General features: G+C 43.9%; 2 protein-coding genes across 2 annotated transcripts in view; both read left to right on the forward strand.

The window, feature by feature from the left end:
• The first annotated feature begins 4,731 nt into the window (after positions 1 to 4,731).
• On the forward strand, positions 4,732 to 31,929 carry LOC144479673 (thimet oligopeptidase-like). The gene is made up of 12 exons (XM_078198682.1): positions 4,732 to 5,110; positions 13,097 to 13,245; positions 15,107 to 15,214; positions 16,685 to 16,787; positions 19,016 to 19,176; positions 20,867 to 21,002; positions 21,837 to 22,203; positions 26,042 to 26,243; positions 26,886 to 27,072; positions 27,262 to 27,396; positions 28,655 to 28,791; positions 30,670 to 31,929. The coding sequence occupies exons 1-12, from the start codon at positions 4,888 to 4,890 to the stop codon at positions 30,832 to 30,834; spliced, it is 2,073 nt and encodes a 690-aa protein (XP_078054808.1). The 5' UTR covers positions 4,732 to 4,887; the 3' UTR covers positions 30,835 to 31,929.
• An 8,818-nt stretch (positions 31,930 to 40,747) lies between these two features.
• The window catches only part of LOC144479715 (zinc finger protein 367-like), a 25,942-nt gene continuing 7,076 nt past the window's right edge, over positions 40,748 to 59,613 (forward strand). Inside the window, exons 1-3 of the mRNA XM_078198745.1 lie at positions 40,748 to 40,990; positions 47,781 to 47,931; positions 54,025 to 54,144. Coding sequence (XP_078054871.1) covers positions 40,748 to 40,990; positions 47,781 to 47,931; positions 54,025 to 54,144 — 514 coding nt within the window. The remainder of the gene's footprint in view (positions 40,991 to 47,780; positions 47,932 to 54,024; positions 54,145 to 59,613) is intronic.

Here is a 59,613-nt window from a genome sequence, read left to right on the forward strand (position 1 = left end):
GATGCTGGAAAATCTCAGGAGTTCTGGCAGCATCTGTGGAGAGAGAAATGAGCCAATATTTGAATGTTGGCTCTGTTCTCTCGCCACAGATGCTGTCAGACCTGCCGAGATTTTTCATCATTTTCTGTTTTTGTTTCAGATTCCAAGTGCAATTTGCTTTCATCATTGAATCCCTACACTGCAGGAGAGGCCATTTGGCCCATCAAGCTGGCATGGTAGCACAATGGTTAGCACTGCTGCTTCACAGCTCCAGGGACCTGGGTTCGATTCCCGGCTTGGGTCACTGTCTGTGTGGAGTTTGCACATTCTCCTCGTGTCTGCGTGGGTTTCCTCCGGGTGCTCCGGTTTCCTCCCACAGTCCAAAGATGTGCGGGTTAGGTTGATTGGCCATTCTAAAAATTGCCCTTAGTGACCTGAGATGCGTAGGCTAGAAGGATTAGTGGGTAAATATGTATGGATATGGGGGTAGGGCCTGGGTGGGATTGTGGTCAGTGCAGACCCGATGGGCTGAATGGCCTCTTTCTGTACTGTAGGATTTCTATGATTCTATCCCACCCAGATCCTATTCCAGCAACCCCACGTATTTACTCTCTAATCCCCCTGACATTAAGGGGCAATTTAGCATAGCCAATCCATCTAACACGCACATCTTTGGAGTGTGGGAGGCAACTGGAGGAAACCCATGCAGACAGGGGGAGAACATGCAAACTCCACGCAGACAGTCACACAAGGTCGGAATTGAACCCGGGTCATTGGTGCTGTATTGATGTTCAATTCAATGTTGAGTCCAGAAGGCTGCAAAGTGCCCAACTGAAAGATGAGGTGATTGATATTTGTCAAGTTTATGCTGAGCTACATTTGGAACACTATAGGGAGCTGAGGACAGAGAGGTCACCATGACATCAAGGTGGAGAATTAAAATGGCAGAAACTCAAGAGTCAAGCTTGCAGACTGAACAGAGTTCCTGAAAACAATTACTAAATCAGTGTTGGTCTCCAAAAGTGTAGAGCAGTCCACATTGTGCGCAGCGAATACAGTATACGAAATTGAAACAATTACATGTAAATCACGGTTTAACCTGGTATGAGTGCAGTTTTTCTGCTTCAACTGTGTCCCTTCCCACGATTAATATAAAAGTAAATTACTGGTGGAATCTGAAACAATAAAATGCTGGAAAATCTCAGTAGGTCTGAAAGCATTAACTCTATTTCCCTCTCAACAGATGCTGTCAGGCTTGCTGAGATTTTTCGGCATTTTCTGTTTTTCTTTCTCCTCCACCCTTGTTCAAATAACCCCATTAACAGATTATTTTATTCCTTTTGTCCTCGTGTGTTTATCTTACCCTTAAATGCATCCGAGCTATACTGCTCAACTACTCTTGTAGTAGTAAGGTCCATTTTCTAAACATGGTTTGTATAAAGAGGTTTCTTCTGGATTTCAGAGAATCCCTACAGTGCAGAAGGAGACCTTTTGGCCCTTCGAGTCTGCACTGACTCTCTGACCGAGTGTTTTACCCAGGGCCTTTCACCTGTAACCCCGCACATTTACCATGGCTAACCCATCTAACTACACATCTTTGGACACTAAGAGACAAATCCATCAGACCTTTGAATGGACCTACCTCATATTAAGTTGAACTTCCTCTACACCCTAGGAATGACTGTAACACTACTTTCTGCACCCTCTCCTTAAAGTTTATTTATTAGTGTCACAAGTAGGTTTACATTAACACTGCAATGAAGTTACTGTGAAAATCCCCTCGTCGTCACATTACAGTGCCTGTTTGGGTACACTGAGGGAGAATTTAGCATGGCCAATGCACCTAACCAGCATGTCTTTTGGGCTGTGGGAGGAAACCGGAGCACCCGGAGGAAACCCACGCAGACACAGGGAGAACGTGCAGACTCCGCACAGACAGTGACTCAAGCCGAGAATTGAACCTGGGTCCCTGGCACTGTGGGGCAGCAGTGCTAACCACTGTGCTACCATGCCACCCCTTTCCTTCTCCATGAATGGTATGCTTTGTCTGTATAGTGCAAGAAACAATACTTCTCACTGTACACTAATACATGTGACAATAATAAATCAAATCAAAAAAACTCTGACCAAATTTTTCATCATGTGCCTCATAACTTTTTCTGTGACTAGGAGTTAAATTTTGTTTACCTTGGAACATTTGACAGCATTAAAGGAGCTATATAAACACAAGTTACAAGATCATAGCAGGCTTAAGCCAATTTTTTTGTTGTTGTTGGACAGATTTGAATGTAAGTCACACGTCACGGTGGCACAGTGGTTCACGCTGCTGCTTCATAGCGCCAGGGACCCAGGTTCAATTCCTGGCTTGGGGCACTGTGCGGAGTCTTCATGTTCTCCCTACGTTTGTGTGGGTTTCCTCTGGGTGCTGCGGTTTCTTCCCACAGTCTGAAAGACATGCTGGTTAGGTGTTCTGATGAAGGGTCATCCAGACTTGAAACATTGGCTCTATTCTCTGTTCACAGATGCTGTCAAACCTGCTGATATTTTCCAGCATTTTCTGTTTTTCTTTCAGATTCCAGCATCCACAGTATTTTTCTTTTATGTTGATGGTGCTGGTTAGCTGCACTGGCCATGCAAAATTTTCCTTCAGTACACCTGAACAGGTGCCGGAGTGTGGCGACCAGGGGATTTTCCCAATAACTTCATTGCAGTGTTAAAGTACACCCACTTGTGACGCTAATAAATAAACTGTAACTTTTAAAACTTTAAACCTTAACTTTAAACTCTCCTTTCCTTCTCTATGAATGGTATGTTTTATCTGTATAGCGTGCAAGAAACACTACTTTTCACTGAATACCAATACATGTGACAACAATAAATCAAATCAAAAAGCTCCGACCAAACTTTTAATCAGAGTTGAATTTTGTTTACCTTGGAACATTTGACAGCATTAAAGGAGCTATATAAACACAGGTTACAGGGTCATAAGAAATAGGAGCAGGAGTAAGCCAATTTTTTTCATTGTTGTTAGACAGATTTGAACCTAAGTCACACATCACAGTGGCACAGTGGATGATCTGATTTGATTTATTATTGTCACATGTGAAAAGTGTTGTTTCTTGCACACTATACAGACAAAGCATACCGTTCAAAGAGAAGGAAAGGAGAGAGTGCAGAATGTCGTGTTACAGTCAGAGCTAGGGTGTAGAGAAAGATCAGCTTAGTGCGAGGTAGGTCCATTCAAAAGTCTGATGGCAGCAGGGAAGAAGTTGTTCTTAATTAGCACTGCTGCTTCACAGCGCCAGGGACATAGGTTCAATTCCCGGCTTGAGTCACTGTGTGAAGTCTGCACGTTCTCCCTATGTCTGCGTGTGTTTCCTCCGGGTCCTCCAGTTTCCTCCCATAGTCCGAAAGACATGGTGGTTAGGTGTTCTGTTGAAGGGTCATCCAGACTCAAAACATTGGCTCTTTTCCCTTTAAGAAGTTTAACAACACCAGGTTAAAGTCCAACAGGTTTATTTGGTAGCAAAAGCCACCCAAGCTTTCGGAGCTGCAAGCCCCTTCACCTGAAGAAGGGGCTTGCAGCTCCGAAAGCTTGTGTGGCTTTTGCTACCAAATAAACCTGTTGGACTTTAACCTGGTGTTGTTAAACTTCTTACTGTGTTTACCCCAGTCCAACGCCGGCATCTCCACATCATCTTTTCCCTTTACACAGATACTGTCAGACCTGCTGAGATTTTCCAGCATTTTCTGCTTTTGTTTTAGATTCCAGCGTCCACAGTATTTTGCTTTTATGTTGATGGTGCTGGTTAGGTGCACTGGCCATGCAAAATTTTCCCTCAGTATATCTGAACAGGTGCCAGAATGTGGTGACCAGAGGATTTTTACAGTAACTTCATTGCAGTGTTAAAGTATGCCCAATTGTGACACTAATAAATAAACTTTAACTTTCAAAATTTTAAACCTTAACTTTAAACTCTCCTTTCCTTCTCTGTGAATGGTATGTTTTAGCTGTATAGCGTGCAAGAAACAATACTTTTCACTGTATACCAATACATGTAAAGTACAGCAAAAGTAAAGTTTATTTATTAGTCACAAATAAGACTTACATTAACACTGCAATGAAGTTACTGTGAAATTCCCCTAGTCGCCACAGTCTGGCACCTGTTCGGGTCAATGCACCCTAACCAGCACGTCTTTCAGACTGTGGGAGGAAACCAGAGCACCCGGAGGAAACCCACGCAGACACGGGGAGAATGTGCAGACTCCACACAGACAGTGACCCAGCCGGGAATCGAACCCCGGGTCCCTGGCGCTGTGACAACAATAAATCAAATCAAATCAGAAAACTCTGATCAAACTTTTCATCAGAGTTAAATTTTGTTTACCTTGGAACATTTGGCAGCATTAAAGGAGCTATATAAACACAGGTCACAGGGTCATAAGAAGTAGGAGCAGGAGTAAGCCAACATTTTGTTGTTGGACAGATGTGAACCTAAATCACATCAAATTCTGTCCCTGCAGAGGTGTCAATAACCCCCTGTCAATCATATGTGATTGACATCAGACGTAACCAATAGGCGCGGAGTAAGGGAATAAACCCCAGCCAATCACAGTGGGAAGTGGGTTGTCCCCGCCCCTTTGGTGTGACTGACGGCCATGTGGACCAATGGGAATGGCGAGTAGTGGGGTTGTGTGGGTGGATTGACCAATAAGGATGAGAGAACGCCGCGGGCACGATGAGGGGGGCGGGACTTGGCTGTTGTCGTTGGCAGGCGGCTGGGGTTTGAATCGCGGCGTGACAGTATCGTGGTCAGTCAGTCAGTGCGGGGGACCGTCAGAGTGCTGGAGTCTCCCACCTCCCATCCACCTGGCTTCATTCCTCTCAGTCACGGAAAATTCAGCGCCATGTCTCCCACCGGCGAGTCTCTGATGGGCGGCGGCAGGGGCGAGCCCGAGGGCCTCAACCAGCTGCGCTGGAACCTCAGCCGGCAGCAGATGGAGCAGGAGGTGCAGGCCCTGATCCGCCGCACCAAGCAGGTGTACGACCGGGTGGGCTCGCTGGAGCTGGCCGAGGTGAACTACGAGAACACGCTGAAGGAGCTGGCCGACATCGAGGTGGAGTACACGGGTAAGGCTGGTCTGGCGGGGGACGGGGTGCAGTTTGTGGAGTAGCCCCCCCCCCCCCGGGCAGAGTGGGCTAGGGGAGACCCTGCCCCCTCCCCCCGGGCAGAGTGGGCTAGGGGAGACCCTGCCCCCTCCCCCCGGGCAGAGTGGGCTAGGGGAGACCCTGCCCCCTCCCCCCGGGCAGAGTGGGCTAGGGGAGACCCTGCCCCCTCCCCCCGGGCAGAGTGGGCTAGGGGAGACCCTGCCCCCTCCCCCCGGGCAGAGTGGGCTAGGGGAGACCCTGCCCCCTCCCCCCCGGGCAGAGTGGGCTAGGGGAGACCCTGCCCCCTCCCCCCCGGGCAGAGTGGGCTAGGGGAGACCCTGCCCCCCCCCCCCCCCCCCGGGCAGAGTGGGCTAGGGGAGACCCTGCTCCCTCCCCCCCGGGCAGAGTGGGCTAGGGGAGACCCTGCCCCCTCCCCCCGGGCAGAGTGGGCTAGGGGAGACCCTGCCCCCTCCCCCCCGGGCAGAGTGGGCTAGGGGAGACCCTGCCCCCTCCCCCCGGGCAGAGTGGGCTAGGGGAGACCCTGCCCCCCCCCCCCCCCCCCGGGCAGAGTGGGCTAGGGGAGACCCTGCTCCCTCCCCCTGTTTGAAGATACAGGCTATTGAGAGGACAAGCAGGCTAATAGGATTAGTTTTAGATTGTTCTAATGAAGACCACTACAGATATGGTGATCTGAGTGACTTATTTCTGTGCTGTAAATGTGTGTGGTTCTAAAAATCTGACGGCTAAGTCTTCATTTAGGTTACCTGTGTTTACAGGTTACTGCCTATGACCAGACTTCAAAGAATATCAAAGTGTGCATTTTGGTTTTTCAAAAAAATCTAAGGACTTGTACTCGGAAACTGGTTTCACAGAAAAATAACAGAACTGTATTGCTAATTTAATTGTCTTAATCTGCTTATACCCTCTCTATACTTGAGAATCAGAATGGTTACAGTATCGAAGGAAACCATTTAGTTCCTCATCCCTGCAGGAGATATTTCCTGGATAAAGTAACTTAAAATGATTTGTTTGTTTGGAAATGATGTCAACCACAGCTGATACATCTTCTAAAATTATATCAAATTGCATTGCTAACAAAAAGAAAGCTTTCCTTTTGAACTAACTATTTTCACTAGGACTTCAGTTTTGAGTGCTATTGTTTATATAGTTGCACAGCATTGATGAAAATCCATCGTGGCTATGTGCACTGGCAGTTTGAAAGAGTAATCCCATTAGACCCACCCCCAGCTCTTTTCCCCAAAACGCCTGCAGTTTTTTTTCTTTTTCAACTTCCCTTTTGCAAATCACGATTGAAACTGCTGCCACTGCCCCTTCAGAACTCATCATGACAATTCTCCTCATGCTCCCTGGTTCTTTTACTAATTATCTTAAATTTGTGTCCTATGATAGCTTACCTGCTGGTGGAAATACGACTCCATATCCACTCTTATCAATATCCTTGATAGTTTTGACCAGTCCAATTAAAGCTTTGCTTAATCTCTGCTCTAATGAGAACAAATCGAGTTTCCTTATTCTGAAGTCCCTCATTCCTGTTACTATATGAGTGAATCTCCTCCAAATTCTCCTGCAATTCCTGGGGGAAAGAGCTGGGGGTGGGACTAATGAGATTACTCTTTCAAACTGCCAATGCATATAGCCACGATGGATTTTCATCAATGCCGTGCAATTATATAAACAATAGCACTCAAAACTGAAGTCCTAGTGAAAATAGTTAGTTCAAAAGGAAAGCTTCTGTAGTGTACAGAATTAACCACCGGACTTCAGCTGAGGTCTAACCTAGAGATTTAAGAACATACGAAATGGGAGTAAGAGAAGACACGTAAAGCTTTAGCCTTGCCAGTCTGTCCTGCTGAAGTCTGCTGCTGTTCCTTTTCAATGTTTACCATATTTCCAACTTTTTGCCATCTATAGACTTTGAAATTGTGACGCCTCTTCTCCAGACAATGAAATGCATATATTAAAAAGAATGATGGATCTAATACTGATCCTTGGCGGATACCACTTTATAGTCCCTTCCAGTCTGAAAATTAGCTGTCAGTTGCTTTGTTTCTAAGCCAATTTTGAATCCAATCTGCCACTACTCTTTTAAATTCCATGGGTTTCAAATTTGCTAACCAATCTATTATGTGGCATTTTATCAAACGCCACTTGAAAGTCCAAAAACACAGTGTCAACTGGAGTACAAATTGTATTCTCCACATCCACGTTGGCTGTCAATTCTTAAAACATGTTCCTTCAAGTGACTATTTTTTTCCCTGAATTATTATCTCTGGAAGCTGTCCCACCATTGTCTTTAGCCTATAGTTTATCCATATCTATTATTTTGAACAATTAGTCTCTCTCCTGGAGGTTGAAAGATAAATGAGGATGAGAATTTTAAAATCAACACATTGCTTTACTAAGAGCCTTTGTTAGTCAGTATGGACAGGAATGATGTGTCAACAAGGTCTTGTGCGAGTTCACCCTGAGTGGTGAATCTGTGGAATTCCTTACCACAGAATGTAGTTGAGGCCAAAATGTTGTGTGATTTCAAAAATAAATTAGATGTAGCTCTTGGGGCTAAAGGGATCAAGATATGGGAGGAAGGGGGGGGATCAGGATATTGAATTTGATGATCAGCTCTGATCAAAATGAATGGTGAAGCAGGCGCAAAGGGCCAAATGGCCTACTCCTGCTTCTATTTTCTATGTAAAGACACAGGCAGGAGAGTTTTGGATGACCACAAGTTTACAGAATGTGTTAGAATAAGTGAGTCTGGAGGTAACAAAATAATGAGTGAAGGCCTCAGCAGCAAATGAACACCGAAGATTCTGCTAAAGTGAACTCTAGTGTTGACAGAATTGGGCTTATCTATAATATCCCATTATGTTGAAACGGTTTTTGGAACATATTTAGACTTTAAAGTCGTTGTGGCTGCTGGAACTGTATTCTGTTTGATGATAAGGGGTGAAACGTAGGGAAGAATAATAAAACCGGCTTATGCAATGGATGAAAGTCAGTTGCTCTGTTTATTTTGTGACAATGTGCATGCAGTTCCTATAAAACCAAAATGTTGGGTGAAGTTAAAGAGACAACTGCAAGAACCAGATTTAAAGAGGGCCAGACACCCGAGGTAAATTAGAAGTTTGGTGACATCTTTATACAGCTTGTGAAGTAGTGGTGTTCTGGTAGCATGGCCGGGTACCTGCAAGATTGTGTGTAAACGTGAATGCATGTGATAATCCAAGACAGAGGAATATTGAAATCCTGGAAGTGGATCCTTGGTGAAGGCACCCGAGAGGAAATATTATTTGGAAGAAGATTCCAAGGTGTGTTTTTCTGAGTGGAGTTTGAAAACACTTGTGTGGTAGTCAGAGTTCCAGTGAGACCAGGTGGCTTACAGCGTAACAAGCATCTGTGGGGAATTTGATGAGAAATTGACGGAAGTTATATTGAATGGCATCTGCCACTTGGTTTCAGAGTGTGGTGTGTCTGACACAGTTGGCCTATTTGTTTACATGGCCACGTATGTACCAAGAACATATCTTGTAACTTGTGTTATCCTTTAAAAATCTGTGTACACATGTGAAGATATTGGTGAGGTGAAGGAGCATTGTGTTATAGTCAACTGTTCCATGTTTAATAAATGTTTTAATCTTTGGTTAAAAGTTAATTGGCAGCCCTGTGACTTTTCATCCATATCGCTAAATGGAAAAATTGGAAGTTATGGTCTATTAGGCCAGAGTTGCGCACTGGTACCTGACTGTCCAGTGGTAACATCAGCTGGGATCGTAACGTTCGTGACTTTCACACATGAATGTTTGGATTGTGCTTGCTCAGGGAGGCAGGTTGAGTTGAATATAATTCAGCAAACTCCTTGGGGAATGATTTATAAATAAATACACACTGTCCTGAACTCAATTTCCTGACTCTTAGTGGTTAATGGTGTGTGCCTTCTGATGTATTTTATGTCAGCAGCTCGTTGTTGAGACTTGTACATGAAGATCAGCAACCCAGAAGGTAGTAAACGCACATGGAATCAAACACTATCATAAGTCATCAGTTGCTGAAAGTAAGTGTGCAAGTACAGCAGGCAGTGAAGAAGGCAACTGGTATCTTGGCCTTCATAGCGAGAATATAGGAATACTTTGCTACAATTGCATAGGAGGTTGAGGCCACACCTGGAGTATTGTGTGCAGTTTTGGTGTCCTTATCTAGGGAAGGATGTCCTTGCTATAGAGGGAGTGCAGTGAAGGTTTACCAGGCTGATTCCTGGGATGGCAGTCCCAGATTATAGAATCCCTACAGTGCAGAAGGAGGCCATTCAGTCTATCGAGTCTGCACCACCCACAATCCCACCCAGGCCCTATCCCCGTAACCCTTTGCATTTACCCTAGCTAGACCCACCGACACTAAGGGTCAATTTAGCATAGCTAATCCACCTAACCCGCACATGTTTGGAAAGAAACTGGAGCACCCGGAGGAAACCCACACAGATACGGGGAGAATGTGCAAACTCCACACAGACAGTGACCCAAAACGAGAATTGAACCTAAGTCCCTGGTGCTGTGAGACAGCAGTGCTGACCACTGTGCCTCCATGCCGATATGAATCGATTAGGATTATATTCACTGGAGTTTAGAAGAGTGAGAGGGGACCTCATCGAAACTTATAAAATTCTAACAGGGTTAGATAGGATAGATTCAGAAAGAATGTTTCCAACAGTGGGGGAGTCCAGAACTAGGGTTTGTAGTTTGAGGATAAGGGGACTGAGGTGAGGAGAAATTTCTTCACCCAGAGAATGGTAAATGTGTGTGGAATTCACTACCACAGAAAGTAGTAGTGCCAAAATGCCTGATTTCAAGAAGAAATCAGATATAGCTTTTGGGGCTAAAGGGATCAATGGGGGGAAATGGGGAACAGGATATTCAATTTGATGATCAGCCATTATCAAAATGAATGGCGGAGCAGGCTCGAAGGGTTGAATGGTTTATTCCTGCTTCTAGTTTCTAAGTCACAGAGATGAAGGGGGGAAAATGGCAGCTAAATGTGTTCAACCACTGTGACACCACTTGGACGAATTGATATTTTTGCTTCATGCCCCAAATGCCAGTTGACCATGATAAATCCCTTTTTTATGTTCAGCACGCTTTTTATTCTTCTAATTGCAGAGACTGATCCGCAAACAATATGAATGAAAAACTGCAATTTTCTGATTTCTAAATAAAATTCTGTAAGCTGAATGGGGGAATGAGGAAATTGCCACACTTTGTCTGAACTGACAATGAAGCATAAAGAAATTTCTCTGGTGGCCCCTTCAAACTGACCGACATTGTATCTAGAAAGTACTGGTCAGAGCGCTACGTATTGTGGAAAAGCCTTTGTAAGCAGATGTAAGCAATAGTCCAAACATTCAGCAGTTTTGTGTGGGAATAGCTGCTGACTGGAGGCTTTACCTTACTCTCTCCATGGCTTTGTTGAACTAATAATTCTGAGGTTATGTCAGTTTCCACAATGGTACAGTAGAACCTAGAGGTCACACTAAAATTATAAACTGTCTAGTCGACTAAATACATTGTACACATTCATGGAAGAGTTCAGTACAATTGCTTTTTTTAGGAATTTAAGTTTCAAATATCAATGACAAGTGAGCCATAAATTGAAATACTAATTCCAGTAATATAAAATTATTTTCAATGTTTTATCTTTTTTTTAAAAATCATTGATTATTTCCTTTATAAGAAGGGCTGCTCCAGCTGTCAACCCAGTAAGGCATGTTAGAAAATGTCCATATGTGGATGTTAACTGACGGTGAGATTGGGTTACATTGTGATGTCTTTTACAGAGCCCGAAGAACATAAAGTAAAAAGCCCATGGATCGTTACAACAAAAACTTCTATTTGTACAATACCTTTAACATAATAAAATCACCCAAGTTTTTTGCAGGAGTACTGTGGGACACTGGGCCACATCAGAAGATGCTTGGTCAGATGAGCAAAATTGTGGTCAAAGTGGTAGCTTTTAAGGTGCGCCTTAAAGGAAGAAAGAGAGGCAGAGAGATGTAGAGAAGGAATTGCAGAGTTTGGGGCATAGACAATTGAAGGCACCTCTGCCAGTGGTGAAATGATTGAAATCAGGAACGCTCAAGGGACCAGATTTGGAGAATCGGAGATCCAAAGCGGTCGAAGGGATAGAGGAAATAGGAGGGGCAGGGCTATGGAGCGATTTAGAAATGAGGATAAAAATCTTAAGACATGTTGCTGGGAATCAACGTAAATCAGCAAACATGGGCGATGAGGGAGAGAGTCTTGATGTGATTTAGGACTCAGCAGAAATTTGATTGACGTCAAGTTTGCAGAGGATAGAATGTGGGAACCTGCCAGGAGAGAATAATCAGTTCTAGGGGCAGCAATGGCACAGATAAGGTTTTCAGTAACAGATAAGCTAAGTTGGGTAGCGATGCAAATAGGCAATCTTTTACCCCAATATGAATAAGTAACTTGAAAATGAGAAGTAAAAATTTTGAAATACAGAAGAGGGGAAAAGTAAAGTGCCCTTCCTGATGTATTAGCGCCAGCTGTCTCAGCGCCAGGGACCCAGGTTCCTTGGCCTTGGGTGACTGTGTGGAGTTTGCACATTTCCTCCGGGTGCTCCAGTTTCCCCCCTCAATCTAAAGATGTGTGGATTAGGTTGATTGGCCATGGTAAATTGCCCCTTAATATCAGGGGGATTAGTAGGATAAATATGTGGGGTTACAATAGGGCATGGGTGGGATTGTTGCCAATGCAGGCTAGATGGGCCAGGTGGCCTCCTTCTGTACTGTTGGGATTCTATGTTGGCTAGCTGTAAGAAAACAGAGGGTGGCGGTTGATGGGAAATATTCATCCTGGAGTTCAGTTACTAGTGGTGTACCGCAAGGATCTGTTTTGGGGCCACTGCTGTTTGTCATTTTTATTAATGACCTGGATGAGGGCGTAGAAGGATGGATTAGTAAATTTGCGGATGACACTAAAGTCGGTGGAGTTGTAGACAGTGCGGAGGGAAGTGGCAGGTTACAGAGGGACATAGATAAGCTGCAGAGCTGGGCTGAGAGGTGGCAAACGGAGTTTAATGCGGAAAGGTGTGAGGTGATTCACTTTGGAAGGAGTAACAGGAATACAGAGTACTGGGCTAATGGTAAGATACTTGGTAGTGTGGATGAACAGAGGGATCTGGGTGTCCATGTGCATAAATCCCTGAAAGTTGGCACCCATGTTGATAGGGTTGTTAAGAAGGCGTATGGTGTGTTAGCTTTTATTGGTAGGGGGATTGATTTTCGGAGCCAGGAGGTCATGCTGCAACTGTACAAAACTCTGGTGCGGCCGCATTTGGAGTATTGCGTACAGTTCTGGTCGCCGCATTATAGGAAAGATGTGGAAGTGTTGGAAAGGGTGCAGAGGAGATTTACCAGGATGTTGCCTGGTATGGTGGGAAAATCGTATGAGGAAAGGCTGAGGGACTTGAGGTTGTTTTCGTTAGAGAGAAGAAGATTAAGAGGTGACTTAATAGAGGCATACAAGATGATCAGAGGATTAGATAGGGTGGAGAGTGAGAGCCTTTTTCCTCGGATGGTGATGGCTAACACAAGGGGACATAGCTTTAAATTGAGGGGTGAGAGATATAGGACAGATGTTAGAGGTAGGTTCTTTACTCAGAGAGTAGTAAGGGCGTGGAATGCCCTGCCTGCAGCAGTAGTGGACTCGTCAACATTAAGAGCATTCAAATGGTTATTGGATAAACATATGGATGATATTGGAATAGTGTAGATTAGAGGGGCTTTAGATTGGTTTCACTGGTCGGTGCAACATTGAGGGCCGAAGGGCCTGTACTGTGCTGTTCTATGTTCTATGTTGTACCATCCTTTTTAGATTAGACCTGTTCTGCTAAACACGTTACTTCAGACTGAATCTTTGTTGTTTGATATTTCAGTGCAAAGGAATATTCTAGATTTCCCCCAGCATGTCTCTCCTTGTAAAGAAGTTCGGACTGCGAGCACTGAGGCAGACAAACAGCTATCAGAGTTTGATGTGGAGATGAGCATGAGAGAAGACGTTTACAAGAGGATTGTCGCTCTTCAGGTGAGAATTGATACTGGCTGAACAAAGAGGAGAGAAGCTTGAGGCAAATGGCAACATCTTTAAGGCCACTTTAATCTTGCTGAAATCATTTTGACATTTTAGAATATGAATTTGAAAACTGTCGGCAGACCACTCCTTGCAGTTGCACTAGTATGATTGACCTCAGCTTCTCAGGCTAAGACGAAGAAAAGAAAATCAAAGTGCCTGCTCCTGGTGATTCCTGCTACCAGATACTTAACCTCGGGTCATATCTTTTGTGTAGTCCCCCACAGTTGAATAGCTCACCAATATTCACCCTTCACTTGGAGAATGAGGGTATAGTAACAGAGTGGTTATGCTACTGGACTGATAATCTCTAGACATGAGTTCAACTCCCACCTCAGCAGCTGGGAAATCTAAATTCAGTGAATTAACTAACAACTAACTGGAATAAAAAGTCAATATCATTGATGGTGATCAAGAAAGTATTGGATTTGTCACATCTGCTTCGCTAATGTGTTATAGGAAGGAAATCTACAATCCATACTCTGGCCTATCTGTGACTCTTAAACCCATAGGAATGTGGTTGACTTATTTGAGTCCATTTCAAAGGGCGTTGAGAAGGGTAATTAGGAATAGGTCATAAATGCTGGCCTTGCCAGCAATTCCCTCTATCCCATGAATGAATTCAATCATTGACAGCAGTGAAACCTCCGCCTCAGTATAGCGCAACAAAAGGGTCAGACATATTTTGGGGGGAGAAGCTGAAATCGTGAACATAGTTATTGACCAGTTGGGGTTAGATTGTTCCAATATCTGACGCCATAATTATTCATGTTTCTGAGATCATGAATATCTATTTCTAATTGTCCTGTCGCATTCGTTGTATTCTTCAAACAAGCCGACTCGCTGCAATCCCAACAAATGGGTAACAATCTGAAAGTGTTGGCTTGCCTGAGTTGGTAGCACCTTTTGTGCTTCTACATTAGAAGGCTCTGGGATTCACCAGGACTTGAACTAGGTTGGCATTCCTATGCTGTACTGAGGGAATGCTGCACTGTTGGATGTGTCATTCTTTAGATGAGATGTCAAATTGAGGCCCTCTGTGGATGTTGAGTTGAATATTTAAGGCCCTATTTGAAGAAAAAAAGTTCCTGTGATTCATTGACTATCATCTCTTCTTCAAGTAATAAAACAAAAACGCATTAACTGGTCATTCATCTTATTTTGTTCCACTGGCGTAAATACCTTCTATCCTTTACATTTTTTTATTAATTCGTGGGACACGGGCGTTGCTGGCTGGCCAGCATTTATTGCCCATCCTGTCAAAAGATGTGTATAATTTGACAATGTGATTAATGTGACCATTGGTAATTACTGATGCAAAAGATTCACAGACATTGTGTTGTAAAAAGTTTAAAGTAAAAAGTTTATTTGTCACAAGTAAGGCTTACATTAACACTGCAATGAAGTTACTGTGAAATTCCCCTAGTTGCCACACTACGGCTTCTGTTCGGGTCAATGCACCCTAACCAGCATGTCTTTCAGGCTGTGGGAGGAAACCCACACAGACACGGGGAGAACTTGCAAACTCCATACTGACAGTGACCCAAGCCAGGAATCGAACCTGGATCCCAGCGCTGTGAGGCAGCAGTGCTAACCACTGTCATCGTGCTGCCCCACTCCAGAAAGGCCATATTTTGAAGTGAGATGCTCTAACTGTGCTGGCTGACAAATCCGAGTAGGAAATTTAAATCCTGTTTGCCTGGGAAATTAATTTTACATACACGCAGATCTTTTCTCCATTGAATTATCAGGAAAACAAATACATTTGAGATTTTTTTGCAGCTGCGCTGAGTCATTCTGGGATTTGTTCTTTCAGGGTAAGAGTCAGGCTGAAGACCTACGGCCAGAGGCTAGGCGCTACATGGAAAGGCTACTGAAACTGGGAAAGAGAAATGGACTCCACCTGTGTAAAGAAAAGCAAGATGTAAGTAGCAGCAAAAATGGCATTTGTAGCTGGGTACCAACAAAGTGCTGAAAATGCACTGTGGGTTCAATATTATACTAACTGTCAGGTTGTAGGGGTTAAAACATTAAAAATCTGAGAATGTATCAACAGCCTAAACTTGTAATCTACCAAATTTTGTGGCAGTGAATATCATGATGTGTATACATGTCTTGGAGCAAGGCACCCACACTTATTGTTAAACCAATGTAGCTGGCAGCTTGATTTTAAACTTGACAGGTGTCAATCAGGTTCCCTAAGACCCAGAAAATGTGACAGCAAAGTGGATACAGGAGCAGCCGGCTCTAACAGCAAGTGTTGTTTTTTTTTTGAAGTACTCTTCATGGACTAGGAGTTGCAGGAGAACATTTAACCCACACCAGTCCCAACCCCCATAGGCCGACTTACAATTCCTGATCTCTCCCTCTCATGCCACGTCTGGGCTCTTTCTCCATCTCCCCCAGCCTTGAGTGCTGAAGTTAGTTGTACTGAAATTTCTATTGACCCAACTGTCCCAAGGCAGGACTTGGGACTAGCGTGACAAATTCAGATAGTGGATTTTTTTTAAGTAAATAAAACCATGTTTATCTACTCGGCAAACAGCAAATAAATGTATCACCGCTTGGTATGGCTCCTGCTCTGACCAAGACCGCAAGAAACTACAAAGGATTGTGCATGTAGCCTGGTCCATCACATGAACCAGCCTCCCATCCATTGACTCAGTCTACACTTCCCGCTGCCTTGAAAAAGCAGCCAGCATAATCAAGGACCCCACGCACCCTGGACATTCTTCCACCTTTTTCCTTCGGGAAAAAGATACAAAAATCTGAGATCACGTACCAACCGACTCAAGAACAGCTTCTTCCCTGCTACCATCAGACTTTTGAATGGACCTACCTTGTATTAAGTCCTATGATAGTAACACCATATTCTGCACCCTTTCCTTCTCCCTTATGTACTCTATGAACAGGTTATTTTGTTTGTATAATGCGCAGGAAACAATATATTTCGCTGTATACCAATACACATGACAAATCAAATTCTATATCAGGAGTTCATTTGAGAAGAATCTCTACAACTCCAATAAACAGACCTCTTGCATAAAATAAATCATAGTTCCTTACAGCAATGTGATTTCAGGTACCAACTGAGACCATTTGACTGAGTATGGAACAGAGATGCAATCTGGAAACGTCTGAATTATATGTCCGTCTATTATACCACATTTCCACTAGGCCTTTGATGGAACTCGGGCCTTTTATGTTTCGTCTAATGAATAGAGGTTTAGTAAAGATGCCTTGGATCTTTCAGTGGCATTTAACACTACATCTAAATAAACTCCTTATTCTAGAAGTGCATAATACCCCCCCCCCGCACTTTCACCACCAGAAATCGAGATAAACTATGAGCTGCTAGTAAAAGGATTCCCTGCTCATTTATTCTGTGCTTTAGGAGATCAAAGCCATCAAGAAGAGAATCAGCACTTTATGTATAGACTTCAGCAAGAACCTGAATGAGAATACTACCTTTCTGGAGTTTGCACGGGATGAATTGGGTAAGAGATGTTCATTTTTGGGTGAAAAATGATATTGGAATTTGGCCCTGTAAATTAGAATGAAACTTTGTCTGTTTGTGCAGCTAAGTAGCTTTTTAGAACACGGTTATTGTCTTTGAGTCTGAGTATTTGGCTGCAAGTTACAGCCTGTCACCATAAAGTTTAAACTGGTCTTTTAAGCCGACTGATCTTGGATGAACATGACACCAGGTGATTCATTTATGATTAGTCTTGGCAATTGTTCTGTTCTCTGGAAAGATGATGACAGAAATTGCCTGGCAAATATTCATGAAGAGGCATTGGACTAAAACCAATCCCACACGCTCAGTGTTGCCAAATTGAAAAACAAGTTGAGTAATTTTCTGAACCTATAGTTTCTCCTTGCTGAATGTTTCTTCCCTGTTTGGCAAAATATGAGATAATGGCTAATGTGCTTCTTGTGTAATGCTCTCGATTCATCACCTGAAATTGCTCCTAAGCATGCTATCATCAGTGAAAGTATTGCAGGCTGTCTGTCTTGATTCAGTGCTAGCACACATGCCTCTGAAACAGAATATTGTGGGTTTGAGTTCCACTCTAGAAACTGGACGACATAATCTAAAGTGTCTAAACACATGGGGAGATGGTGGCGTAGTGGCAATGTTACTGGACCAGTAATCCAGAGACACCCCGGCTGGGGACACAGGTTCAAATCCCAACAGGGCAGCAGGTGAAAGTCAAATTCAATTAATTTAGGGGCGGCACGGTAGCACAGTGGTTAGCACTGCTGCTTCACAGCTCCAGGGACCTGGGTTCGATTCCCGGCTTGGGTCACTGTCTGTGTGGAGTTTGCACATTCTCCTCGTGTCTGCGTGGGTTTCCTCCGGGTGCTCCGGTTTCCTCCCACAGTCCAAAGATGTGCGGGTTAGGTTGATTGGCCATGCTAAACATTGCCCTTAGTGTCCTGGGATGCGTAGATTCAAGAGATTAGCGGGTAAAATATGTATGGATATGGGGGTAGGGCCTGGGTGGGATTGTGGTCGGTGCAGACTCGATGGGCCGAATGGCCTCTTTCTGTACTGTAGGGTTTCTATGTCATCCTTTGGATGGGCTTTTAAACTGAGGATCTGCCTGTCCCCTCATGTGGCCATAAAAGATCCCATGGCATTATTCAAAAGAGCAAGAAAGTTTTTTTGGTGTCCTCGCCAACCTTTATCTCTCAACCATCAAAAGTACTTTGACTGTGATGTGGTTTGGGACTTCCTGATGTTATGAACGGCAGTACATAAATAGAAGATCTTCCTTTATTGCTAATTACATCCTTGTACTGAACAGATCAACATTCTCTCTGCAGATATAACTAGGTTCACAATGACAGTCTAGAACACTGTTAGGTGCTATTCGTAACTAAAATCAACACTAGAAAAATTCATAACTCGGCATTAAACATTGCCGAAACATTAACTCCTGATGCCGACTAGCAAGGTGTCAGGAATGGTTGCACACACGCACTCTGGCTTTGCTGAAATGGTGACTGTAAGAGATCCTGCATGTCAGCTTCTAATTCCAAACCGTTCATCATCCCGTTTCTTTATTTTGCCACTTTTCACCTTCAGGCTCCTCTTTAAACTCCTCTTCTAAAATCAGCTAGCAAACAACAGACTTGCGTGTTTGCGCTTGTTAACAGTCCTAAGGTCTTTGAACACCTCTGGAGAGCAAGACAGTGACAGCTGTCTTCTGACCGTTCCAAATCAGCAGCCTCCAGAGAGAGACATCTCTTGCTTCTTTCCAGATCAAGCAGAAAGTGCCTGCTTTTCCCTGTAAGCCTAGCTCCTCCCCCTTGCACGATTCTGCCTCTGTCAATCAACCTAATCAAAACCCTACTCTCGAGCCCCAGGGGGAAGAACCAAAAATGTATTAACTCAGATTAAAACAAACACCCCATTATATCTAAAGCCAATTCTTCTGCTGCATTCTCAGCATGGAGCTGCCTGATGCAGACAAATCAGCACCATGTAAACAGAGTTGAATTTTAAACACATCTCTCACAGGAATAAATACATTTCTGAAAAGCACAGTATCATCGCACTCTGACCAAGTTACAAGCTGCACTTGCAAGTTTAGCCAGAAGGGATACACCTCAATTTCTCATTTCAATCTGTAATTGGTGACAGCGATATGAATAGTTTTGTTCTATCTAAATAATTTTTTGTTGTGATGTTGATTTTATATTGACATTTTGCAACTAGGTGGTCTTCCTGACGATTTTATTGGTAGCCTGGAAAAAACTGATGATGGGAAGCTGAAGGTAACTCTAAAGTATCCCCACTACTTTCCCTTAATGAAGAAATGTTATGTCCCAGAAACCAGGAAAAAGATGGAGCATGCATTTAACTCCCGCTGCATGGAGGTGAGTCAAGACAGTCTCTTATCTTTTGCATAGAATTTACAGTACAAAAACTTGCCCGTCAACCCAGTTGGTCTATGCCAGGATTTATGATCCACACGCACTTCCTCTCACACTATTTACTTCATCTCACTTCATCAGAACATTTCTCTGATCCTTTCTCAGTATGAACTTATTCAGCTCCATCTTAAGTGAGGCTACACTATTTCCCTCAACTACTCTGTAGTGTAGTGAGTTTCATATGTTCATTGTTCTGAGTACAGAAGTTTTAGTTGAATTTATTATTAGTATCTTTTTATCCTTACCTCTTCTGCCAAGTAAAAATAAAAACCTTTCTTTTAATATTTTAGTATTTTCCAATTCACGCATTCTTATTTCCTGCATGATATTAATTGGTTCAGATCATGTGTTAACCTCCTCATCAGCTGAGGATATAACCTAAGCATATATATTGTTGCCAAGCCTGATCCTCAGCATCCAGTCTGCTTTCCACCAGGAGTTGCTGTTTAGTGATCAGCAGCAGGAAACTGGGCTGATTTCTGTTTCATCCTCCACTTTCCCAGAGAAGAGAGGTGGATTGTATTGACACCTCACCCCCACCCCCCTCAAATCTGTAGATGTCCACTATTCCAGCTGAGATCATCTAGATTGGTTCAAATGGGGGGAATCAAGTGCGGGATTTTAATGGTCTGTATGACTCAGTGCCACAGTATCTAATGCAGCTATTCGTTGCAGAAGCTCAGTGGATATTTCCAATGTATGAAGTAGCACACCGAGTGTACAGGTTCAGGCAGTCCTTGACTTTACGATGTTTAAGTTATAGCAGCCACACTTATAATGTTTATAAATTGATGCCCCATTTCAGCTTTATAAAGTTGATTTTAACTTTACAATGCCATGCCAGCATGCTCATACATGCACATTGATGTTCTGTGCCACCCGTCTGTATGACTCAACAGGTTGAATAATCTTTATTGGGTTTGAAACAACTGTTTTATTCTGTTTTAAAAAAAAATTGTTGCAACCGTCACAATTTTTAATGCATTTATACTTTTGTGTTGTATTTAAGATGTGCTCAGACTTGCAGAAGTTCAAAGTTAAACAGGAAATTGATCGAATGACCTCATTATACCCCCACACTAACTGAGGAACTTGTGCTAAGATGTGCAGACATCAACAGTTCCCTCAGCAACTTGAAAGTTGAGAGCATTTTACGGAGCCAGGCATCCCATGAGTGATTTCCAACCTTGGTTCAGGAACCAATTCTCCATTGGTTCCGACTTGTGCCGTTTTGACTTAGAACGTGGTTTTCTTGAATCAGTTTCAACTTTCAAGTCCAAAGATGTGCGGGTTAGGTTGATTGGCCAGGTTAAAAATTGTCCCTTAGAGTCCTGGGATGCGTAGGTTAGAGGGACTGGCGGGTAAATTAGCGGGTTAAAAAAAAAAGGGATTAGCGGGTAGGGCCTGGGTGGGATTGTGGTCGGTGCAGACTCGATGGGCCGAATGGCCTCCTTCTGCACTGTAGGGTTTCTATGATTTCTATGAGTTGTGTCTCAAGTCCAAGGACTGCCTGTATCTCTGTTATTGCATTGAGGATTGGTGCGCAGTTCAGCAAAATGTGATTCTACTTGAGAAATATTGCTGAGTGTTGGAAACAATGTTGAAATGAAATAATTTTCTCTTGCTTATCTAGGAAAACACTAAAATCCTTAAAGAACTGGTGGAACTTCGGACGAAGAAGTCAAGTCTTCTGGATTTTAAGACCCACTCGGATTTCGTACTCGAAATGAACATGGCTAAGAATAGCAAAAATGTCAATAACTTTCTGGGTAATGAATGTCAGTTTACAGCCATATACTTGCACTGGATGAAGTGAGTTATCATCGTGTCTTTTCACCTTGAGAATCCACATTTGATACCAGCCCAGTCTGGTGGGGGTGAAAGCCTCTGCATTCTGAAAGCTGGAAGGGTTCTTCATAACATTAACATTCACAGTCTGATTCCATTTTTAGTGGGTCCAATACTGTGACATGGAACCATCCACAAATTGGCACTCTTGAACAATGGATTGCTGTTGTGGAAAATAGTTTTTAAAATCTTGCTGTGGTGCAAAAGCTGGGGGCTCTGAGTGGTGGGAATTGTATGTAAGGCACATGTTAGATAAGGACAGTAATGGGTTAGATTCTGTTGTGTCCTAAAACAGAATTGTCTGCCTGCAATCTGGACAGTTATACAAATTGGCTTGAGCGAGAAAATAATTTTAACTATCCGGAAGTAGGATAATAATGCTTGCAAAATCCTAAGAATTCACTTACTACCCATTCCTACCTGCTGCCATTCCGGTTGGGATTAGTCCATTGAAATCTGGGATAAGTAGTTTGTCCAGCAGTCCTTAAAGAGATCTGCTCAGCCGCTTCTGAAAGAACGTGGTTATGAAATTTTTAGTTTGGTTTAACCGCATTAGTTAATTTTTGTGGGTCAGAAGGTAGGATGTTCTGAACCACCACGCCTCCATCCACACTGACATTCCTGACCAATGGGCACTGGAACAGTCACTCATGGCTCAAAGTGAATGGGGGAATGAAGCTTGGGACTCATAAAGAAGCTCTACATCCAGCTGGGAACAGTATCAGTGCTTCTAAAGCTTTCAAATTCATTTTCAGACGAACTAGCACGGAAGCTGAAATCACTTGGTGACGAGGAGAGGGCGATTATCTTAGATCTGAAGAAAGAAGAGTGTGAGAAGCGAGGGCTGGATTTTGATAACGTTATAAATGCCTGGGATCTGCGTTACTACATGAACCAGGTGGAGGAGTTGAAGTATTCCGTGGATCAGAATCTGCTGAAGGAATATTTTCCGATGGAAATTGTAACCTCTGGCTTGCTGGGAATCTACCAAGAACTGCTGGGATTGAGCTTTCAACTCATTGAGAATGTGCCTGTGTGGCATGAGGATGTGAAACTATATTCCGTGAAAGACACAGCAACTGGAGAGTTGATGGGACAATTCTATTTAGATTTATATCCAAGGTGATTCCTAAATCTATTAAGGAGGGAATGTAATTGTTCAAAAACAGCCTTGCATCAAGTTGCGGTTCGTTAAGATGGTCCTCTAATATTAAGATATCTTGTCCACTGTGAAACTGATCAGTATGGACTCGGAAGTCCTATGTTTGATCCCTGGTGATTGCTGAGTCACCTTGTTATTAGATGGGACAGCACAATTAGTCTCAGTACTTCTAAACTAGGAGGAGAAAAACTAAATCAGTGGGTTCTTGTTTCTGATTAGTATTCAGTGACTTAATGGACTCTGCTTGTATGGATGTCAACAAAATAATTTTTATGGCATCTGAAACATCCAAAAGTGGTTCACATACAATAAGTTACTGCTGAAGTGTAATCATAGAATCCCTACGGTGCAGAAGGAGGCCATTTGGCCCATCGAGCCTGCACTGGCCACAATCCCACCCAAGCACTGTTACCCCACATATTTACCCTCCTAATCTCCCTGATACTAGAGTTAATTTAGCACGGCCAATCAACCTAACCCACACATCTTTGGATTATGGGAGGAAACCCATGCAGACACGGGGAGAACGTTCAAACTCCACACACACTGACCCAAGGCTGGAATTGAATCCGGGTCCCTGGCACTGTGAGGCAGCAGTGCTAACCACTGTGCCACCGTGCCGTCCCACTGTTTTGTGAGCAAAAGTGTTAGCTATTTGGTGCATGGTTATAGAATCGAAGTAGTACAGTACCGAAAGAGGCCATTCGGCTGTCAAGTCTGCCGAACCTTCAGTTAGTCCCAAAGCTCCACTCTTTCCCATAAGCCTGAAATGTTTTTCTTTCAAATATCTATCCAATTGCCTTTTGGAAACTACTACTAAATCTGTAACCATCAAACAGAATTCCAGATTCTAACCACTTATTGAGTTGAAAAGCTTTTCCTCATGCCATCTCTTTTTTTTTGTTACTCCCCATAAATCTGTGCCCTCTGGTCATTAGCTTTTCTCTTTACTTTTACTAAACCCTTCACAATTTTAAAAAACTTTCCCAGAAACTGAATGCTACGAAATCCCCTAAATCCTACCCTCATGCATGATTTAAAGGTTGACAGCCGAGCTTGCCTTGTTTCTCTCCCACTCTCTTTTAAATCTTGGGGTGCACTGCCCTATGATTTCAGTTTTTCAGTGAAAAAATAATGGAATAATGTTTCATTTATTCTGCAAAAGAAATATAGACATAGCTGTGAATCATATACTTATCTCAAATTGTGAATGATGGGGATGGAGGCAGTTTATGTTTCTCCCACCAAAGCTAATCAATCAAACTTGCAAATAGCAAATTAGATGAACGACAAGTTAGTCTTTCTTTAGGAGATTTTGGTTGAAGGCAGTTAGTTGACTGGAATCCCACAGCAGAATCGCAGACCGGCCAGGAGAACACGTGTATATAACGCCAGGAGATCTCTTAACAGCCACCTGAACCACTGAGACGCAGATCATGTTTAAGTTGAATCTGTATGAAGACACCTCTCACAACACAGTGCTGAGATAACAGCTGGTGTTGGGTGAGCTCTGGATCGGACTGAGCTATGGACCCATTGTGGGATAGTCAGCACTCCCTCTATGTTTGTGGATTAAAAAATGGCCACCTCAGTACTACAGTTTGGCTGCTGGCTTCAAATAACTAGGAGGAAAATTGCTCTGGGAATTTGTAGGGCTATGGGAAAAGAACAGGTGAATTAAACTAATTAGATAGCTTTTTCAAAACAAAATATTTTTCACTTTTATTCAGCATTGCGGTTTCTGATATAATAGGCCCTAAACTGAAAGCTCAACAAATGAAGATCAAAATTTGTATGGGTACATCTAAGAATATTTAGCAAATAGGTGTGATGGCACTGGCTTGTTAAATTGTATCGTTGGAGGGGAGAGAGAGAGTATTTTATTTGCCAAATGACTTTTACGGTGACGTGTGCATTTATTTTTGATAGAATGTCCAGGGCTTTCTCAAATGTAAACTGAATCTTGAGAGCTGGACTTTACACCCCACTGCCAGCTGATCTGAGAAATGGTACAGGGTGCTGCTGAGGAAGACAGGAAAGCTATACTGCTCAGTACATATGTCAAGACCATAGAATATGAGTGACTTATTGAGACACCAGGAAAAGGGTTCTCAGATCAGATCACAAGATTGAAAAGTGTAGGTTATGTCAAGGGTACTGAGGGAAGTGAGTGTCTCTGTTAGACACAGAAATGGTGCCAGAGGATTGGAAAATTGGGAATCTTACACCCTTGTCCACAAAAGGGCGCAAGGATAAAGCCAGCAACTGCAGATCAATCTTCAGTGGTAGGGAAACTTCTGGAAACTGTAGCTCAGGACAAAATCAATAGTTAATTAGACAAATGCAGGATCATTTCAGGAAAGCCCAGCCCAGTTCATTAAAGGAAAATCATGTTTAACTAACTTGTTGGAATTTTTTGAGGAGGTAACAGAAGGTTGATAAGAGCACCAGTGTTGTGTCTGTGTGTGTTCTGGGCATAATTTCGGGATGAAACAAAGATCGGAAACATTGTCAACCGTGATGAGGATAGTCTTGAACTTTAAATGGACATGTATTAGTGGATTGGGCAGACTAGTGGCAGATGGTGGGAGGTGATTCATTTTGGCAGGAAGAATATGGAGAGATAGTATAAAGTAAGGGGCAAAACTCTGAAGGAGGTGCAAAAACACCTTGGTTTATATGTTTGTAATTCACTGAAGAGGAGAGGACATGTTGAGTGAACAATTAATAAAGCATATAGTATCTTAGGCTTCGTTAATAGGGGCATTGAGTACGGAGGTATGTTGAACTTGTATAAGACACTAATTAGGCCTCATCTGCAATGGATCCAGTCCTGGGTGCCATACTTGAAGCATGTGACGGCATTGAAGAGAGAACAGGAGATTCACAAGAATTATTTCAGAGATCAAAGGCCTTGTTACTTGCAGACAGAAAGAACACTTACACACATGGTGCCTGTTTCAGCTAAATTTAAATCAGTGACAGCCTATCATTGGATTAGGCCTTGCCCTGGGGAATGAGTCAATCAGGGTCAATCTGCCTGGTTTAAACTACAGACAATGCTTGGCAGTTATCTGTTAGTCACTTTGTTTTCAGCAATATTCAAGTTCTGTGCTACTAAACTATTTACATTCAAAATAATTGGCATAAGAAATAAAAGTGATGTGAGGAAACATTTATTTCACCCAGTGAGTGGTTGGAGTTTGGAACAAACTTCTTGAAAGACTGATGAAGGCAGGTTCAATTGAAGTGTTCAAAAGAGAATTGGAGTGCTATCTGAAAAGAGGGAATGTGTACTATTGCAGAGAAGTGGGGCTAGGTAGAATGCTGTTGAGCTGGTGCAACCTTGATGGGCCAAATGACCACCTCCTGCACTGTAACAATTTCAAGTTCTAAATGAACCAGAGTAAGAAATGATGTGCAAGTTCAGCTCGCAATACAGTAAGGTGACAAATAATATCAAAAAATGGAAGAAGATAAAGAAAAAAGAAGGAATTCATTGCCCAATGGCAATATAGGAATGGTACACCTGTTGACAAACTTTCTCTTGTATCCTGCCTAAAAGTAGGGGAGAGACAAGACTGGATCTTGATATGACAGTAGTGCTTAAGTCTCAAATTAATATAAATTTTACACACAGTTGATGTAATCCAAGCGTGAAATTCCATTCACGCCTATTGTAAACAAAACCAAATTAAAGTGTGACTTTCACAAACTACTTGAGACATTTAAGGCCATGAGTACATTTATTTAATTACTAATAGTAACCACAGAGATGTTGACATACTTGTTTTACAGGGAGGGGAAATATGGACATGCTGCTTGCTTTGGGCTTCAGCCAGGATGTTTGCTGCCTGATGGTACAAGGCAGATCACAGTGGCTGCTATGGTGGCAAACTTCACCAAACCGACTCCCAGTGCTCCATCACTACTTCAACACGATGAGGTTGAGACCTATTTCCATGAGTTTGGCCACGTGATGCATCAGATCTGCTCCCAAGTAAGAACTCCTTATCTTCATGTCTGCCATTATTGTTGCTGTTGGTATTAATACTGTGAAACTTCTGTTGCGGTTTTCTCCCAATTTTCCTCCTTCCCCCAACCATCTTGTTGCGTTGCAGCCTTCCAATCCTTTAGCCAAGTTGCCATTCATCATGTGAGCCAGACGTTATTTATTGGTGGGTTATTTGATTTTGCAACACACAGCTGAGCTTAAATATGATCTTCTCCAATGGTTACACATTCACTTACCAATGAAGGCCAATCGTTAAAAATAAAATACTGCGGATGCTGGAATCTGAAACAGTTAGGTTGATTGGCCATGCTAAATTGGCCCTAGTTTCAGGGAGATTAGCAGGGTAAATATGTGGGATTACGGAAATAGGGTCTGGTTGGGATTGTGGTCGGTGCAGACCCGATGGGCCGAATGGCGGCCTCCTGCACTGTAGGGATTCTATGATTCTTAGAAAGCTGAGGAGAACTTTGTAGAGTTGACCGGGTTGGGGGTGCTTTTGTTGTGTTTGAATTCAGTGTCTAGATAATGTCAGGCGGGTTGCAGGATAAATTATTCTCTGTATGTTTGAGTTGAATCCTGTGTTCTAAGAAATGAGTTGATGCAGTGATCCTGTCATTGTCTTCACAGGCTGAGTTTGCCATGTTCAGTGGAACACACGTGGAGAGAGATTTTGTGGAGGCTCCATCTCAGATGTTGGAGAACTGGGTTTGGGAGAAGGAACCCCTACTCCGGATGTCGAAGCACTACAAGGATGGGACGACGATTCCACAAGATCTGCTGGAAAAACTCCTGAAATCCAGGCTAGCTAACACTGGTAAATATTGGTGCAGTTTTTCACATCTGTGTAGCCTTGCAGCAAATTTAAAAAGTGAATAAAACAGACTTTTTAAAACCAGAATTGACTTGCTTTTCATCTTTGCGGACATTCTGGTCATAGATTTACCAGTTTTTGACTGACGCGCTGCAAAGGAACATACAATTTTTCTCTGTCTTTATCCCACAGGTCTCTTTAATTTGCGACAGATTGTTTTGGCAAAGGTTGACCAATCGTTGCACATGTGTACAAACCTGGATGTGGATGCTAAGGAAGAGTACGCCAGGCTGTGTAAAGAGATAATGGGAGTTCCAGCATCACCAGGTAACCAAAAAGAAAAATTATTTTCTGGCGTTACAGCAAAGGGCGGATAGGGAGATACCACCAGGTGGAATAGCCATCAGTTCAGATGAACTAAGACCAATTGTAAAGTTTATTTATTACATCACAAGTAAGCTTCCATTAACACTGCAATGAAGTTACTGTGACAATCCCCTAGTCACCACACTCGGGGAGAATTTATTATGGCCAATGCCCCTAACCAGCATGTCTTTCGGACTGTGGGAGGAAACCAGAGGAAACCCACACAGACACTGGGAGAACGTGCAGACACTGCACAGAAGTGACCCAAGCCGGGAATCGAACCTGGATCCCTGGCGCCGTGAAGCAGCAGTGCTAACCACTGTGGCATTGTGCCGTCCCCTGGTGTCCTTGCTGCTACTTTGTCTTGAGATGTGCTACTTCAGCCCAGACTGGGGTTTAAATCTGGAATCCTCCTGGTCTATATTATATTAGATGAAAGAAAAATATTGCGGATGCCGGAGATCTGAAATAAAAACAAAGTGCCAGAAAAACTCAGCAGGTCTGGGAGCATCTGTGGAGAGAGAAACAGAGTTGATGTTTTGAGTCCAATCCTTCAGACCTGAAGAGGTGTAGGAAGGCTTTATGCTGTTGAGAAAGGGGAGCAAAATAGGTCAGCAATAGGGAGGTCGGGGAAATTCAATGCTTTGTGTCTTTAATACTCTCATTACTACTCCCTTTGCCTTGTGTTCCATGATATCTTTGTCATTTAATCACCCTGCCCTCTAACTTATCCCTGACCAACTCTTTTGCTCCACTTGACATTTTCAACACCATAAAACCCATTGCCTTCCTAGCTCTTTTCAGTTCCAAGGAAAAGTCATATTGGACTCAATACTAAGTCTTTCTATCTCCACACCTGAGTTTTCCCAACACACGCTCTGTATTGTATAGGCTCTGGCTTTGTCAACACAGTTATCAAGTGAGCTGCTATTTTGTTGTTTTTCTGCCCCTCCTCCTCCTCCTTCTGTCACCCCCACAAGCAAGAGTAGTCTCTGTGATCCAGCTAAACAATTAACCACATGCAGCAATGTATGTTTGTACCTACTCTGCTTGTATGTACTCTGTAGGTACAAACAAACACTAACACAAAGGTACTAACCTGACACAAACTTGTCTGGATCTAACTTGTGAAAATGCAATCAAAATAAATGGCACTGGCTTAGTCATTTAAAAATAAACAGGGAGGTGGGAGGATAATGTAATTGTATTTATTTTTCAGGAACTAATATGCCAGCCACATTTGGACACCTGGCTGGGGGATATGATGCCCAGTATTACGGTTATCTCTGGAGTGAGGTCTATTCAATGGACATGTTCTACACCCGATTTCGACAAGAGGGCATCATGAGCTCAAAGGTACTGACCAATTTTTATTCCCGAGTTCTGATTTTGAAATAACCACAATTGGAATCTGTAACCATTTTGTTTACAAGATTGATTACTAAATAGTGATCAGAAACCCTGGCTGAATTTTATCGCTTTTAAAGTATTCTCTCCCTTGCCATGACCGCTCGGACAGGTTAGATTGTCTCCAAGTGAGCACCTTCAGGAATGCAGAGTAGGCAGATTTACAGCACAGAAGAGAGCTAATCGACCTTCGTATTTGTGCCAATCCTTTACAAGAGCAAGCTAAAACCAAGCCCCTCACCATCTATCTCCCCATAGCCCTGTATTCTCCTCCAATTTATCCAAAAGGTTGTAGTGGTTTCTAATGAAACCACTGTCTCTGACAAAGCGTGCTCCAACAACTGTAAATAAATATTTCTTAACTCTCTCCTCCCTCTCCTAAGTCTGTGACAGTTTTCATTTAGGGGAGGCGATGGCCTAATGGTACCGCTAGACTATTAATCCAGAAACTCAGTTGATGCTCTGGGCACCCGGATTCGAATCCTGCCACGGCAGATAGTGGAATTTGAATTCAATAAAAAATACCTGGAATTAAGAATGTACTGATAACTGTGAATCGATTGTCGTAAAAAAAACCCATCTGGTTCACTAATGTCATTTAGGGAAGGAAATCTGTCGTCCTTACCCGGTCTGGCCTACATGTGACTCCAGAGCCACAGCAATGTGGTTGATTTACAACTGCCCTCCAAGGACAACTAGGAATGGGGCAATAAATGCTGGCCAGCCAGCGACGCCCAGGTCCCACGACTGAATTAAAATAAAAATTAGTGATCCTCATTACTGACACCCCAATTGGAATCTTCTAAAATTCTTTGTAATTTTAAAAGCTTCTCTTCTCATTCTTTGCTCGTAAATTTTGAAGTCTTTTGAACATTGTCAATTTTTAAAAAACTGCTGTTCTCTTTCCTTTTCCCCATTTGTGTTCTTAATCTGTAGCCTGGTTGCAGTTGATGAACACAGTTTCGTTAGACTTTTGTATCAATGCAAATCAGTTTGGTGCATTTTGGCATGGAAGAGGCAATATTACTCTAAGTCCCGATCTGAACGTATTAAAACCAAGTGATAAGAGACCTTCCTCCTCCCCCCCCCCCCCCCCCCCCCCCGCCCCCCATTCCAGAAGGCTGTGTTACACCGGGTTTAGCATCGTATGAAATATAACTCCAGTCCGGTTCCGAGACAATTTTAAAAGGCATAGATTTTTTGGATATCAAATGATAGTGCGAGAGGTTGTACGATGTAGAAGATCTACCATGATCTTACTGAGTGGCTTTCTTCTACTCATTTTTTTTTGTTACGCTTTTGTATCCAGCTGGGTGATCTTGGCACCTTTATAAAAACATAGTTTTTAATATTTTGAGAATTCCTATTTCCAACATTGAAAAAATAGTGCACACACACAGAATGCACAACAAAAGAATAGGCTGTTCACCCCAATAGTTCCAAGCTGGCTCCACGCCACCTCCCCCCACTCCCCTTCATTTAACTCTCGGCATGTCCTTCCATTTCTTTCTCCTGCCTGTGATTTTCTAGCTTCCCTTGAAATGCATCTATTTTATTTGCTGCAACTGCTCCCCATGTACAGGGTGGTTTGCTGGCAACCCAAGTCAGCAGTTTAACATTGGACTTGCTAATTACGCTTCGCACTTTATAGCTAACATTCCCCAAGACAATACTATCACAGCTAGGACCCGGTTTTCCTTTCTGCACTCCAGTTATAAACATTTCCAATGGAGAAGCTTGTAATAAACTATTAATGAAAGTAGAACCTATCCACTTCTTTTAGAACAACTCCTTGACTTACCCGTTTTGTGCTTGTTGTACCTCTAGGTCGGTGTGGATTACCGAAACTTCATCCTCAAACCAGGTGGTTCTCAGGATGCTGACGAAATGCTGAGAAGTTTCTTGGGACGTGAACCAAAGCAGGAGGCCTTCCTTCTGAGCAAAGGGCTGAGAATAGATCAGGACAAACACTCTGCCCCTTCTGCCTGTTGAGATTCTTTATTTCACTGTACATTGTGTGAGCGCCGATCTCCTTCCACTGTGGCACAGGAATCTCTCCTTGTATCACCAATGGACTGGTCTCCAAACAAACTTTTTCCAAAATTTTAATGTACCACACAACTGCAGCAGGGTAATAGGTTAACCAAACCTTGCTTTTAATCCAAAAGAAGTATAATAATTTAGGTGAAATGTTTTCAACTGTAATCTCTGCATAATCAAGGTGGAAAAATGGACCAGAAATCAGTTATTTTCACACACATAGACCCTCTGCTGTAACATTTGGGTGGTGGAATTTCCTTCACTGCTGGATCGCCTGAGGGGATTTTTCTCACCCCACCTGCCACAGGAATCGTAGCAGGCGGAGGGCAAACCATGCAAAGGTCCATTTTCCAGCACGGCTGGAAATTCCACCACTTGTGTATGAGGGCACTGCGCGTGGACAAGATGAGGCTTTTGAAGCCCTCCAAATTAGGATAGTCTGCCACTGCTCACTGTATCAGTACATGGGCAGAAGGCAGCAGTGTTCATGCCAGTAGGAGAAATCGCCATGTTTAGAAAGAAATTCCACATGTTTTTAGTAATATTCACCTTTACAAAACATCAAACAATTCTGAATGTTAGTGTGAACAAATCAATAGCCTAAAATTAGAATGTAAATATTCCATTACAGGCACTAAGACTAAGGGAGCATCTTTGTGTAAGTGTCCTTGTTTTATACACCATTTTCCCCCTTCAAGTTTTGCTCCACGATTTAAAAAGAAGATGCAATGCGTATTAATGGAATGTAGTTTGACTATATGTCCTTGGTGATTTGAAACCATTGGTAAAGTTCCCTGATGGTCTACCCCATGTGGTATTGAGCCACATAAACTAGGAACATTCCCAGTCTGTGCATCCAGTTAGCAAATCAGAACTCAAGATGCTGCATTTGGCTTTGCACCTGGTTTAGGAGGAGGTGGAAATTCCCCTGCTCCTGATTGGTATCTAATAGCCATATTTGAAAATCTGATGCACGAGTGATGGGAGGAAAGCCTCTGCCACCTGTGGAATTGTATCTGAGCATGAGAATAAAGGCAAATAGACCCAGTTGTGTTTCTTCTCTGTGAGTACATTCTATTCTTTGGTGCTTTGGTTCCAGTGGAGTTGGCAATATGGGTGTGGGCCACCTCGTTATATGTGTTCTTTACAATATGCTTTGAATGCTCGTCACTGGAAGACAGTGGAGCCACAACCCCACCAGCTCAGCTTTCACCCTGAATAGGTCTGTGGAGGGAAGGTCCATGGACAGCCTTTCTGCCCCATCTGTCAATTAAAGCCCTTGAATGGATAACCATTGTCACGTGGTGAGCACAAGCAAACCCTCATTTAGAGGTACAGTGCCTGTCTCAGACCTGGTATTGGGAAAAGTGGGGCCCCCCTAGAAGCCACCGCTTGCTGCCAACCCCCACCCTCCTGCCATAACTCATCACTGGTCTGAGATCCAGTGACGATAGCAACCACTGCCTTCATTATGGTGCTGCCATTCAAGTAGAGCTGCTGCTCTCTGATCAATAGCTCTTGGTTGGCAGGACGATGAAGGATCCTGGGGCAGGTTGGCTGCTTTCCAGTCAAGTGCCTACGTGGCACTTTGGCAGACCTTCCCTAAAAGTGATTGTTTACAAGTCAGGTTGGATACTTCAAGGCGTTCTGTGAAGCTCGTCTGACTTGTAACGTTTTATGTTGAATTTGGCTGGGATCAGCATGAGAGGTTTCACTTCAGGTGTGATTCAACTGATCCACGAGGAGCTTTTATCAAAAACAAAGTTTAATGAAGAATATTGTTGACATGTATAGTAAGACAATTAGCAAGAACTTTTAGCAATTACAAACAAGAAACACAACAACCACGATAATGTATAACACTTAAGGAAATATCTCAAATGTGCTCCAACCAAAGCCAACATCCAATACACAAAACTCTCCAAATAAACACAATACAGCATAGGTTAATGCCCACTTGTCACAGGAATCCAGCCTCCTGGGTTGAATGCTGAAAATCCCTTGTGAAGAAATTCAGAAAAGATTGTAGTCGAATCTGTTTCCCAAAACACAGCTTCTTTAAGGCAGAACCAAACAAGAGAAGAACAGAGAGAGATTGTTTCTTAGTTTGCTGCTCAACTGCTTCCAAAAATCACTGCCCAAAATGAAACTCAAAGCCCAAAAGAGAAAAACCCTATCACCTGACTGCCACAGCTTCGCTCCACTCCCAATGACATCACTGAAGCTGTAAGTTGCATGATTTAAAAAAAAACTTTCTTAAAGGTACACTCATATGACACTGTGATGTGGGGCTCTTACTGGCTCTCCAGAGAATGGGTAAGACTCTCATAACCTCCAGTAAATTCCACATACTGAAAGGTATGTGGAAAATTCTGTCCCTGTTGCCTGATCTGCTGAAAGCAGCATTCTCTGTTTTGAGTTGCAGCAGCTGCAATATTTTGTTTTCCAGTTGGAAACCATATTTTTTTTACTTGATTTTTTTTCATTTGTAACATTTATTTCATCTTCGCTTACACAGTGATTTATACGACGGGATTTTATGGCCTTGCTCAACCCGAGACTGGAAACTACCTCCCCCCCCCCCCCCCCCGGTCAACGGACATTTCCATTGTCCATCCCTTGCCCGCTCTGATTCCATGGTGGGCGGGGACGGAAGTAAAGTTTATTTATTAGTCATAAGTAAGGCTTACATCAACACTGCAATGAAGTTACTGTGAAATTCACCTAGTCGCCACACTCCGGTGCCTGTTCGGGTCAGTGCACCTAACCAGCACGTCTTTCAGACTGTGGGAGGAAACCGGAGGACCCAGAAGAAATCCACGCAGACACGGGGAGAATGCAAACTCCATACAGACAATGACCCGCGGGGCGGGGGGTGGTTTCCAGTCTCGGGTTGAGCAAGGCCGTAAAATCCCGTCGTATAAATCACTGTGTAAGCTAAGATGAAATAATTTTCTATATTATTGAAAATGAAAACTTGCATTTATATAGCATCTTTCACAACTGAAGGAATTCTCAAAGCACTTCACAGCCAGCTAAGTAATTTTTGAAGTGTCACTGCTGCTTCATGGCCTTTTGGCTAAGAACAAGCATCAGGTCAAGGGCAAGATCAAGTGCAATGCCTTTTCTTGTCAGCTTGGATCTTGTATGTCTCTCTCGTGGAGACAGTAAGAAGTTTAACAACACCAGGTTAAAGTCCAACAGGTTTATTTGGTAGCAAAAGCCACACAAGCTTTCGAGGCTCTGAGCCCCTTCTTCAGGTGAGTGGGAATTCTGTTCACAAACAGAACTTATAAGACACAGACTCAATTTACATGAATAATGGTTGGAATGCGAATACTTACAACTAATCCAGTCTTTAAGAAACAAAACAATGGGAGTGGAGAGAGCATCAAGACAGGCTAAAAAGATGTGTATTGTCTCCAGACAAGACAGCCAGTGAAACTCTGCAGGTCCACGCAACTGTGGGAGTTACAAATAGTGTGACATAAATTCTGATTCTAGGATCGCATGATAAAGACTCAGGAGGAAAAAAGCAGAAATATTTATGTGAAATAGTGTGACATAAACCCAATATCCCGGTTGAGGCCGTCCTTGTGTGTGCGGAACCTGGCTATCAGTTTCTGCTCCGCGACTCTGCGCTGTCGTGTGTCGCGAAGGCCGCCTTGGAGAACGCTTACCCGAATATCAGAGGCCGAATGCCCGTGACCGCTGAAGTGCTCCCCAACAGGAAGAGAACAGTCTTGCCTGGTGATTGTCGAGCGGTGTTCATTCATCCGTTGTCGCAGCGTCTGCATAGTTTCCCCAATGTACCATGCCTCGGGACATCCTTTCTTGCAGCGTATCAGGTAGACAACGTTGGCCGAGTTGCAAGAGTATGTACCGTGTACCTGGTGGATGGTGTTCTCACGTGAGATGATGGCATCTGTGTCGATGATCCGGCACGTCTTGCAGAGGTTGCTGTGGCAGGGTTGTGTGGTGTCTTGGTCACTGTTCTCCTGAAGGCTGGGTAGTTTGCTGCGGACAATGGTCTGTTTGAGGTTGTGCGGTTGTTTGAAGGCAAGAAGTGGGGGTGTGGGGATGGCCTTGGCGAGATGTTCGTCTTCATCAATGACATGTTGAAGGCTCCGGAGGAGATGCCGTAGCTTCTCCGCTCCGGGGAAGTACTGGACAACGAAGGGTACTCTGTCCACTGTGTCCCGTGTTTGTCTTCTGAGGAGGTCGGTGCGGTTTTTCGCTGTGGCGCGTTGGAACAACAGTTCCAACGCGCCACAGCGAAAAACCGCACCGACCTCCTCAGAAGACAAACACGGGACACAGTGGACAGAGTACCCTTCGTTGTCCAGTACTTCCCCGGAGCGGAGAAGCTACGGCATCTCCTCCGGAGCCTTCAACATGTCATTGATGAAGACGAACATCTCGCCAAGGCCATCCCCACACCCCCACTTCTTGCCTTCAAACAACCGCACAACCTCAAACAGACCATTGTCCGCAGCAAACTACCCAGCCTTCAGGAGAACAGTGACCAAGACACCACACAACCCTGCCACAGCAACCTCTGCAAGACGTGCCGGATCATCGACACAGATGCCATCATCTCACGTGAGAACACCATCCACCAGGTACACGGTACATACTCTTGCAACTCGGCCAACGTTGTCTACCTGATACGCTGCAAGAAAGGATGTCCCGAGGCATGGTACATTGGGGAAACTATGCAGACGCTGCGACAACGGATGAATGAACACCGCTCGACAATCACCAGGCAAGATTGTTCTCTTCCTGTTGGGGAGCACTTCAGCGGTCACGGGCATTCGGCCTCTGATATTCGGGTAAGCGTTCTCCAAGGCGGCCTTCGCGACACACGACAGCGCAGAGTCGCGGAGCAGAAACTGATAGCCAGGTTCCGCACACACAAGGACGGCCTCAACCGGGATATTGGGTTTATGTCACACTATTTCACATAAATATTTCTGCTTTTTTCCTCCTGAGTCTTTATCATGCGATCCTAGAATCAGAATTTATGTCACACTATTTGTAACTCCCACAGTTGCGTGGACCTGCAGAGTTTCACTGGCTGTCTTGTCTGGAGACAATACACATCTTTTTAGCCTGTCTTGATGCTCTCTCCACTCCCATTGTTTTGTTTCTTAAAGACTGGATTAGTTGTAAGTATTCGCATTCCAACCATTATTCATGTAAATTGAGTCTGTGTCTTATAAGTTCTGTTTGTGAACAGAATTCCCACTCACCTGAAGAAGGGGCTCAGAGCCTCGAAAGCTTGTGTGGCTTTTGCTACCAAATAAACCTGTTGGACTTTAACCTGGTGTTGTTAAACTTCTTACTGTGTTTACCCCAGTCCAACGCCGGCATCTCCACATCATCTCTCGTGGAGACCATGAATTGGATTCAATTTGAATTGGTTTTTGAAGCAAGGACATGGATTACGGGTTTGTCCGCTTTATACATTGGGTTCCTGGCGCTGTGAGGCAGCAGTGCTAACCACTGTGCCACCATGCCCCCCCAATTCCAATGATAGAATTCCTGCCTACCTCCACAGGAGAAACCATTTTTCTCTTATGAAACCACACCAGCAGCTGTCGGTTATGCAACTAAAGCCACCGTCACAGTTGAATTTGATCTCTCTCTTACTTAACATGCTCTCTTTCCAGTAGGATATGTTTGTTAGCACTCGAGAAGGAATCTGGATTATATTATTCTCCCTGCCACAGCACAGTGCTTGAGATCACTTGAAACACAAGAATCCTCCAACCTGGTCTCGCTGCTTCAGTTGCTTCATCAATGACCTCCTTTCCATTATTAAGTTAGAAATGGGGATGTTTGCTGATGACTGCACAATGTTCAGTATTATTTGTGACTCCTGAGATATTGAAGCAGTCGGTGAGCAAATTCTGGACAATAGCCAGGCTTGGGCTGACAAGTAGCAAAAAACATTTGCGACACAATGACATCTCCAACGAGAGGATCTAACCATCGCCCCATGACATTCAATGGCATTACCATTGCTGAATTATTCACACAGGCGGCACAATAGTTAGCACTGATGCCCCACAATAGTTATCACTGGTGCCCCTCAGCACCAGAGACCCAGGTTCGATTCCTGGCTTGGGTGATTGTACGGAGTCTGCCTGTTCTCCTGGTGTCTGTGTGGGTTTCCTCCGGATGCTCCGGTCTCCTCCCACAGTCCAAAAGACGTGCTGGTTAGGTGCATTGGCTATGCTAAGTTCCCCCTCAGTGTACTTGAACAAGCATCGGAGTGTGCCAACTAGGGGGTTTCACAGTAACTTCATTACAGTGTTAATGTAAGCCTACTTGTGACTAATAAACTTAAAAATACTATCAATATCTTGGTGGTTACCTTTGACTAAAAACTGAACTGGGCTAGCCACTAAAATACTGTGGCTATGAGAGCAGGTTGAAGGCTAGGAAGCTTGTGGTGGTGGGTAACTCACCCCCCGATTCTCTCAAGGTCTGTCTACAAGGCACAAGTCAGGAGTGTAATGAAATACTCTCCACTTGCCTGGGTGAGTGCGGCTCCAAGAACACTCAAAAAGATTGACACCATCCAGGACAAAGCAACCCATTTGATTGCTGCCCTTTCCCTAAAAAGAGGACAAACATTCAATTCTTCCATCACCAACAGACAGTTGCAGCTGTGTGTACTATCTACAAGATGCACTGCAGGAATTCACCAAGGTCCACGACCACTACCATCTAGAAGGACAAGGGCAGCAGATACATGGATACACCACCACCTGGAGGTTCCCTCCAAGTCACTCACCATCCTGACTTGGAAACATTTAGGCTGTTCCTTTGTCGCTGGGTCAAAATCTTGGAATTCCCTCTCTAACAGCACTGTGGGTCTACCTACACCTCAGGGACTGCAGCGTTTCAAGAAAGTAGCTCAGCACCACCTTCTCAAGGGACAATTAGGGATGGACAATAAATGCTAGCTTAGCCCATATCCCATAAATGAATTTTAAAAAACTTTAAAGGTAACTTAATTCAATGGCATCGTTGCTAAGGCAAGCAGATTTCTCCCTTTTATATTCAACCAATTAGATATTTCTACTAATTAAAAGGGCACCATTAACTGTAACAAAAAAATAACAAACTTTAAAGGAAAATTTAGAACTACAAATTAAAGTCCAGTCCTGAATATCTATGATGCACTCCAGTCCCTGAGGAAGAAAGGTAGGCAGTCAGACTGTCTGGTGATCTATATCAGCATGTGTACTTGTGTGGATATTGAGCAAAGGGCAGGACACTTGTCTGAGATTCTGCCAGCAGGAGCCAAATCGCATATTTTCACTTATTACACTCACACATAAAGAATCCTGAGTTAAGCCAAGGTAGAACTCCTGCCTCTGCAAGGACAAGGTGGTGGATTCAAGATTCACTTAAAGGAAAAGAAAGACTTGCATTGAAACAGTGCTTTTCATGACCACCAGATGTCTCAAGGAGCTGCAAAACCAATTTATGTGCTTTTCAACTGCAGTCACTGTTCTGGATTAGGGTTTCCACCGTAGTCTTCTAGAAGGGTATTTTCTCAGTAGGTGCACAGTCAATGGTAACATTAATTTTTTTTAAAGTTCAACAGAAATTCCTTAATGAGCCACTAAAGGGGGCATGGGGATTAAGGTTTGCAGAAGATTGTCCAGTCCTTAATTGGGGGTGGGGGGGGGGGGGGGGGGGGATGAGTTAGCAAAGGAAGCATGGTGGGGTATATACAGTCAGAGCTCTTGGTTATGGCCTCTTCACACTCACTCACTCTTGGGCTTAATGTACTGCTTAGGAATACTTAATTGTTCAAAGTTTTATAGCAGTATGTCAACAATCAATCATGATGTGGAGATGCCGGCATTGGGCTGGGGTGGGCACAGTAAGAAGTCTCACAACACCAGGTTAAAATCCAACAGGTTTATTTAGAAACATGAGCTTTCGGATCGTTGCTCCTTCATCACGTGAGTGGAGAAGTGGGTTTCACAAACACGGCATATATATAGACAAAGACACAATTGCAAGATGATTGTTGGAATGCGAGTCTTTTCAGGTAATCAAGTCTTTCCAGGTACAGACAGTACGAGTGGAGAGAGGGATAATCACAAGTTAAAGAGGTGTGAAACTTGTCTCAAGACAGTACAGTTAGTAGAATTTCGCAAACCCAGGCCAAATGGTGGGGGTTACATGTAGTGGTGACATGAACCCAAAATCCTGGTTGAGGCCGCCCTCTTGCCGTGCGGAACTTGGTTATCAGTTTCTGCTCGGCGATTCTGTGCTATCATGTGTCTTGAAGGCCGCCTTGGAGAACGCTTACCTGAAGATCGGAGGCTGAATGCCCGTGACTGCCGAAGCGTTCCCTGAGGGGAAGGGAACACTCCTGCCTGGCGATTGTCACGCGGTGTCCGTTTATCCATTGCTGTAGGGCCTGCATGGTCTCGCTGATGTACCATGCCTCTAAATAAACCTGTTGGACTGTAACCTGGCGTTGTGAGGCTTCTTACTGTGTGACAATCAATCGGCTTTTCTTTGGTTCTGGAGGTGACACCAGCCTTGTGAGATGGCCAACTGGGAGCCATTGGAACCTCACAAGTAATTGTAACAAAAATAGCTACTCAGTGTTTCTCATGGAGGGTCCTTTTTTTTGCAGTACATGGGCCCTAAGCGGCTATGTTGTAATCTCAGTGTGGTCTAGTAACAATTACTGATGTGGCATTTCCCTCACTGTTGTTGAAGAGTGATGCAAGTTCCATTGCACAAACCCAAGCATTTTGGATGCCTCAAAGACCACTTATTTGTACGTTCCACTGCAAATTATTTTTGGATGTTGTCATGTAGGAAACAGAGCACTCAATTTGTGCACAGCAAGCTCCCACACTAAAGAGTAATGTGAGATTGACCAGATTATTTTTTCATGTTGATTGAGGGATCAATATTGTCCAGGACACAGGGGATATCTCAATTGTCCTTCAGAAAAGTGACATGGGATCTTTCACCTCCTCTAAGCAGGAAAATGTAGGTCAGTTATAGAAACATAGAAGATAGGAGCAGGAGGGGGTCATTTGGCCCTTCGAGCCTGCTCCGCCATTCATCACGATCATCCAACTCAATAGCCTAATCCTGCTTTCTCCCCATAACCTTTGATCCCATTCGCCCCAAGTGCTATATCCAGCCGCCTCTTGAATACATTCAATGTTTTGGCATCAGCTACTTCCTGTGGTAATGAATTCCACAGACTCACCACTCTTTGGGTGAAGAAATGTCTCCTCATCTCCGTCTTAAATGGTCTTTCCCAAATCCTCAGACTGTGACCCCTGGTTCTGGACACCCCCACCATCGGGAACATCACCCTGCATCCACCCTGTCTCGTCCTGTTAGAATTTTATCAGTCTCTATGAAATCCCCCTCCTCCTCAATATATCTGCAAGAAAACATTGCTCCTTTAAGCATAACAGCACCTAAATCAGTAGACAAGACATTACTATATAACTTTGCTGTAAAGTAGATTACTACTTAAGAGCATTCTTTTCTTATTACTAACACTAAGTACACTCAGTGATGCAATGCTTCCGCAATGATCTCTTTGTCTTGCCAGAGTCTGAGTCATTTTCATACCATTTTTTAAAACAGATTTAGCTTTAAACTCAGTTTAAATACCTGACTTGACACACATAACCACAGCAGCTGATTGGATGGAAAGCCCGGGGATTCCCTCATGTCTCTGGTCTGATTGGTTAATTTCCCAGCAGGCAAAATTACATGGGAAAGGAGTCAGAGGAAAAGACACTTAGAAGAACTGGACTTTCCATCTCCTTTTCCTTTTGTTTTAGAAAAGGAAAGTTCAATGTATATTATGTCTGGGAGCGTGAGTTGCGATCCACCCAAGTGGATAGTTGTCTCTGTGTTTAAAGCCACGCCGTTCCCATCCAAGTGCAGTGCTGAGGACTTAAATCTGGGGAATTTCTCAATGGCTTTTCCCTGCAAATGGCCAGAAAACTCCAACAGTGTGAACCTGAGCCCGACTCCCAGCATTGAATCGAAAGGGTCAGCTTCACCCGGGCAGAGTCCTGACATCCCCGCATACAAGGTAACAACCCGCATACAGGGAAACGTGGCGTGATGGATCAGAAACTGGCTTAGTAATAGGACACAAATGGTAGTGAGTCCTACTAAGATTTACTAAGATGCTACTGGGACTTGATGGTTTGGGTTATAAGGAGAGGCTGGATAGACTGGGACTTTTTTCTCTGGAGCGTAGGAGGCTGAGGGGCGATCTTATAGAGGTCTATAAAATAATGAGGGGTATGGATCAGCTAGATAGTCAATATCTTTTCCCAAAAGTAGGGGAGTCTAAAACTAGAGGGCATAGGTTTAAGGTGAGAGGGGAGATATACAAAAGTGTCCAAAGGGGCAATTTTTTCACACAGAGGGTGGTGAGTGTCTGGAACAAGCTGCCAGAGGTAGTAGTAGAAACGGGTACAATTTTGTCTTTTAGAAACCATTTAGATAGTTACATGGGTACAATGGGTATAGAGGGATATGGGCCAAATCCGGGCAATTGGGATTAGCTTAGTGGTTTAAAAAAAAGGGTGGCTTGGACAAGTTGGGCCGAAGGGCCTGTTTCCATGCTGTAAACCTCTATGACTCTATGATTCTAGTGGTAGGAAGCTGTTTGGGTAAATAGAGGCCAGTGTCCAGTGGTGTACCACAAGGTTCAGTATTCAGACCCTTATTGTCTGTTATATACATTAATGATATAGATGAAAATGTGGGGGGACTGTTAAGCAAGTTTGCAGATGACACGAGATTGATAGAGTGGTTAGTAGTGAAGAAGAAGGTTGTAGGTTACAGGAAGATATAGATGGGTTGGTCAGATGGACAGAGCAGTGGCAGATGGTGTTTAACCTTGATAAGTGCGAGGTGATGCACTTCGGAAGAAGTAACAAGACGAGGGAGTATTTAATGAATGGGAGGACACTGGGTAGCTCAGAGGAACAGAGGGATCTTGGGATAATTATTCATAGATCCTTGAAGGTGTTAGAACATGTGAATAGGATAGTTGAGAAGGCATATGGGACACTTGCTTTCATCAGTCATGGTATAGAGTATAAGAGGAAGGAGATAATGTTGGGGTTGTACAGAATGTTGGTTAGGCCACAGCTGGAGTACTGTGTGCAGTTCTGGTCACCTCACTATATTAAGGATGTGAGAGCACTAGAGGGTGCACAGAGGAGGTTCACCTGGATGTTGCCTGGGATGAAGCATTTGAGCTACAAGGAGAGACTGGATAGGTTTGGATTGTTTCCCTTAGAGCAGAGAAGGCTGAGGGGGGACATGATTGAGGTGTATAAGATTATGAGGGGTATGGACAGGGTGAGTCGGGAGCAGCTGTTCCCCTTGGTTGAAGGGTCTATCTCGAGGGGACATGGTTTTAGTGTAAGGGGCAGGAGATTCAGAGGGGATTTGAGAAAAAATGCTTTCACTCAGAGGATGGTGGAAATCTGTAATGCACGGCCTGGGAAGGTAGTGGAGGCTGGAAACCTTACAACCTTTAAAAAATATTGGGATGAGCACTCGAAATATCCTAACATTCAAGGAAATGGGACAAGTGCAGGAAAATGGGATTAGCGTGCCTTTAGTGGCAGTTATTGTCAGTGCAGACTCGATGGGCCGAAGGGCCATTTTCTGCATTGTATGACGCTATGATTCTAAGGTAAAGGAGGCTGTGTTCCTTGTTGCTGAACTTAGAGGAGATGTGCTGCACAGACAAAACGCTGGCAACTCGTTTCTTAATACATAATGCAGTGAATAATGCCAAGAAGAAAAAAATAAGATTGCATTTACAGTAAACTGACATGACCCACTAGTTCAGCCACTGCTTGTAACTAATAAATGAAATTGCGACCTTGTAAGATTTTAGCTGAAAGGTTCAGTGTTCCTCCAAATTCTAATGATATTTAGTTTGTGATGCGCAGGTTTACTGGAAATCACTTGCTGTTTGCTCTCTCTCTAAGACAAGCGTGGATTTCGGCAGTTTTAAAAAAAATTAACAAATGTTACGAAACAGCTCAGGTCAATTTCTGGATCTATAAGAATCTTTTTCTCTCCCTCATTTTTGAATGCAACACATTTTATGGGAGTTTTACGGACTTGGCAGTCCTAGTTCAGGATTCTCTTAAAGTTAACTTGCAAGTTGAGTTGGTAGTTAGGATCCTTGTGCATGAATCACAAAAACTCAGTTTGCAGGTGCAGCAGGTGGTCAAGAAGGCAAATGGAATGTTGGCCTTTATCGCGAGAGGGATGGAGTATAAAAGCAGGGAGGTCATGCTGCAACTGTACAGGGTACTGGTGAGGCCGCACCTAGAGTACTGTGTTCAATTTTGGTCCCCTTATTTAAGAAAGGATATATTAGCTTTGAAGGGGGTACAGAGAAGGTTCACCAGGTTGATTCCGGAGATGAGGAGGTTAGCTTATGAGGAGAGATTGAGTAGATTGGGCCTGTACTCATTGGAGTTTAGAAGGTTGAGGGGAGATCTTATAGAGACATATAAGATAATGAAGGGGCTAGACAGGGTAGAAGCAGCGAAGTTATTTCCACTTACAATGGAAACAAGAACTAGGGGGCATAGCCTCAAAATACGGGGGAGTCAATTTAGAACAGAGTTGAGGAGGAGCTTCTTCTCCCAGAGGGTAGTGAATCTTTGGAATTCTCTGCCCAATGAAGCAGTAGAGGCTACCTCGTTAAATGTGTTTAAGTCACAGATAGATAGATTTTTAACCATAAAGGGAATTAAGGGTTATGGGGAGCGGGCGGGTAAATGGAACTGAACCCACTATCAGATCAGCCATAATCTTATTGAATGGCGGAGCAGGCCTGAGGGGCTAGATGGCCTACTCCTGCTCCTAGTTCTTATGTTCTTATGAAAGCAAATGCAATGTTAGCATTCATTTCGAGAGGACTGGAATACAAAAGAAGGGATGCACTGCTGAGGCTTTATAAGGTTCTGGTCACACCACATTTGGAGTATTGTGAACAATTTTGGGCCCCGTATCTAAGGAAGGATGTGCTGGCCTTGGAGAGGGTCCAGAGGAGGTTCACAAGAATGATCCCAGGAATGAAAAGCTTGACGTATGAGGAGCGTTTGAAGACTCTGGGTCTGTACTTGATGGAGGTTAGAAGGATGAGGGGGGATCTCCTTGAAACTTACAGAATACTGAAAGGCCTGGATAGAGTGGATGTGGAGAAGATATTTCCATTAGTAGGAGGGGCTAGGATTCAAAGGCACAGCCTCAGACTAAAAGGACAACCCTTAAGAACTGAGATGAGGAGGAATTTCTTCAGCCAAAGGGTGGTGAATTTATGGAATTCACTGCCACAGAAGGCTGTGGAGGCCAGGTCATTGAGTATATTTAAGACAGAGATAAATAGGCTCTTGATTGGTAAGGGGATCAAAGGTTACGGGGAAAAGGCGGGAGGATGGGATTGAGAAATTTATCAGCCATGATTGAATGACAGAGCAGACTCAATGGGCCGAATGGCCTAATTCTGCATCTGTGTCTTATTGATTTAATTTACGAGTCGTGGTTCGTTATATTTCCTCCTTCTCCCCATATGTACGACCTTGTTTAATTCAATCACTCTTAGTTTAGGGCAAGGATATTTTAAAAATAGATAAATAAATATAATTTGAGATTTGTTGCTGATTGTGATGCCGCCTTTCCAAACTTTTCTTTCTGAGTGGCCTGAAATGGCAAGTATCTGAGCGGAATCTGCCAAAAATGTAGCAGGCGCCAAAATTCCATCTCCATGGAGATGGGACACTGTGTGGCCCTGCCCCTCGTTTGTGATTGGCCACTGTTGATTTGCTACATTCCCTATTCAAGCCAGCTGTAAAGTGGAGGAAATCCTGGGGATTTCTGCAATTCTCGCTTAAATAAATCCTCATCCTTCTTAATATTTAACTGTTCACCCTTTATTTAATTTGCACCAAGGTAATGCCCATTGATAGAAGTGTATATGCACACGTGATTGATTGATATGGAGTTGGGGGAAGGCGGGGGCTTGCAGTCTTTTGAACCTAATGTCCCACAATCACCCACTACCTTGAAATAGCTTCCCAAGTCTCCCTTAACTTTGTCTTCCACAGACACATGTTCCCTCTCCACTACAGTCAAATGGGTAACAAAAAAAATGCATATATGTTTCCTTCTTAAATCTTCAGAGCCAGTGCGTTACTTTTGAAGCACGGGTTACTATCCTCCAGACACAATTAAAATCCTACATGGATTAAGGGGATCCAGTTTCAAGGCTTTGGTCACGAGATGCGGGGGAAATGAGAGGATGAGCTGTTTTTTACTTGCTATCTATGAGGTGGATGTGGAGATGACAATGATTTCAAAAGAAAATGGCATGAGTTAAGTGTGATGACTTCAGCCAGGCTAATGAGGTTGGCTTGCTAGAGTATGAACTACCTGATGAGTCCTCGGCCCACATGCAATGGCTTAATGGATAAGGCACTGGCTTCCTAATCCAGGGATTATGTCTGATCTGAGGTGCGGCTAGTTGTAACACTTGAGTGTCCAACACTGGCAAATGCATTTCCTGCCACCTGATCAACTAATACTGGCTGTTTCTGAGCAGATACATTTTTTGAAAGAAATACCTGATGAATCCTAATTGATGGTTAAATCAGGGAGCCTCATGCTCCCTATTTAAAGCAGGTGTGTCAGACTCCCAGCCTGCATTCAGCAGGGAGCAACTGGAGAGCTGGCTGTTTACAGATGTACGGTGTAAATAAAGTAACTTGGTGACAGGACTTTTTCACCTCTGTGGAGTTATTACATAAAGTAAAAGTTAAAGTAAAGTTTATTTATTAATCTTACATTAAGGCTTACATTAACACTGCAATGAAGTTATTGTGAAATTCCCCTAGTCGCCACAGTCTGGCGCCTGTTCAGGTCAATGCACCCTAACCAGCACGTCTTTCAGAATGTGGGAGGAAATTGGAGCACCCGGAGGAAACCCACGCAGAGAGAACATGTAAACTCCACACAGACAGCGACCCAAGCCAGGAATCGAACCCAGGTCCCTGGTGTGAAGCAGCTGTGCTAACCACTGTGCTACCGTGCCACCCAGCTTGAGGCAAATAAACTTGGAGGCTTACAGGGATAGAGCGGGGGAATGGGACTGATTGGATTCCTCTGTGGAGAGGCAGCATGGACTAAATGGCTTCCTTCTGTGTTAAAATAACTGGATGTGGGTGTCACAGGTGCGGCTAACGTTTAGTGCACTTCCCCAGTTAACCTTGAGAAAGTGCCAGTGGTTCACCTTCTTGAACCCCCAATGGTTTGATGGAGCTGGGTTGTTTGCAAGGCCAATTAAGAGGGCAGTCAAAAGTCAGCCATGTTGGTGAGGATTGGAGTCATTTCTTACCCCTGACTGGGTAACGACAGCAGAGTTCCATTCCTAAACTGTTAGGTTTATTGATAATCAAACAGCTTTTGGTCATTTAATATTGTATTCAAATCCTCAAACTGCTGGTCACTCCAGTACAATGCTGCTCAACTGTTCATGTATTCATGTGGGACACTGGGGAAACCTCCCAATTTCCTGCATCATCAATCCACCCGAGATCAGAACACCGAACGACTTCCTGCCCTTCACAGAAGTGCCACCTTTTACATTCACATCAGTGACAGGGCAGCACCCCCTCAAGCCACCCTGATTGTATATCAGAGCAGGACGTGGGAGCAAGAACCTTTCAACTCATCTGGGATTGCTACCACTAAACTATAAAGAATCGTGTGTTGCTGTACAGTGCTCTCCACTACCCTTTCCCTGGTGAACTGGTGCGCCAACAACAATCTCTCCCTCAATGTCAACAAAATGAAGGAGATTGTCATTGACTTCAGGAAGCGTAAAGGAGAACATGCTCCTGTCTACATCAATGGGGACAAAGTAGAAATGGTCGAGAGCTTCAAGTTTTTAGATGTCCAGATCACCAACAACCTGTCCTGGTCCCCCCATGCCGCCACTATAGTTAAGAAAGCCCACCAATGCCTCTAATTTCTCAGAAGACTAAGGAAATTTGGCATGTCAGCTATGACTCTCACCAACCTTTACAGATGCACCATAGAAAGCATTCTTTCTGGTTGTTTCGCAGCTTGGTATGGCTCCTGCTCTGCCCATGACCGCAAGGAACTACAAAAGGTCGTGAATGTAGCCCAATCAGCCTCCCATCCATTGACTCTGTCTACACTTCCCGCTGCCTTGGCAAAGCAGCTAGAATAATTAAGGACCCCACACACCCAGAACATTCTCTCTTCCACCTTCCTCCTTCAGGAAAAAGATACAAAAGTCTGAGGTCACATACCAACTGACTCAAGAACAGCTTCTTCCCTGCTACTGTCAAACTTTTGAATGGACTTACCATGCATTAAGTGAATCTTTCTCTACACCCTAGCTATGACTGTAATAGTACATTCTGCACCCTCTCCTTTCCTTCTCTATGAACGGTATGTTTTGTCTGTATAGCGTGCAAGAAACAATACTTTTCACTGTATGTTAATACATGTGACAATAATAAATCAAATCCAATCAAAATCAAATCAAATCAAAGCATACTGTACACCAAATACATTCAGAGCTCTCGAAGCCCATACATTCCCTTTCAGTCAAAGGTAGTTGAATAGCGAGCAGGAACAGGGACCTTGGCCATTATTTTAATGATATAATTACACTTGGTTTGATGCAGCTGAGCCAATTGCAATGTATCAACCACCCCAGCCCTCCTGAGCTGGGAGGATTTGGGCCATTGTCACACAGGATTCGGAAATGTGGAGATCCAGAAGTGACATTCTTGGGTTGTGTGTTGCAGGATGGGATGAGACGTGGCCGTCCGAGAGCAGAGGTAGTCCGGGATTTGATCACTGAGGGCAAACTGTCCACCAGCCGGATCCGCTGTCACACCTGCAATCGGGTATTCCCGAGGGAGAAATCGCTGCAAGCACACACAAGGACACACACCGGTAAGTACTGGAGGGGAGAGCGTTAGCATCTCATTGCTCCCACCTGTGTATGTTTTGTGATAGTTATCATCACTATCTTCACTGTTCCCCATCTTCGCACTCACTCACCAAGCTCAAGACTCCTCATTGTCAGGAGAGAGAGGTGGTTTTAAGTAACCAATATTTGTAGTTATGAGCATTAGAGACAAGGTTTAGTTTTAAGTAAGTTTAATTTTGTGTTTCTTTGTCGGAAAGGGTTAAAACGTCAGTCAGTTCATGTGAAACAAAGGTGCCTGCATGTCTGTAGGTTTGAGTTTCATTTTAAACTGTGCCTGCATTGAAGCAGAGTTTGAAGAAAAACTTGCCTGTAGCTTCGCAACCAGGGCCCACACTGAAATGCATAACCACTTGTGGCTCAGTTGGAACCAGGTACCTGAGAAGAAAGCAGCTTTCAGAGAAACAGCACAACGGAGTAAGAGAAAGGCAGCAATCCCAGAAGCTAAAGAACATATAGATCTGGAAACCAAAGGATGAAAAGAAAAGGTCCTAGGGAGACTAAAATCAAAAAGAATCTGAACAAGGTTCAGACCTGGTGAAGCTGGCTGGCGAGAAGCCATAGATCTAAAGTAATCTTAAGGTTGGTGATACCCTAATACAGTCTGTGAAGCAGCAGTGTACTGTTGGCATGGCTAGGCACCTGAGAGATTGTGTGGAAGTTTGAACGCGTGAAGCAATCCAATTCAGATGAATACTGAAAGGAAGGATTGAAATCCTGGAAGTGGATCCTTGGTAAAGAGAAAACGTTGGTTAGGAGGAGATTCCAAGGCAGTTTCTGAGTTTGGAAAACATATTCATGTGGAACTCAGAGTTCCAGTGTGACCAAGTGGCTCACAGTGTGATAAGCATCTGGGGGTGGCTTTGAAGAGAAATCCACAGAAGTTATATTAAGTAGCATCTGTCACTTGATTTCAGAGTGTGGTGCGTCTGACCACAGTTGGCTTGTTGGTTTATATGGACTGTATATGTACCAAAATATTAGACTATAAGCCATATTTTGTTACTTGTGTTATCCTTAAAAATGTGTACACCTGAGAAGATAAAGGTGGAGTGAAGGAATATTGTGTTATAGTCAATCATTGTATGTTTGATATTTAAATGTTTTATTCTTTGATTAAACGTGACTCTGTTCATCTATGTCACTAAAAAGAATAAAAGTTATTGTCTATTGAGCCAGAGTTCCATTCTGGGACTTGATTGTCCAGTGGAACATTAGCTGGGATTGTAACAATATCTCCTGCTCGAGTTTATTCCTTTCTGCGGTCTCAGTTAAGGAAAACCTCAACTCTCTCAGTCTGGTCTTCATTTTGTATCCTAAAATTAATTCAATTTACAAAGTTCCTTATTTAACCTGAACTGTATCAAGGTGCTTCACGTAAATAACTTCTTGGAGGTTAGTGTTTGAGCCTCGATAGGTTTTCAATATCCAAGTCTGGTACCCCCTAACACTGCGTTTCCATTTACCGCTGCATCTCTCTTACAATCTGTACTTTGGATCTCAGTCTCCCCTGCCCTCTTAATGGTGGCAGTGATGTCTCTTAGTCCATCTGGAGTCTGAGTTTAAAGTTTAAAGTGTATTTATTTATGAGTGTCACAAGTAGGCTTACATTAACATTGCAATGAAGTTACTGTGAAAATCCCCTAGTGGCCACACTTCAGCACCTGTTAGGATACACTGAGGGAGAATTTAGCATGGCCAATGCTAAATTCTCCCTCACCTAACCTGCACATCTTTTGGACCGTGGGAGGAAACCGGAGTAACCGGAAGAAGTCCACACAGATACGGGGAGAATGTGCAGACTCTGCACAGACGGTGACCCAAGTCGGGAATCGAACCTAGACCCCTGGCGCTGTGAGGCAGCAGTGCTAACCACTGTGTCACCGTGTGATGGTACAAGCACTTTTACATGCATGTTGTACTCTGGAGCTATAGATAGCGATGGCAGAGACTCCAACCTTCCGTCCATCACATGGCTGACCAGGAATCTCTCCCACCCTTACAGCCTGCCATTGACGTATAGTGAGGATGTACAGGTTGATAATCCATCTATTTGGCCGTGTTATTTTTCTTAATTAATTTATGGGATGTGGACGTCACTGACTAGGCCAGCATTTATTGCCCATCCCGAATTGTCCTTGAGGAGGTGGTGGTGAGCCCCAAGAAGGTGGTAACACCCCATCTTGGCCCATCCGGTTTTTGGGGTGGGACTGGAAAATGCAGCTTTTATTTCAGAGGCAGGGGCGTTAGCCACTGCACCAACTTCACCATCTTCACAACTCCCCCAACTGGGTACCTCAATTAAAAAAATTATACGAGAGTGACTCCACTTCAGTTTTGATACTAGATTGGAGAATTGGGCGGGGGTGGGGGGGGGGGGGGGGGGGCGGTGGTGTAGGCTGTTCTCCTTGGAGAAGATAAGATCCAGAGGAGATTTGATAGAGGAATGGCCATGAATGTCCTGGACAGAGTAAGATGGAACATCCTGCCGGTGGCAGGATTGAGCAGCAGAGGGCACCAATTAAAGGTAATTGGCAAAAGAAGCAACAGCGATGCAGGGAAAGTTATTTTTCCACAGCGAGTGGTTAGGATCTGGAACGCACTGCCTGAGAGTCTGGTGGGGGCAGGTTCAGTCATGGGTTTCAAGATTAGACAATTAACTGAAGTGACATTTTCAGGGTAACGGCGAGAAGGTAGGGGAGTGGGATTAGGCTCTCTCGCAGAGAGCTAGCATACCTCGGTGGGCCAAATGGCTTCCTTCTGCACTGTAACCGTTCTGCGATTCTGTTCAATAATGCAGAAAATGCTGGAAAATACTCAGCATTTGTAGAAGGAGAAACAAAATTAAGGTTTCAGATCTGAGATATTGCATCAGAACTGATGATACAGAATTCATAGAATCCCTACAGTGCAGAAGGAGGCCATTCAGCCCATCGAGTCTCCACCTACTCCCCGACAAAGCATCTTACCCAGGCCCATCCTGTTTATTTATTTTATTATTTATTTTTTAGTCACAAGTAAGGCTTACATTAACACTACAATGAAGTTACTGTGAAATTCCTCTAGTCGCCACAGTCCAGCGCCTGTTCAGGTCAATGCACCTGACCAGCACGTCTTTCAGACTGTGGGAGGAAACTGGAGCACCCAGAGGAAACCCGCACAGTCACGGGGAGAACGTGCAGACTCCGTACAGACAGTGATCCAAGCCGGGAATTGAACCCGGGTCCCTGACGCTGTGAGGCAGCAGCGCTAACCACTGTGCCATCGTGCCGCCCCCATAACTGTCCCTATAATCCCACGTATTTACCCCGTTAATCCTCCCAACCTATACATCTTTGGATGCTCAGGGTCAATTTAGCTTTTTTCTTTATTCATTCATGGGACATGGGCGTCATTGGCTGGCCAGCATTTATTGTCCATCCCTAGTTGCCCGAGGGCAGTTGAGAGTCAACCACATTGCTGTGGCTCTGGAGTCACATGTAGGCCAGACTGGGTAAGGACAGCAGATTTCCTTCCCTAAAGGACATTAGTGAACAAGGATGGGTTTTTCTGACAATCGACAATGGTTTCATGGTCATCAGTAGATTCTTAATTCCAGATATCTTTTAATTGAATTCAAATTCAACTGACTCAAGAACAGCTTCTTCCCTGCTGCTGTCAGACTTTTGAGTGGACTTACCTTGCATTAAGTTGATCTTTCTCTATACCCTAGCTATGACTGCAAGGAACCACAAAAGGTCGTAAATGTAGCCTAATCCATCACACAAACCAGTCTTCCATCCATTGACTCTGTCTACACTTCCCGCTGCCTCGGGAAAGCAGCCAGCATAATTAAGGACCCCACGCACCCCGGACATTCTCTCTTCCACCTTCTTCCGTCGGGAAAAAGATACAAAAGTCTGAGGTTACGTACCAACCGACTCAAAAACAGCTTCTTCCCTACTGCCGTCAGACTTTTGAATGGACTTACCTTGCATTAAGTTGATCTTTCTCTACACCCTAGCTATGACTGTAACACTACATTCTGGACTCTCTCCTTTCCTTCTCTATGAACGGTATGTTTTGTCTGTATAGCGTGCAAGAAACAATACTTTTCACTGTATACTAATACATGTGATAATAATAAATCAAATCAAAATTCCACCATCTACCGTGGCGGGATTTCGAACCCAGGTCCGCAGAGCATTAATTGAGTTTCTGGATTAATAGTCTTGCAATAATACCATTAGGCTATCGCCTCCCCCGTTTGATGTTCTGATGAATGGTCAATGACCTGAAACTTTAATTCTACTTGTCTCTCCACAGATCCTGGCTGAAGTGTCCACTGTTTTCACAGCAAATTTCTATTGTTTATGATTTGCAGCATCTTTTGCTTTTTCTTAACTGGTGTTGGGAATTTCCCTCCCGTGGTTCAGTTGGTGAATGTGATTGAGTCATGCACTGTGGAGGGTTGCCAGTTTGGTTTCTGGTCTGTGCTGAGGTTAGTTGATCTTAAATGGGGAATCTCTAACCTACGCTGCTGAGTCTGTGGTTTTTGAAAGAAAAATCAGTTAGGGCCTTTATTCTTGCTTGTGTGTGACCTTCACTCCTCCTCATCAACTTGATGTCTTACATCAACTGTGTACAGTTCTGGTCACCCTAATATAGAAAGGATATTATCAAACTAGAAAGATTGCAGAAAAGATTTACTATGATGCTACCGGGACTTGATGGCTTGAGTTATAAGGAGATGCTGGATAGACTGGGACTTTTTTACCTGGAGCGTAGGAGGCTGAGGGGTGATCTTATAGAGGTCTATAAAATAATGAGGGGTATGGATCAGCTAGATAGTCAATATCTTTTCCCAAAAGTAGGGGAGTCTAAAACTAGAGGGCATAGGTTTAAGGTGAGAGGGGAGATATACAAAAGTGTCCAAAGGGGCAATTTTTTCACACAGAGGGTGGTGAGTGTCTGGAACAAGCTGCCCAAGGTAGTAGTAGAAGCGGGTACAATTTTGTCTTTTAAAAAGTGTTTAGACAGTTACATGGGTAAGATGGGTATAGAGGGATATGGGCCAAACACAGGCAATTGGGACCAGCTTAGTGGTTTAAAAAAAAGGCGGCATGGACAAGTTGGGCTGAAGGGCCTGTTTCCATGCTGTAAACTTCTATGACCCTATGACTCTACTCACTGGGTTTTGGGCCTTCACCCAGGCTTCTCAATAATAAACATCAATTTTTTTTCTCTCTCATTGCCATCAGCCTGTTAACAATTTCAAAGTGGGTTGTTAGCACTGCTATCTGATGTGGCTGCCTCCTTTTTTTGAAAGGGGCCTATCCAAAAGGCTCACTTGTTTCAGGCAACAGGTCCCTTTTGAACAAAGAAATCAGGGTTCCTTTCACATAGGGTTTGGCCGGAAGCTGTGCCTAGCAAACACATTGACGGTTTTGTCTTAACTTTTAGAATTCTCCATCCCAGAGGGCTGTGGAGGCTCTGTCTTTGGGTATGTTCGAAACCGAGATGGATAGATTTTTATTTATTAAAGATAGCCAGGGATATGGTGATAGTACATTGAGGGAGAAGATCAACCATTCTCTAGTCGAATGGTGGAGCAGGCTCAAGGGACCGAATGGCCTACTCCTGCTCCTAAGTGCTACGAAACCAAAAGAGAAAATGCTGGAAAATCTCAGCAGGTCTGGCAGCGTCTGTAAGGAGAGAAAAGAGCTGACGATTCGAGTCCAGATGACCCTTTGTCAAACGATCATCTGGACTCGAATCGTCAGCTCTTTTCTCTCCTTACAGATGCTGCCAGACCTGCTGAGATTTTCCAGCGTTTTCTCTTTTGGTTTCAGATTCCAGCACCCGCAGTAATTTGCTTTTATCCTATTTGCTATGACCTGTTCTGCACGGAATCAAATTGAAGAGCTCCAGCCAAAGACAAGTGTCAAATTGTTAACTCTTTAATGGATATCTAAAAGTATCTGATTGCAGAGATTTGTCTATTTGTGTTTGGGAGGGGAAGGTCTTCTGTTAAGATTTTTCATTTTTCTTCCTCTGCTCCCTCTCTGACTGGTCTTCAGGTGAGAGACCGTATGTGTGTGACTACCCAAGCTGTGGGAGAGCGTTCGTGCAGAGTGGACAGCTCAAGACACATCAACGTCTCCACACGGGAGAGAAACCGTTCTTCTGCCCTGAGCCAGGTGAGTGAAGTGGGAGGTTGGGGGATGTGGTGGGGGGAGGAGGAGGGGGGAGGGGTGGGGCAGGGTGTGGTTGGTCTTTAACTGACTGATACAGAAGCTTCATAGAATCGTACATCCACTCGGTCCATCGTGTATGTGCTGGCTTTTTAAGCAGAAGTAAGCCATTCAGCCCCTCCGGCCTGCTACACCATTCAATCAGATTGTGGCCTTTTGGCCCATCTAGAGCACAGAATAAGGCCATTTATCTTAACTGGTTCATGCTGGTGTTTATGTTCCTCACAAGCCTCCTCCTGCTCTGCTTCCTCTCAAAATCACATGGGTTCGGGCTGGGGAAGATAGGGAGAAAGAGTTCTCACTTGTGAAAGATAAGGAGGGGACACGGATTTAAACTAGCAAAGTAAGCAAAAGCGATATGAGCAAAATCTTTTCACACAGTGAGTGGTTAGGGTCTGGAATGCACTGCCTGAGGGTGTGGTGGAGACAGGTTCAATCGAGGCTTTCAAAAGGTATTGGATTGTTATCTGAAAAGGAAGAATGTGCAAAGTTGTGGGGAGATGGCGGGAGAATGACACTAGGTGAGTTATTCATTCAGAGAGCTGGTGGAGACATGTTGGGCTGAATGGTCTCCTTCTGCCTGTAACAATTTTGTCATTCACTCCATCAACATATCCCTCCATGCCTTTCTCCTTATCTCACTTCTCCTTAATACATCTACACTTTTCATCTCAATTACTTCATGTTGCCTCCACACTGTCCGAATCAAACATTCCCAGGACAGGTACAGCAAATGATTAGATACAGAATAAAGTTCTCTCTACACAGTCCCCATCAAACATTCCCAGGACAGGTACAGCATGGGGTTAGGTACAGAGTAAAGCCCCTCTATACTGTCCCCATCAAACACCCCCAGGACAGGTACAGCAAATGATTAGATACAGAATAAAGTTCTCGCTACACAGTCCCCATCAAACATTCCCAGGACAGGTATAGCATGGGCTTAAGTACAGAGTAAAGCTCCCTCTACACTGTCCCATCAAACACTCCCAGGACAAGTACAGCACAGGGTTAGATACAGAGTAAAGCCCCCTCTATGCTGTCCTCATCAAACATTCCCAGGACAGCTATAGCATGGGGTTAGATATGGAGTAAAGTTCCTTCTACACTGTCCCCATCAAACATTCCCAGGACAGGTACAGCATGGGGTTAGATACAGAACAAACTCCCTCTACACTGTCCCCCATCATACACTCCCAGGACAGGTACAGCAGCATCTTATCTAAATGGAGAGTGGTTGCTGAACTCTACAGAGGGATCTGGATGTCCTAGTACATGGATCACAAAAACTTAGTTTTATGAAAGCAAATGGAATGTTGGTGCTTATTCCGAGAGGAATGGAATATAACAGTAGGGATGTTTTGCTACAGTCGTACAGAGATTTGGTGAGATCACATCTGGAGTACTGTGTACAGTTTTGGTCTCCATGTTTGAAAAAGGAAACTATTGAACCAGAAACAGTTCAGGAAAGATTCACTCGACTGATTCCTGGGTTGAAAGGGTTATCTTATGAGGAAAGATCAGCCAGGTTGGGCCTGTATCCAAAGGAGTTTAGACATTTATCTCATTGAAATATAAAGTTCCCGAGGAGTCTTGATAGACTGGATTCTAAAAGGATATTTCTCTTTGTGGGAGAGACTAGAACTTGGGGACACAGTTCAAAAATAAAGCGTAGCTTGTTTACGACAGAGGTGAGGAAAAATTAGCATAAAAGCAAAATACTGCGGATGCTGGAATCTGAAACAAAAACAGACAATGCTGGAAAATCTCAGCAGGTCTGACAGCCTCTGTGGAGAGAGAATAGAGCCAACCTTTCGAGTCTGGGTGACCCTTTGTCAAAGACATCAAACCAGGGTTGCCTTCTTGGATGGATGTAAAACATCAGTGACTACAGTTAGCAATGCAATCAATTGGAGCAGGAGTAGGCCATTCAGGGAGGTGATGTCCCAGTGGTATTATTGCTAAACTATTAATCCAGATATTCAGCTAATGATCTAGGGACCCGGGTTCAAATCCCACCACGGCAGATGGTGGAATTTGAATTCAACAAAAAAAGTCTGGAATTAAGAATCTACTGGTGACCATGAAACCCATTGTCGGAAAAACCCATCTGGTTCACAAATGCCCTTTAGGGAAGGAAATAAGCTGTCCTTACCTGGTCTGGCCTCCATGTGACTCAAGAGCCACAGCAATGTGGTTGACTCTCAACTGCCCTCTGAAATGGCCCAGCAAGCCACTCAGTTTCAAGGGAAACTGGGGATGGGCAATAAAGGCTGGCCAGCCAGCGACACCCATGAATTTTAAATAAATTCAGCCCTTTGAGCCTGTTCCGTCATTCAATGAGATCGTGGCTGACCTGATTGTAGCCATTCCATAGCCTGTCACCCGTTTCATTTCAACTTCAATGGCCGCAACGTGCTTTTGGACAACCAGAGGCTATGAAATACATGATATAAATGTAATTTTTAAAAAAAGTCAGCCAAATTGCATTCCTCCTGCATTCCTACCTTGTACACCGAATCCTGCCAGTTTTAAAAGTCTCGAACTTCTTCACCTATGACCTCTGTTTGGAAGTGCAGTTAGAACATAGAACATAGAACATTACAGCGCAGAACAGGCCCTTCGGCCCACGATGTTGCACCGACCAGTTAAAAAAAAAAACTGTGACCCTCCAACCTAAACCAATTTCATTTCGTCCATGAACCTATCTACGGATCTCTTAAACGCCCCCAAACTAGGCGCATTTACTACTGATGCTGGCAGGGCATTCCAATCCCTCACCACCCTCTGGGTAAAGAACCTACCCCTGACATCGGTTCTATAACTACCCCCCCTCAATTTAAAGCCATGCCCCCTCGTGCTGGATTTCTCCATCAGAGGAAAAAGGCTATCACTATCCACCCTATCTAAACCTCTAATCATCTTATATGTTTCAATAAGATCCCCTCTTAGCCGCCGCCTTTAGAGCGAAAACAATCCCAAATCCCTCAGCCTCTCCTCATAGGATCTCCCCTCCATACCAGGCAACATCCTGGTAAACCTCCTCTGCACCCTCTCCAAAGCCTCCACATCCTTCCTGTAATGTGGGGACCAGAACTGCACACAGTACTCCAAGTGCGGCCGCACCAGAGTTGTGTACAGTTGCAACATAACGCTACGACTCCTAAATTCAATCCCCCTACCAATAAACGCCAAGACACCATATGCCTTCTTAACAACCTTATCTACTTGATTCCCAACTTTCAGGGATCTATGCACACATACACCTAGATCCCTCTGCTCCTCCACACTATTCAAAGTCCTCCCGTTAGCCCTATACTCAACACATCTGTTATTCCTACCAAAGTGAATTACCTCACACTTCTCCGCATTAAACTCCATCCGCCACCTCTCGGCCCAACTTTGCAACCTGTCTAAGTCTTCCTGCAAACTACGACACCCTTCCTCACTGTCTACCACACCACCGACTTTGGTGTCATCAGCAAATTTGCTAATCCACCCAACTATACCCTCATCCAGATCATTAATAAATATTACAAACAGCAGTGGCCCCAAAACAGATCCCTGAGGTACACCACTTGTAACCGCACTCCATGATGAATATTTACTATCAACCACCACCCTCTGTTTCCTATCCGCTAGCCAATTCCTGATCCAATTTCCTAGATCACCCCCAATCCCATACATCTGCATTTTCTGCAGAAGCCTACCATGGTGAACCTTATCAAACGCCTTACTAAAATCCATATATACCACGTCCACTGCCTTGCCCCCATCCACCTCCTTGGTCACTTTCTCAAAAAACTCAATAAGGTTAGTAAGGCACGACCTACCTGCCACAAAACCATGCTGACTATCACCTATCAATTCATTACTCTCCAAATAACTATAAATCCTATCCCTTATAATTTTTTCCAACATCTTGCCGACAACAGAAGTGAGACTCACCGGTCTATAATTCCCGGGGAAGTCTCTGTTCCCCTTCTTAAACAATGGGACAACATTCGCTAACCTCCAATCTTCTGGTACTATACCAGAGGCCAACGACGACCTGAAGTTGGTAGTTGGTAGCCATGATGTGGAGATGCCGGCATTGGACTGGGGTAGGCACAGTAAGAAGTCTCACAACACCAGGTTAAAGTCCAACAGGTTTATTTGGTAGCACGAGCCACTAGCTTTCGGAGCGCTGCCCCTTCATCAGGTGAGTCAACCTGATGAAGGAGCAGCGCTCCGAAAGCTAGTGGCTCGTGCTACCAAATAAACCTGTTGGACTTTGACCTGGTGTTGTGAGACTTCTTACTGTGGAAGTGCAGTGACAATGGAATGTGTGTGCATTATTTAATGTAGCTCACTGAACTTTGCCAGCACTCCCAGAGGGACTTGAGGAAATGAGCTGATTGTAAAATCAAAGTCAAGGTTACTTTAATCAGACTGAAGTTATGAGAATTACATTTTGTAAAATTAGTTGGAGGTTGTGAAATTGTCCACCAGGTAGGATGGCGGGGCAGGAGCAGATTCCACATTGGTTATAAAAGGGAAGAAGATAAATATTTGGAAGCAAGATATTTTAAATGGATTGTAGATGGCTCAGAGAAGTGGGGCTATGTGGACAGCTCTTTTGAAGAGACAGTACAAGCATGACTGGCCAAATGGCATTGAGCTGCTTTTTAAAAAATAGCCCACATGGCCGGCACGGTGGCACAGTGGTTAGCACTGCTGCCTCACAGCGCCAGGGATCCGGGTTCCATTCCCGGCTTGGGTCACTGTCTGTGTGGAGTTTGCACATTCTCCAAGTGTCTGTGTGGGTTTCCTCCGGGTGCTCCGGTTTCCTCCCACAGTACAAAGATGTGCGGGTTAGGTTGATTGGCCATGATAAATTGTCCCAGGGGGTCAGGGGATTAGTAGGGTAAATATGTGGGGTTACGGGGATAGGGCCTGGGTGGGATTGTGGTCAGTGCAGGCTTGATGGGCCGAATGGCCTCCTTCTGCACTGTAGGGATTCTATGAACATGGGGATAACTTGGGGGATCTGTAGTGCATTCTTCAAGTACAGCGGCACCAGGTGTCCAATACAGGCATTATTGATTCAATCAGGTTTCTCTTTATCCAGTGTGAAGCGCAGCACTCGCTCTCTCTCTCTCTTTACAGAGCACATTGTCACTCTCTAAACCCAGGGCTATCTGATGACCAGATCCACAATTTTTTTTTATTATTCATTCATGGGATGTGGGCTTCGCTGACTGTTGAGAGCCAGTAAGAGTTTTAACAACACCAGGTTAAAGTCCAATAGGTTTATTTGGTAGCAAATGGCAAATAAACCTGTTGGATTTTAACCTGGTGTTGTTAAAACTCTTACTGTGTTTTACCCCAGTCCAACGCTGGCATCTCCACATCATGTTGAGAGCTAACCATATT

This window comes from Mustelus asterias, chromosome 26, assembly GCF_964213995.1.
Source record: "Mustelus asterias chromosome 26, sMusAst1.hap1.1, whole genome shotgun sequence".
Lineage (NCBI taxonomy): Eukaryota > Metazoa > Chordata > Chondrichthyes > Carcharhiniformes > Triakidae > Mustelus > Mustelus asterias.

Excerpts from the sequence above, each read along its gene's own strand:
- LOC144479673 (XM_078198682.1), top strand. The coding sequence starts at position 4,888 with ATGTCTCCCACCGGCGAGTCTCTGATGGGCGGCGGCAGGGGCGAGCCC. Across the intron at positions 21,003-21,836 it reads AAATGTCAATAACTTTCTGG|ACGAACTAGCACGGAAGCTG; the intron begins GTAATGAATGTC and ends ATTCATTTTCAG. Across the intron at positions 22,204-26,041 it reads TATTTAGATTTATATCCAAG|GGAGGGGAAATATGGACATG; the intron begins GTGATTCCTAAA and ends CTTGTTTTACAG.